Source organism: Equus quagga, chromosome 3 (assembly GCF_021613505.1).
Source record: "Equus quagga isolate Etosha38 chromosome 3, UCLA_HA_Equagga_1.0, whole genome shotgun sequence".
Classification (NCBI taxonomy): domain Eukaryota; kingdom Metazoa; phylum Chordata; class Mammalia; order Perissodactyla; family Equidae; genus Equus; species Equus quagga.
In genome coordinates, this window is record NC_060269.1 from 71,475,997 (window position 1) to 71,548,085 (window position 72,089).

General features: G+C 42.2%; 2 protein-coding genes and 2 pseudogenes across 2 annotated transcripts; 2 read left to right on the plus strand and 2 right to left on the minus strand.

Annotated features, from left to right (window-relative positions):
• Window positions 1–7,414: 7,414 nt before the first annotated feature.
• Window positions 7,415–8,155, minus strand: LOC124236766 (olfactory receptor 7A17-like; annotated as a pseudogene).
• A 13,296-nt stretch (window positions 8,156–21,451) lies between these two features.
• Window positions 21,452–22,300, minus strand: LOC124236767 (olfactory receptor 7A17-like). The gene is made up of 2 exons (XM_046655737.1): window positions 21,953–22,300; window positions 21,452–21,667 (listed from the first exon to the last, which is right to left on the minus strand). Exons 1-2 carry the CDS (start codon window positions 22,298–22,300, stop codon window positions 21,452–21,454), a joined length of 564 nt encoding a protein of 187 aa, XP_046511693.1.
• An 8,513-nt stretch (window positions 22,301–30,813) lies between these two features.
• LOC124236768 (olfactory receptor 7A10-like) lies at window positions 30,814–40,759 on the plus strand (annotated as a pseudogene).
• A 5,024-nt stretch (window positions 40,760–45,783) lies between these two features.
• LOC124236769 (ral guanine nucleotide dissociation stimulator-like) lies at window positions 45,784–51,203 on the plus strand. Its single transcript, XM_046655738.1, has 5 exons — window positions 45,784–45,861; window positions 47,084–47,197; window positions 49,718–49,823; window positions 49,970–50,286; window positions 51,060–51,203. The coding sequence occupies exons 1-5, from the start codon at window positions 45,784–45,786 to the stop codon at window positions 51,201–51,203; spliced, it is 759 nt and encodes a 252-aa protein (XP_046511694.1).
• The last annotated feature ends 20,886 nt before the right edge of the window (window positions 51,204–72,089 follow it).

Sequence of the window (72,089 nt, forward strand, 5' to 3'; positions counted from 1 at the left end):
AGGTGTCAGTATATGAGTACATTTCCTATATGATACAGTTGTAGTTCAATATATGAGGAAAGATTGGATTTTTGAATAAGTCTTTTAAAATGGATATTGACCTGGAAGAAAAGGAAGTTGATTCCCACTCAGTCATATCACAAACATCTCTGAGGAATCAACTACTATGGTAAGAGTAATCGATACTTTTTAGATAAACCTCTAGAAAACTATATATAAAAATCTATGGAGGGGCCAAATCATCTTAATTAAGACACAAAACTTGGAAGTAAGAAGATAGACATATTTAACTAAATATAGAGTAAAACATATTCATGTTCAAAATATCCCACCAAAGTCAGTAGAGACACAATGAGTTTTGAAGATCATTTGAAAAGCTGATTAACTCTAGAATAACATGCTAGTAATATATGGACATATGAAATTAATAGACAAATCAAATGGTAATTAAATATCTAAATCTTGGTCAACTTCAGCAATAGTTTACAAAAAAACAAGAAATCTGTTTCAAACACATTAGCTCAGGAAAACACATAAACAGCTATCACATTGATTGGGGTGGAAACTTAAACAGGTGGCAACAGGGTACTCCAATTTTCCTGGCAGAAGTGTGAAAGTGTCATGACTTTGGGGAAATAATCTGAAGACACCTATAATGCTTAAAAGTACAGATATTCTTTAACTCAGTTTTTCAATCTCAGCACTATTTACATTTTTTGGCCAGATTATTCTCTGTGCTGGGGTCTGTTCTGTGCGTTGTAGGCTGTTTAGAGTGTCCTTGGCCTCTGTCCACCCTTCCCCAGTGTGACAGCCAGTAATGTCTCCAAGCATCGCTCAATGGCCCCTGGAGGACAAAATTGCTCCTGATTGGAACCACAGTTTGAACTTAACAATCCCAAAATATTTTTGTAGCATTGCTGTAATAGTAATGTCAGATAAAGATAATGAAAGACTTCACAAAGTATGAGTAAATATTGTGCAACCACTGGAATAATATATCATCATTTCCCTGGTTCATTGGGAGTAAGTCTGTAAGGAATTATTGAGTAAGAAGAATAATGGCAGATAAGGTTAAAAAAAGGCTGCTCTAAAATGCAAAGCAAATTGATGTTGTGCTTAGTGTTCTATTCACACATTTGTATAAAAGTATATGAATATGTATGTAGATGTGCATGATACAGAAACAGAAGTTTTAAATGAAAATAAAATCTTAGGGAAAAATGTTAGTGAGAATGAAATTAGGTTCACATAGTAGTTTCAAACAACTGTATGTCACAGAATTGGAGGAAAGTCTATAACTAATTCATATGAAGACATAAAATAGTAATAGTTTAATAACAGCAACAAGGTCACTAATCCAAGATTAAATTGTCAAAGATTTAGAGATAAAATCATATACCAAAGGCTCTTCAAATGTTGGGGGGAAGTAATATCTGTTATAATTTCATCCTATATAAAGATACATGGATTCAAACATTTTATGGAGATATATGTTATCTTAGACATAGGGTAAAAAAAAAGTCTTCCTAATGATGAACGCCTTCCAAACGCCCAAATAAATGTGAGTTTCAGAAATAGATCTAATCCCCAAATGCCAAAAGGAACAATCAGGAGTAACAGAAATGTGAAAGCAAGTTGGAAATATGTAAAAGAGCAATTTATTATCTCTAAGGAGGTAGAAGAACTTTCACGGTCCTTTTCCTTTAAGGCAAAGATTCACAAGTGAAGAATATTGAAATGACAGCTCAAGTGTTTCAGTAAGAAAATAAACAAATGAAAACAAATGGAACACAAAAAATCTGACTGACAGAATTGACCAAACAAAATTTATGAACTCACACATTCTCCACAAATACATCTACACACACATAGGCTAACTAAATGACACCGCCAGTTGGGGACAAAAACAATTTTTTGTTTGAAAGAATGCAATCAAAATGATGAGTAAAAACACTCTGACCCCACATTATAAAAGAAAAAAACTCACACAGATAATTTGCAATAGAGAAAGTAACTGGCTAACTAACCTACATTATATACGACCTCACAGGTAATGAAACAATTGTAAAGTAATGCTCATCAGCATACTCCTTTTACCTATTAATTTTTTTATGTGAATACCCAGACTGAGAGAAGATACTGCGAAATGCACGTCTCACTTACTGCCACTGCAAGGACGTGTCTGCAAGCATTCCATGGTCTGGGTCTTCCTCATCAATTTGGAAACACAGTCAAAGACGCCCCATCTTAAAAATAAAAGATAAGCACTCATTTCACTGTATATCTGCACACAGCTAATACTCTACTTCCCTGCTCCCCTTAATTAAAAAGACCCTTGGACTTATGTTCTACTCTCATTTAAGTGTCAAAAATGACACTTGCTTTTACCAGTTTCAATGTTCACTTCTCTTTTGAGGATCATAAATAAATGCCTTAATTTAGTAATCAAGCCAGCAAACACCAAGCAAGCTCTGATTCTCTCTGGCGCTTTCCTGAAATACATACTGGGCCCTCAGACTCACCAGGAGTCCCTGAGAGGCAGGTCTGTGTGTGGAAGTCTGAATTCCTCCCTGGATGGTTGATGATGGAGACTGAAGCTCTGTCCCCTGACAAGACAGCAGGAAGGAGTCAAGCTTTCTGTGCCCAAGGCAGACCTAGGACTCCAAAAGAAACAATGTCATCCTGTCCAGCCCAAGGTTGCAAGCCCTGGGGCACTGCAGCAGAGGAGATATTTGTAGCTCCCTACCTCTGCTCATTAGGCACATTTTCCTCCTGTTACTCTTAGCCTCTAAGTACATGATTTCCCTATGGGACACTGGTCTGGACAGAATGTAAATTTTTCTTGCTGACTCTTTTGTCCTAGGAGATTGCGCTATAGGCCAAGTGAATTCAGTTTTTATTACTTATTCTCCACAAACTCTGCTGCTCCAGATCTAAACCTCCCAGCACCTCATCACAACTCTGAGTTTTAGTTTTCTCAACAGTATACTACTGAGGAATTTGTCTGCTAGCACTATGGATCTTCAAAGGGTTGACTTCTGATGGGGACACAACCCCTGATATCTATACAAAATTATAATTCTTCTCTTAAGAGGAGCAATGACTTTATTCCTTTAATATAAAAACGTAGGCACTAAGCTCTTTGTTTTCATGACAATATTGCCAAAACAATCAGGAACTTCATAGTTATGTCACAAATTCACAGATGTCATTCACTCCTCATTATAAAATGCTTATCAATTGTAACAAATACATTTAGATTTTATGCACCATGACTTAGCACATTGAAGTGATGACATGACTTGATTTTTACAATAGTTCAGTCTATGAGGTGGTACTGTTATGACCCCGTTCTCCATTATAGAGATGGGGCTCAGAGAGATTTAATATTCTGCTCAAAGGTATACACCAAATAAGGGGTGGAGTCTTGATGGAAATTCTGTCAGGATGCTCCCAGTTCTCAAACTGTGGTGCAGTAGTTCTCAGCCAGAGGTAATTTTGCCCCTGGGGATATTTAGCACGATCTAAACAGATGCTGCTCATCTCCTGTAATCCACAGGACAGCTCCTAGCACAAACAATTATCCAGCCCTAAATATCAACAGTGAGAAGGCTAAATAACATATTTTAGACCAAGATTTCTCCAACTTCATTGTGCGTAACCGTGTCTTGTAGTTAAAATGCAAATTCTAATTAATCAGGTCCACAGTGGGCCCAGGGACTGTTCCTGTGTTGAATCATGTGTATGTAGTTTTAGGTCTTATACACTAAGAATCATCTCTACATATAATTTTGAAAGGAAATTTTTCACTCATTCTAGAGGCTGTAATAAATTCTGTTTTTGATTCTTTTGAATATAATGGCTCTTGAGTGAATTCAAATAATATATAATTGAGTCATAATATGTAGTAGGCAGAATAAGGGTCTCCAAAAATGTCCACATCCCGACCCCAAGAACTTTGGAAGATGTTAGCTTACAGAGCAATGGATTGATGTACTAGTGGAATAAAGTTACTCTTCCCTTACCTTAAGATAAGAAGATTAGCTTGGATTATCAAGGTTGGGCTAATGTAATGACAATGGTCCTCTAAATGTGGAAGAGAGAGGATGAAGAATTGAAATCAGCGGGATATTTGAAAATGCACACTGCTGGCTTTGAAGATGGAGGAAGCACCCTGAGCCAGTGAACACAGCTGTCCTCTAGAAACTGAAATAGGAAAAGAAATGCGTCCTTCCCTGCAGCTGACAGAAGAAACTCAGCCCTACATTTGTCTTGTTTTTATCCAATCAGATCGTTTCAGGCTTCTGAGTTCCAGAACCTTAAGATACAAAGTTGTTTGTTTTAAGCCACTAGTGTAATTTGTCACAGCAGCAACTGGGATCTAATACAGACATTTGCCAAATAAAAGTCTGTTCAAGGGAACTGAGTTTAAGCCACTAACTTCATTCAGTTAGCTTCCCTTAGGTAAAACCATTTTGTGTTGAAATCCCACCTTAAATCCTTAAATAGAAAAAGAAAATGAAAGTCAATTTGGAGATTATGGCTCCATTAGCTGGTACAGTGAATTTTCCATTGCCTAAACACAAATATGGTTCTGACTTTGAGGCTTTTGGGGCATTAAGATAGAAAAAATAATTCATTATTAAAATGAGGGTCACCCATTTTACTCTAAATATTTATGTCAAAATTTCTCTTCTTTCAGTTTTTCTTAATTCAAATATCCATTCTTTTTCTTTCTGTCCTCTCCAGCTTTCAAGTTTCCTTTCAACATGAAACATGAAATTATTAATGGGCCTCTGTTTACATGTACGTGTGCATGTGTTTATTTGAAAGAAAATTGTGTATGAACACACACACATACATATCCACACACACAGTCCTCAACTGTGAAAGAGTTTTCAAATTCAAGTATTTCCACACATTTCATTTATTCCTCACAGCATCCATCCAATTTAGGTTTCTTATCCCAGCCTACCATCATAAATAAGGAAAGTAAGATTCAAGGAGATTCAATTTTTTTATGATTACATTACAAAGCAATTAAATGTTTATGTGCTTTCTTGAATTATATATAAATTGACCCATGAAGTATTTATACTTAATTTTTGCATGGTTCCTTAAATTCAGCAAATTTTGCATTTTATTTATTTATTTTTTTTGGCATTTGTAAAAGTTTAATTGGATAGAAGAATTCTTATTTAGTGTTGATCCTGTAGGTAAAAATTACTCAACTGTATTTATTCCAAATCTATTGTGGGTAAATCATCCCGTGTTCCAGGGTTATACAAGACACTGTTCTACCTTGAGAAGCCTCCAGCTTTTTATTCTTCAATTAATTAATTAGTTATTTTTTGCTGAGGAAGATTCACCGTGAGCTAACATCTGTTGCTGATCTTCTTCTACTTTGTGTGTGGGTCACCATCACAACATGGCCACTAATGAGTGGTGTAGGTCCAAGCCTTGGAGCTGAACCTGGGCCACTGAAGCAGAGTGCGCTGAACTTAACCACTAAGCCATGAGGCCAACTCCTAATTTATTTTTTTAAAATTATTTTGCTGAGATCATATTGGCTTATAACATTGTATAGACTTCAGGTATATGCAAATTTTACATTTTAATATATGCAGTTTATTGCATGTCATTATGCTCCAATAAATTAGTTTAAAAGGAAAAAATCTAATGATTCAAGATTCAAGTTAGGATTTAGAGCACAGGGAGCTGAGTCAGTTTAACAGTCGTGGGAAATACATCTAATTGGACAGAAAGCAACATGTCATATATGGAATATAAAAACAGCAGAGTTAAGGCAGTTCACACTTGATAAACTCTTTGTTTTGGAAACTATAAGATTAACCTACATAGATAAATAAACTGACATAAATTGATAAAAAACAGAGATGCTGCAGTCTCACAACATAACGAATGAGGTACAGATGCACAATGTAGAGACTCACAGCTGATTACAGACTCCTGAGCATCTGAGCAGAGCTCAAAATAACTCCCCATGATATTATCCAGTTCAATAATAGAGGCGTTATGCTAAACCACTTGATTTAGGATGGCTTGGCATGCAGCAATAGCTAACTGACACAATAATCAAACAGTAACAAGCACGATTATAATAATCTGCTGCTTCTGCTTTTCACATATGGTCTGATATTTAAAATTGCATTCATGATTATTCTGTTATTGAAGTCTATTTGAGATAATTGCACTAACAAGTGGCTTTATTGAGGTTGCATTCCACAGAACTTGGAAGAGTATGCACATTTGGGAAGAAAAACTGGTGACCCTGAATTGCATCACAGGGCAGGAATTCAAGCTGTCTTGTGAGTCATCCTTTGATCATGATGATTGAAGAGATTCCTGAGCATGAAGGAGATACTAAATGAATGGCCTCGGTGTTGTCCATTCACTGTCCCTTTAGTAGTTATGACTAAATTTAGAAAATGGGAGATACTTCATAGAGCAATAGGAAGACCCATATTTTTAGACTGAACTAGAGGTTTTCAGGTAGAAACAGGAAGGTACTTAATAACAGAACATGACATACTCCAACCAGTTCTTCACTTCAGTGAATAACCCCTCGCTGGTGGCCAGCCATCTTCTTACTTCAATGCGTGGATGTAGAGCACAAAAAAAAAAAAATTAGCATGGTAATAAAACGTGTGATTTAAAATTTTGCCTCCTCATTTTTAAGGTCATTTCTGATACTAGGACCATATTAGGTCAATCTATGTATGCAAATTTGTCTTTCCATGTAGACTCCACTGGGAGATGTATACTGGATAGTCAGTTTTTGCCAGGGACCATCATGGACATTTTGGACACTGAGCTGAATAAGAAAAAAACCAGGAGGCCAGTTATAAAACTGTAGCATATTAAAGTCTACGTTACCAGTAAGAGCTGAGAAGGGAGTGAAATTCAAAAAAGATGTGGACCCAAAGTGAAAACTGCAGTTTCATATTTTGCTGAAAAGAATTATATAAATGCCCTTAGCTGTCATGTGTAGGTTTTTTTTTTTTTTGTATGATTAATACAACTAATGACCATCCTTTCAGGAAAACTAAAGAAAAGTTAATTGAGATGATAGGTGACTTGAGAAGAAATTATTATTAAGCAACCCACATTGTCCCAAGAGATAAATGAGAATTTCCAAATATTACAGACCTAAGGTAGGAAAGTTTGTGAAAGTAAGAAAATGGTCAAGGGGGAGAACTGCCTATACATCAGAGAGAGCAGAAAGCTTCCAATAGTGAGTTATACAAATTCTATAAATGGCAGAAATCAAAGAAGTGGAAATTCCAGGAAATAATTAGAATCTGATCAAAGAATAGTAATTTCTGGTTCTGAGGCTTCGAGACCTGCAATCATGGACAATTCTTCATCCCCCAAACAATTTGCTTTTCTATACCTACCATCCGATTGACTCTTTCAAGAGCCCCCATGTGTCTTTGTTCCTCAGACTGTAGATGAAGGGGTTCAGCATGGGTGTGACCATTGTGTACATCACCGAGGCTGTTGCACTTGAGTGTGACCTGTGAGCAGAAGCAGAGATAAGGTACACACCTAGGCTTGAACAATAATATAAGGAGACAATTGAGAGGGGGCAGACAGGTGGGAAGTGCTTTATCCTTCCCCTGAGCTTATGAGATTCCACATATGGAAGAAACTATCAGAGTAGCATTAATGGATACCAGTGAAGGGACCACCATCCAGCAGCACTGCTGTAAAATAGAAACTAAAAATGTTTAATTAAGAAAAGTGTCAGACCAGGCAAGTCGGACCACCTGTTTGATTTCCCAAAGATAGGGAGGATTTCCACATTGGTGCAGAAGGACAGCCACAAGGCCATTAAGCTTTCTAACAAAGAATGCAGGGAACTTATGAACCAGGACACCAGAAACAGCAGTTGAAAGAGCTGGGGGCTCATGATGACCATGTAGTGCAGGTGGTGGCAGATGTGATCACAGGTCATCACCATCAGATGGAAATTCTCCAACACTGCAAACAGAATGTAAAACTACATCTGGCTGATGCAGCCTTTATGAGTTACAACTTTGCTTTGTGTCTACATATTCACTAGCCTCTTTGGCATGGGGACGGAGGTGAAACAGACGTCCACAAAGGGCACTTTGGAGAGGAAGAAGTACATGTGTGTGGAGGAGGGAGCCTGAGATGGTAGCCAGGTTGATGAGCAGGTTTCCAAACATGGTGATCCAGTATATGGACAGGAAAAGCGAAAATATGAGTGGTACCATTTCTGGTTCTTTTCATAGTTCTGAAAGAAAACATTTTGAATTTTAAGTATCATTGCCTGGAACTATGTAGTAAAGGTTACAACTAGGAATGAAAAAATAGCATGATTAATTTTCACACAAATGGACATTAGCAATAGTGAAAAATGCTATAGTTATATATTACAGTCAAGAGATCAATACATATTCTTTGTATGGACCTCATACCATTTAAAGGATCTCCCCTGACATGTCTGATTATAAATTCCTGTCCCACTCAGATTTTTCCCCAAGACGTCAAGTATTATACAATTTTCAGTACATATTATTTCATGCCTTGAGGAATACTTGTTGAGTACTGACTGTCTTCTAGGCAAAAAGTATAGGATGCTGAGAAACAAAAACCCAAAAACGTAATAGTTGTGAAAGAATATAAGCAGATAAACATCATATATCATGTCACATGGTGACAGGTGCTATGAAGAAAAAAGGAGGTATTAAAAAGAGTCAATTGAGGTGTTATTTTTTACTGGGAATTCAGGAAAATCTGCATACAAGGAAGACAAGGAAGATGAGATTGTCTGGGGAAGTGTGTGCCCTGTAGGAGAAAGAGCCAAAGGAGAGACACTAAGGAAGATGCTTCTCTCAGATCTTCAAGACTCAGATGAAGCCAGAATGGTGAGGGGAAGGAGCAGGAGGGAGGGCGATGGGAGATGGTGTCAGAGGATGCTGGGAAATGAGGTGGTCCCCCAGCACAGCTGGAACTGCAAGACGCAAGGAGTCATTTCTTCACATTGTTCCCTGCACTTCTTAATTTTGTTCCGGAGGAATCCTCTGGGTGGAAATTATCCCCTCATTTTCCTCTGTTGGCTGACATTCTGGCGTCTGTATCTTCAGGGTCACACTTTGGAATACATGGGCTAGGTGCCACTCCACTGAGAACTGCTCATGCCTTGCAAAATACACAGATATACACACAACAAAAACACACGCAGTGCACTATGACCTCCAGGGGACATGTTACTGCAAGGCTCTTCTCTCTCCAGCCACAATAAGTAGGAAATAAATGAAGCAAGGAAGCTGTCAACAGTAGACAATCTTTACCTTAGAGAATGTAAAAATAGTACCCAAATTCCAGTTATAAATCCTCTCATGAACATGTAAGCATGAGGCTCCATAGCCCTATGACCATTTTGTTTTCTGTATGTAAGAAAAGATGAAAAGCACTTCACAACCATAGAGAGGAAAGAAATAGACACGATTGGAAAAAGAAGATCTAAAATGCCCAGGTGACCCTGCAAGACTGTGATGTGGAGAAAGCTTCCGTGGTTCTGGCAGCATTCCAGCACACTTATATCCCTTTGATGGCCAGAACAAACAATACAGCAGAAAAATCAATTAATTCTCAGAAAAAAGGAATGGTATCTTACAATGTTAAGACACTTACTGATTGAACATCCCACTAGAAAAAATAAGAAAGGGAATAAACCCTCCTTTTATAACAAAAAAATACTACATTAAATAGTAGAGGATTTTTTTTTTCGCAAGGATAGATTCATATCTGTTGCCAATCTTCCTCATGTATTCTCCACCGCAAAGCCCCAGTGCATGGTTGTATATCCTATTAGTAAGTCATTCTTGGTCTTCTATGTGGGCCACCACCACAGCATGGCACCCAACAGACGGGTGGTTCTGCAACCAGGAAGCAAACCATGGCCGTGGCAGCAGTGAATGCCAAACTTTAACCACTAGGGCATCAGGGCTGGTTCAATAGTGGGGAATTTTAAAAGATGAAATGGTAAATGACTTTCTAAATGATATTAAATGCAACAAGTTGGAAATGGAAAACGGAGTTCTGAACTTGGATCTACCACATATTAGCTGTTTGTCCAAGGAGACCAATCAGACCATTCTGAATGTTAACGTTCTCACTCTGCTAGTAGGGATGGCAGTGTCCTTTGCCTGGAGATGGTGAGCAGATTTAGTCAATACATGTAACATGCTTGACATAGTTAAAAAATTTTGGTTAGTGAATGATTATCGCTGGTGATGAGCTGAAGCCAAATTTTTCTTCTACCTCTCAGATGTTTCTGTTGCTCCTCCAGGTCTAGATAACGAAATAGTTTTAAAGTAAAACTCATTAGCATAATTCTTTTTGCATACTAAATATAATTTTTTATGTGAATACCCAACATGCCAGACAATACTGTGAAATGCATGCTAAGACTGCTGTTGCAAAGTAACATCTACTTTCTCGATCTGGGATTCCTAGTAAATACAGAACATGCTCAAATGCATTCCATCTTAAACATTTTTAAAAACTGCAATCAGTTCACTGCACAGGCCTTAAAACCTTACACTCTATTTTACAGCTCCTCTTCAGTGCAAAGCTCCTCAGATAGGTTTTAATTTTACTGGAGCCACTTTACACCTCCCATTCCTTTTTCATTCATTCCACCTACATGTCCTTTCCCATCACTTAATTACAACAATTATCTTTATATTTCTGAGTCCAAAAGACACTTCTCTTTTTGTTATACTAAATAAACTAATTGTAAATTAGTCAGTCTACCTAGCAAAAAAACATGACAATCTCTCAGTTCTGGGCAAGGCTGCTTTGGCTCTCAGGTGACCTGAGGTAAAACTTCTCCTCTCCCACTTTCTCTGAACCTTTCATAAGGTACCTGCTGAGCTCTCAGACTCACCTGGATGGAGTCTCTGAGAGGAAGGGGTCCATGTGGAAGTCTGAATTCCTTCCTGGATGGTTGATGATGGAAACTGAAGCTCTGTTCCCAGAGAGGACAGCAGGAAGGAGTGAAACATCAGTTCCCCAGCAAGACATAGGCCTCCAAAAGCAGCAAGCATGTTGATTCAACTCAGTGTTGCACATGCTGATGGCCTGCAGCAGAGGAGATGTTTACAGCTCTCTCCGTCCGCTCACTAGGCACTGTTTCCAATGTTGCTCCCGTCTCTGAGCACATCATTTTCTGTGGGACACTGATATGGACACAAAGAAAATTATTCCTGCTGACTCTCTGTGCTCAAGAGACCAGATTAGAAGTCAAGGTATATCTAGTTTTTATTACAACTTCTCCAAGAATTTCCCTGTCTTCTGGAGGTCTAAACCTCCTTGCATCTTATCCCAATCTTGAGTTAATGTTTTTTCCAAATCTGAGACTGATGAATCTGTTTTGGCTAGGTCCCTTTGTTCTCCAAAGTATTGACTTGTGGCAGGGAACAATTCCTGATGTCTCCCCAAAATTTCTCTTCCCCTCTTCAACAAGGGAGGGAGCTGTGTTTCTTTGATATGAAACCATGGGTATGATCATTGATGTGAAACCGTGGGTATGATCATTGATGTGAAACCATGGGTACTATAACCTTTGGCTTCATGATACTTTTGATAAATCAATTATGAGTTTCATGCTCTTAACACAAAGTAAAGCTGTCTTTTAATCCTTTATTTGAAACAATATTACTTAATTATAAGATACATTTAGATCTTTTTATGAACCATGGACAGAGCTAACATCCTGGTGTGAGTTTGCTCATTTAAGTTTTACTAATGTCCATTCTCTGCGGTCAGTACTATCATAAACTTGTCTTCTTTTGCAGAAACAGAGCTCAGAAGGGTAAAATGATTTTCCCCAAGTTATGACTGAGTAAGGGATGAGATTTCTTTGAATTCCAAGTTATTTCTGTTCTCATACTCTAGGTCAGTGGTTCTCTACCAGGGGTGATCTTCCCAGCAAGGACACTTGTCATTGTCTAGAGACATTATTGCTTTCTATAACTGGGGAAGTACTACTGCCACCTAAAGGGTTGAGGCCAGGAATGCTGTTGAACATTCTATAACACACAGGATATCCCCACCACAAAGAAATTCTCAAGCATAAATGTCAACAGTGAGAAGATTGTGAATGCTATTCTAGACAAGAATTTCTCCAACATTAATGGGTATGTGAATCACTTGTGATCTTGTTCAGATGCAAATTTGGATTCAGCACATCTAACGTGAGGCCAGACTTTCTACATTTGTAACTAGTTCCCCATTGATCCTAATGCTACACGTTTTGGTCTGTGGTTGACTCTAAGTATCAATGTTTGGTCCAGTACAGGATCAGATGTAGATATTTTGAGGGCTTCTCCACCAAGAAGCCTCCCACACACCTCAGGTCTGACATTGTCATCAAATGGACTCAATAGTTCAGCTTTTGCCTACACACGTTTACACACGCCTCTTGATTATTTCCCTCTTGGCAGGAAATAAAATTTTAGGCCTCTTTTTTTTTTTGTCTATAAACTCAGGAAATTCCATCTACATTATGGAGTGGATGTGAGAATTAAGTAATGTTTTAGATCTCAGCTATAAAGATTAAAAATGCAGATATTCTTTAGGTGAGAATTTCTTAGTCTCAGTATGATTTGCATCCTGGGACAGATCATTCTCTGTGGTGGGGTCTGTCCTGTGCGTTGCAGAGTGTCTAGAACGTCCCTGGCTTCCACCTACACCTCTCCAATGTCACAGCCTAAAATGTCTCTGGACACTGCTCAATGTCCCCTGGGGGACAAAATTGCTCCTGGTTAGAACCACAGTTTAAATTTAACCACTTCAAAATATATTTGCTGATTGGTATAGTATCAATTATTATAAACAATGTGAAAGACCATCAAAAGTGTAAATAGCACAGCCATACCGTGAAATATTATGAGCCCACCAAAGTAATGAATCATTGTTACAGGTTTTGGTTAGAGGGATGTCCATAAGGTAACATTGGGTAAGAAGGAAAGGGAGAGACAAGCTGGAATAAACGATTGTCCTAAAATGTTAAGAGTACTTATCTTCTGCACAGTATCCTATTTATGTATTTAAATTAAAAGTATGTAAATATGTATCGATGTATATACAGAAAGAAAACTTCTAAAAGAAAGTAGGAACTTAAGGAAGGAAGAATGACAGTAAGAAAGAAATTAGGTTAAGTTTAGTGCTTTTAAAACAACTGTAGAAAACAAAATAGATTGAAAGTTTCAAACTAATTTGATTTACATATAAACTATTAATACTTGAATGGTATCAGCATGGGTCACTAATTCATGATTAAATTGCCAAAGACTTGGAAATAAAAGAATATAATAGAAAGCCTTTTAAAAATCCAGAGAGGAAGCAGTGTCTAAAGTTATAATTTCTTCTTATATAAAGATTCAAATATGCTTATGGAAGATACAGATAATGGTCAAATGGTGAAGAATGCCTCCAGATGATGGCTAAAGGGGATGCAACTTTGAGAAATAAATCTAATCAAAAAACACCAAAGTAAAAAGTAAAGACTAACAGAGATGTGAAGCATGTTGCAAATATATATGAAGGGTGATTTATTAGCACAAAGTATGCAGAGGAAACTTCACTTTGGTTTTTGTTTAAAGCAAGGACTTACATGTGAAGAATATTAAAGTGACAGGTCAATTTTTTCAGTAAAAACAGCAAAGGAGGAACACAATACGAGCAACTGATGCGTCAGAGCAGAGACAATTTTGTTCTTTCTGATGAAATTGTAAATGGGAACTTTTTAAAATATTTCTCCTTCTGAGAGTTTGTCGTTAGTGTGTAGAAACACGATAGATTTTTGCATATTTATTTTTTATCATGCAACTTTATTGAATTTGTTTTATTAGTTCTAATGGTGGTTTGGTGGAGTCTGTATGGTTTTCTGTATATAAAATCATGCCATCTGCAAATATTGACAGTTTTACTTCTTTCTTTTCAATTTGGATGCATTTTATTTCTTCCCCTTTTTTGCCTAATTGCTCTAGCTGGGAATTCCAATCGTGTGTTGAACAAAAGTGACAAGATTGGGCATCCTTGCCTTGTCCCTGATTAGCGGAAAAGCTTCAGGCTTTTCACCGTTGAGTAGGATGTTATCTGTGGGCTTGTCATTTGTAGCCTGTCTGTTGAGGTACATTCCCTCAATACACACCTTGTTGAGGGTTTTTATTATAAATGGAAGCTGCATTTTGTCAAGTGCCTTTTTTGCGTTTATTGGGATGATCATATGATTTTTTCTCCTTCATTTAGTTAATGTGGTGTATCATGTTGATCTATTTACAAATGGTAAACCACACTTCCATCCTGGGAACAACTCCCACTTTGATCATAATACATGATCCCTTTAATGTATTGTTGAATTTGGTTTGCTAATAGTTTATTGAGGATTTTTGCATCTATGTTCATTATGGACATTGGCCGGTAATTTTCTTTTCTTGTGGTATCCTTGCCTGGTTTTGGTATTAGGGTAATGTTGGAATTGTAAAATGACTTTGGAAGTATTCTGTCCTCCTCAGGTTTTTGGAAGAGTTTGAGAAGGATTGGTATAATTCTATTTTTAATATGTGGTCTTTAACTCTTTTGTTGGTTTTTGATTACCATATCAATCTTCTTGCTAGCAATTGGTTTATTGAGATTTTCTATTTCTTCATGCTGCAGGCTTGGAAGGCTGTATATTTCTAGGAATTTAACCATTTCTTCTAGGTAGTCCAATTCCTGGTGTATAATTGTTCATGTAGTGTCTCACGATACTGCATTTCTGTGGTATCAGTTGTGATGTCTCCTCTTTCATTTCAGATGTCATGCAGTCAAGTCCTGTCTTTGTTTGTGGCTGTGGAGCCTGGCTAAAGGTTTATAAACTGTGCTTGTCTTTTCAAAGACCCACCTTTTAGTTATATTGATCTTTTTTTCCCTCTATTTCATTTATTTCCCTCTGAGATCTTTATTTCCTTCCTTCTACTACCTTTGGGCTTCGTTTGTTCTTTTCCCACTTCCTTGAAATGTCAAGTTAGATTGTTTATTTGAGATTTTTCTTCTGTCCCGAGGTATGTCTGTATCACTGTGACTTCCCTTTTAGAAATGCTTTGCATAATATCATAAATTTGGGTATGTGATATTTACATTTTAATTTGTCTCCAGGTCTTTTTAAATTTCTCTTTTGACTTATTTTTTGACATATTAGTTGTTCAGTAAAGTGGTGTTTTATTTCCACATATTTGCGATTTCTAGTTTTCTTCTTTTAACTGATTTCCAGTTTCACACCATTGTGGTTGGAAAAGATGCTTGATGTGATTTCAACCTTCCTAAATTTATTGAGACTATTTTTGGCCTATCATATGATCTATCCTGCAGAATGTTTCATGCACACTTGAAAAGAATGTGTGTTCCACTGCTTTTGGGTGGAATGTTCTATATATATTGATTAAGTCCATCTGGCCTAGTGTGATATTTAAGGCTGAATTTTCCTTCTTGTCTTGATGATTTATCCATTAATGTAAGTGGGGTATTAAAGTCCTCTACAATTATTGTATTGCTGTCAATTTCTGTCTTTAATATTGGCTTTTTATATTTAGGTGCTTTTACGTTGGCTGCATAAGTATTTATAAATGGTAGATCTTGTTGTTGGATTGACCCCTTTATCATTATGTAATGCCCTCTTTGTATATTACTGCAGTCTTTGTATTAAAACCTATTTTGTATGAAATTAAGCATAGTTATCTCAGCTTTCTTTTGGTTTTAATTGGAATACAACATCTTTTATCCATCTTTTAACTTTCAGTGTGTGTATATTCTTACATCTGAATTCAGTCTCTTGTGGGCATCATATAGATGGGTCTTATTTTTAGATCCATTCAGCCACTCTGTGTTTCTTGACTGGAGAATTTTGTACATTTGCATTCAAAGCAATTATTGACAAGTGTGTGTTTACTGCTGTTTTTAAAATTATTTTCTGGCTGTTTCAGTAGTTACTCTCTGTTACTTTCTTCTTCTCTTGGTCTCTTCTTTTATGGTTTGATGACTTTCTTCACTATTATGCTTAGATTCCTTTCCCATTATCTTTGTTTATCTACTATAGGTTTTTGCTTTGTGGTTACCATGTAGCTTACATAAAGCAAGCTATATTTATAACAGTCTACTTTATATTGATAACAAGTTAGAGCACATTATAAAACTGCATTTTTGCTCTCTCCTCATGTTTCATAATTTGATGTCACATTTAACATCATTTTATTCTGTGTATCCCTTAACCTATTATTGTAGTTATAGTTATTTTTACTACTTTTGTCTTTATCTTCATACCAGCTTTATATGTGATCAATTCACTGCCTTTGGTATATATTTACCTTAACAGTGAGATTTATAATTTCATATGTTTTGTTGTTGCTAATTAGTGCCTTTTTTCAGCTTAAAGGTGTCCCTTTAACATTCCTTGTAAGGCTGGTTTAGTGGTGATGAACACTTTTAGCTTCTGCTTGTCCTGAAAATTCTTTATTTCTTCCTCAATTCTAAATGAAAACTTTCCCAGGTAAAGTATTCTTGGTGGAAACCATTTTTTTTTTTATCAGCACTTTGAATAAATTGTGCCTCTCTTTTCTGGCTGAGAAGGTTTTGCTTAAAAATCTGCTGATATTAATATGTTGGTTCCCTTGCATGAAACAAGTTGGTTTTGTCATGGTGCTTTTAAGATTTTCTCTTTATCTGTAATTTTTGACATTTTAATTATACTGCATCTGAGTGTGGATCTCTTTGGGTTCATCCTATTTAGAATTCTCAGGACTTCCTGGATCTGGATGTCTGTTTCCTTCCCAAGGTTAGGAAAGTTTTCAGTCATTGTTTCTTCAAATATAAATTTTTTGTCCCTTTCTCTCCCTCTTCTCCTTCTGGTACCCCTATAATGTGGATGTTATTCTATTTGATGTTGTCTCAAGGTATGGTGACTTTTTATAATTCTTTTTTCTTTTTGCTGCTCTGTTTGGGTATGTGCCACTGTCCTGTCCTTGAGGGCACTGATCCTTTCTTCTGCTTCATCTCATCAGATGTTGAACCCCTGGAGTGTATTTTTCAGTTCAGTTATTGTTTTGTTCAGCTCTGTGTATTCCATTTGGTACTTTCTTAAACTTTATACCACTTTGTTGAAATTCTCAATGTGTTCATCTCTTCTTCCTGAGTTTGAAGAGTACCTTTATGACCATTATTTTGATATCTTTATCAGGAAAATTACTTATCTCTGTTTTATCAAATTTTTTTCTGAGGTTTTCACTTGTTTTTCTGTTCTTAACATATTCTTTTTTGTCCCCATTTTGCTTGATTATCTGTGTCTTTTCTATGAATTGGGTGAAACAGTTACTTTTCCCCATCTTGAAAGAATGGCCTCATGTGGAAGATGAAACTTATTGTTTATCCTTGCCTTAATTCTTGGTTTTCTCTCAAATCTTTATGATGTCCAATCATCCTGTTTTATTTTTCATAGCTTCCTGTTGTTGTGGGTGTGCCAAGACCTGTCAGTGTTCCAAATGGCAGAAGCTTAGTCAGCATCTAGTTTCTGGCAAATTGAAATAAGACCTCAGACAGCAGGTTTTAAAATATGCAAGTGTATAGAGTCCTGTGGGACCACCATTATAAACCTTGCCAGCCTCCAGGCTAGGTGATCTGGAAGTGTCTTTTGTGCAACAGTTGGGAAAACCAGGACTCTAGATGCCAAGTGTATAAGCTCCTTTCTGGGAGGTACCAGTGAGCTGTGGTAAGACAGAGAGAGTTCAAAGAAGGTGCCTCCAGTCGACACTGTTTGAGAGCCAGTCGATGAAGGAGAGTCCCTTGTTGAGTAGCAACAGAAGCTGAGGTACTGGATGTAAACCAGGCGCATCAGACATGAGGAACCCCCCACCCAGAGACACTGGTGGACCAGATGCAGTACAGAGAGTGTTAGATAGGGCCTATCTTCTGAGACCTCTGGGTAGGTTGTGGTGAGCCCTTAGATGTGTGTTATAGTAGAAGCCTGCCCCTCAGGCAGCAGCTGCAGTGATAAGCTGTAAGCCTCTTTCACAGAGAGACTGAGCTCCTGGGCCTCCTGCTCCTTGCTGTGCCCTGAGGGCAGTTTCTGTTTAATGACATTTTTTCTGTTTTTTATATTCTTGAGGGGCCAGTGTACATAAGCTCTGCTGGGTTCCAGAGCCGGGTGATATAGAGATGTCCCCTCGCAGCAGCGGCAAAAAATGGAGCACCAGACAAGGGTATAAACTCCTTTCTGGGAGATACCAGAAGGCTGGAGCAGGGCAGAGGGAGAGCCCAAAGACTCCATCCCTGGCCTCTGTTCCTTAGGAATGCCTCCCCTGGCCTTTATGAATATGGTAGACCACAATTTGTCAGGCCAAAGCACCTGGGCAAGTAAATAGGGCTCTTTTTTCGGAAAAAGTATGTGCTATGTTTCAGTCTTCCATCAGTGAAGTGTCCTGGGGTGGCTGCCAGCCAAGAACTGTCTCTCTGATGGTTACAGTTCATGGGACCCAAGAGCTCAAGCCCCCCTGGCCTCGTGAGCCAGCTTTCCAAGTGGTGTCCCCTAGGCTCCTACCTTAAAAACTGGGGCTCTGTAGGTACAATAAAAAGCATGGGTACCAGGTATATGTACAATCTCCCCTGCACAAGACACTGGCACTATGGAGTGTGGCAGAAGGAGAGCTCATGAAGTGTGCCTGCAGGCATTAGCTAGGCAGTGGGGGTGGCAGGGATGGCATGCACTGGCTTTAGCAAGGCAGAGGGGGAACAGGAGGGGTGCCTGACACTTTAGCGAGGCAGAGGGGATATCAGTGAGGGAACTTAACCAAAGCAAAGGGAGAGCGCAAAAATGGTAGCCACCAGTGCCTCCTTCCTCAGAAAGAACCTTGACAGAGCACTCCCCCTCTGGTGGATGCATTAAGGTTGGCAAATTATTCCCCTTCACATATGGTCTGGGCACTTTTCAGACTGCTCCTTCTGCGTTGGACACTGAAGCAAGTGAGTACTTGCCCAAACGCCTTAAAAGCAGTTTCTCCATTTTCTGTATCCATTTGGGCTTATGGTCATAATTCCCAATTGTTTTCAAATTCAGATGTTTTGGAGGCTTGTCTTGCAAATACAGATCTTCAGAGTTGAGGTGCTTGAATTGGGGTGTGAGTCCCTCACTCCTTGGGGAGAAGCTCCAGGTTTGTGAGGTCCCCCTGTTTGTGGGTTTCTGCCCCAGGGGTGGGGACTTGGGCAAGACTAAGTCTCAGCCAATTTTAACAACTACCTTAAAAGGTCATTAAAGTTTATTGTGAACTTTCTTAAATTTTACACAAATGGAAATGTAGTGTGTGTAGCATAATTTTGTATGCCTCTTTTAATTCATCAAGTTTTACATGTAAAATATGTGCACTTTGTAGTATGTAATTATTCTTCAACAAATTACTTAAGAAGGGAAAATTCTAGAGGTGCCGAGATCAGGACAGGATCCAGAGCACAAGCAGCTGCTTCACACTGAGCAGCGGTAGGAGACATCTCGTCTACCTGGGTGGAAAAAAAGTGTCATCAATGGATACAGGGACAGTAGAAGTAAATTAAAGCAATTTACACTTGATCCACTTTTTTTGGGTAAAACTGCTTCGGTGGCTTGGGGTTCACTGATTCGGATCCCGGGTGCGGACATGGCACCACTTGTCAAGACAGCTGTGGCAGGCGTCCCACATATAAAGTAGAGGAAGATGGGCACGGATGTGAGCTCAGGGCCAGTCTTCCTCACCAACAAGAAGAGGATTTGTGGGGGATGTTAACGCAGGGCTAATCTTACTCAAAATATATATAGATATATATATAGAAACAGAGTTAACTGATCATATATTGATTCAAGTGAGAAGAGCAACATGGCCTCACACAATATCATGGATGAGCCTTAGAGACACAATGTGGAGACTCACAGCTTGCAGACCCACGATGAGATCAGCAGAGCTCAGAACAACTCCCCACCAAGCAATCCCTTTGGTAATAAAGGTAATATATTAAATCTTTTTCTTTCAGGATGGCTTGTTATGAAGCAACAGGTAACTGATTCAATAAACAAATTGAACAGAAGGGAGGACCATTATAATAATCTGCTCCTGATTATTCTTGGCATTGGTTCTTATTGTTGAAGACAGCATCCGTAGTTACTCTGTTATTTCATTTTATTTTAGACAACTGTATTTTAAACCTCTCATAAGGGTTCATTTCCAGGTAACCAGGAAAGACTGAAAGGACATGCATGTTTGTTCAGGAAAACTGGGACCCAGATTCACATGGCTGGACAGGAAGTCAAGCTCTCTTTTGGGTCATTCTTTAATCATAAAAGATAGATATCCTGAGCATAATGGATGATAATGATAATGATCATTCAACATCCCTTTCATAGTGATGACAATACCTAGAAGGGGGAAAACATTTTTTCTTTATAGCAATGAAAGCGTTTGTGTTGTAAATAACACTGGAAGTTTGCAAGCAGAAACAAAAGCTAATTCAATAAAAAGTAGAAAAACATCAATTAATCCTTCTTCAAAAATACAAAACCGTTTACACATGGCTACCAATCCTCCATACTCCAATGAGTAGATGTACAGAGAAAAAAATAAATATTCTGCACAGAATACAAGGTGTTGTTCTAAGTTTGGCTTCATAAAATTGAAAGTCCTCTGTGATTCTAAGGTCATATTAAGTCACTGTGTTTATTGAAACCTGTCCTTCAATGAAAAGTCCTCTGGGAAAAATGCGCTTGATGGGCATTTTGCCAGTGACTAGGGTGGGCCTTGTGGACACCAGACTGAAAGAACATAAGACCCTAATGAGGAGAATAAAACCCAGTGACCAATTACACATCACCACAGTGTGTTACAGTCTACATTACCTGGAGGAGCAGTTGAGACAGTGACATACAAAGGAATGCCTGGCATAAAGTGAAAATTGTGCTCTCAGAGTTCCTCTATTATAAAATTATACAAACTGCCTTGGTCATCAAGTGCAGTTTTTTTTTCCATACAAGCAATACAATTCATGATAATTCTTTTAGTAAAACAAAAGAAAAATTATTTGTTATGATATATGTCGTTTGAGAAAAAATATTCTAAAAAAAAATCCATGCTGTTTCATTAAGCAAATTGGAATTTACAAATATTCTGATCCATGACTGGAATAAATTTTGAAAAGTAAGAAAACAACAAAGGGAAAAAATGTTAGTTATCAAAGAGAGCAGAAAGCTTAATAAAGGGAGTTACTTGAATAGAGAAGCTGAGGTGAAAGAAGTAGAAATACCAGGAAATAAATAGAAAGAACAATATCACTTCAAACCTCTGATCAAATGATCATATCTTCTGTCCCTGAGGTTTTGACCTCTGCAATCACGGGCACTTCTTCAGTGCTGGGACAATATTGTAGTTTCCTTCACAAAGAATGATTTGAGAGCCTTCTTTATGTCTTTGTTCCTCAGGCTGTAGAGGAAGGGGTTCAGCATGGGTGTGACCACAGTGTACATCACTGAGGCTGTGGCACTGGAGTGTGAGCTGTGGGTGGCAGCAGAGCTGAGGTACACTCCTAAGACTGTACAATAAAATAAGGAGACAGCAGAGAGGTGAGACACACAGGTGGAAAATGCTTTGTACTTCCCCTGAGCTGATGAGATTCCACGTATGCAGGAAACTATCTTGGAGTAAGAGTAAAGGATACCAGCAAAAGGACCCCCACCCAGCAGGACGGCTGCAAAATACATCACCACATTGTTAAGAAAGGTGTCAGAACAGGCAAGTTGGACCATCTGATTAAGTTCACAAAAAAAGTGGGGGATTTCCAAATTGGTACAGAAGGAAAGCCTCAATGCCGTTAAGCTTTGTAATAAGGAATTCAGGATACACACAATCCAGGATCCCAGAATCATCAGTCCACAGAGCCGGTGGTTCATGATGACTGTGTAGTGCAGGGGGTGGCAGATGGCCACAAACCAGTCATAGGCCATCACTGTTAGGAGAAAGATGTCCAACACTCCAAAGTGTATGAGAAAATAAATCTGTGTGATGCAGCCCTCATAGGTTATGACTTTGCTTTGTGTCTGGATGTTCCACAGCATCTTTGGGATGGTGGTGGAGGTGAAACAGATATCTACGAAGGACAGGTTGCAGAGGAAGAAGTACATGGGTGTGTGGAGGAGGGAGTCTGAACTGACAGCCAAGATGATGAGCAGATTTCCACACACAGTAATCAGGTACATAGTGAGGAAAAGCCCAAATATGAGGAGCTGCCATTCTGGTTTCTCTGAAAATCCCAGAAGAAGAAATCCTGAAATTTGTGTATTATTGCCTGGTTCCATGTGGTGGAAGTGACTTCTAGGAAAGAAGGAAATAAAATGACTAATTTTCACACAAACTCGCATTACTAACATACTTGAAATGCTACAATTTATCATTTGTAGTCAAAAAATTCATGTTAATATTATGTCTATGGATATGGCCCCTTTGGGGATCCCTCATGCTACATCTGATATGGAATTTTTGCCCTAATCAACATTTTTTCTTAAGGGTCATGTATTCTACAGTTTTAATGACAGGTTCTTCATGCATTTGAGGAATGTAAACTGAGTGTTGACCATGATTTAGGCACTGTCTTGCCCATGCATATAAGATCCTGAAAACAAAAGTCCCTACAACTCAATGATGGAGATGAATATGCAGTGTAGGTAAATGATAAAATTACATAACATTTCAGATGGTGCAGGTGGCTGAGGAAAAGGAAAGCAGGCATAAAGGAGAGAGTGAAGAGGGTATTCTATTTTTCATGCATATTTAGCCAAGACCTGAAAACAAGGCGACATGTGAACAGAGACCTCAAGTAGGACAAAGAGGGAGATGCAAGTTTACGTGGGGAAGTGTTTGTCCGGCAGAGGGAATGGTCAGTGGAAAGGCCCCATGGAAGGTGCTTCTTTCAGATGTTCAAGTCAAAAAAAGTGAAGTCAACATTGCAAAGTGCGTGAGGCTGAGAGAGTGATGAGAGATCTTGTCAGAGTGTTATGGAGTGAGGTGGCCTCTCTGCTACAGGTGAAACCTCATCCACTCTAGCTCTTGTCCTTTTTTTAATCTTCTGAATTGAAACAGATCCCTGTCATAGTACTTTGTCTTGATTGAATACTGGCCCATCTATTGTAAGAGTCACCTTAGTATATGTGAGTCCTGCTACCCCTCTTCTGAGGACTTCCCACACTCCACAGGTCACACAGACACATGCACCTGTGGCACACCACGGCCTCCTGGGTTGTGTTATTCCCATGTCTTTCTCAGGTCCACACATACTGAAAATGCTAGGAATGAACACAACCCAAGTTGGCCAGATCAATGATCTCTTCTTCTGTGTAATATGGACATGGTTCCCAGAAAGTCCACTACTTAAGCCCAAATAAACTTGGGCTCCATATTGGGGTGGCCATTTTCTGCCATCCATTAATATAAACATTAAAAAATCTACTCAGTAAACAGAGAGAGAGAGAATAAAATGGATGAGTAGAAAAGAGATCTCATAAGCTCAGGTGTCAGCTGAAATTTCAAGACACAGAGAGCCCTACATTCAAATGCTCTTTATTAATTTTGTTTCCAAGAAATCCCCAGGGTAGAAATGATCATGTCATTTCCATCTATTAGTTAACATTCTGGCATCTGTATTTTAAGGGTCATGTTTTGGAGTACATGGGCTAGGTACTACTGCCCCTAGAACTGTGTTAGTCCCGCAAAATACACAGGCACACACGCACAACCAGCAGACACACACAAACACACACACACACTGTGCTGTGACTTCCTGGGGCCGTGCTACTACCAGACACTTCTGACCCCAGCCACAATAATTAGGAAAGAAATGATACAAAGGAAGATGTCAACATCAGATTATCTTTACACGAAAGCATGTAAGTGTACACAAATTCCAGCTTGTAAGCCTCCCATGAACATGTAAACATGGGACTCTATATTCATATAAACATTGGGTCCCGTATTTAAGAAAACATAAACAGCACTTCAAAAACTGAGAGAAGAAAGATACAGATGAAGCGAAAAAAAAAAATCAAACAAGCTCAGTTGGTTCCTAGCAATTGTGATGAAGAGAAAACTTCCTTGGTTCTGGCGCATTCCAACTCCAGTTAAATCCCCTTGATGCTCAGAATAACTAAGAAAGCAGCAAAAAAACTCACAGTTTATCCTCAAGAGAAGATAACTTAATCTTACAATAATGAGACATATTACTAATCGAACGTCCGACGAGAAAAATGAGCATAGCGAATGGGCCCTCGATTTATAACAGAAAATACACAACATGCAAGTATTGTGAGGGGTTTTTAAAAATGTAATGGTAAAAGACTTTTTAATAGTATTAAATGCAAAAATTCTGCAATTGGAAACTGAGTTTTGAATCTTGGAACTACCACATATTAACTGTTTATCTATGGAGAGCCAAAGGACCATTCTAAATGTGAATATCCTCACCCAAATAGTCTGTAGGTGGTCGACAGATTTAGTCAGTATGTGAAAAATGCTTAAAATATCTTCTTCCTGTTAGTAAATGAATGACTATCACTGGTTATAAATTGAGACCAATTTTTTTCTGCTACCTCTCGAGTGTCTCCATTGCTTCCCCACTCTAGGGGATGAAATAATTGTAAAATAAAACTCTGTAACATACCTTTTCTGCGTAATAAATACATTTTTTTTATTGGCTATCCAACATGGAGACAATACTGTAAAATGTACCTCTCAAGAACTGTTGTTGCAAAGTAATACCTACCTCCATGGTCTGGAATTTCTAATAAATACAGAACATGTTCAAATGCACCCCTCTTAAATATTTAAAAAATGTCTTTAGCTTACTATACGTACTTCCAAACATAACTATATTTTACAACTCCTATGAACTGCAAAACTCAGATATGTTCTAATTTTACTGGAAATGTTTTACACCTCCCATTCCTTCTTCATTCTTATCCAACTGGACTTCTTGTCCCATCATTTAATTGTAACAACAACCTTTGTATTTCTGAGTTCAAAAGATGCTTCTCACTTTTAACATATTAAATAAATTAATTATAAATTAGTTAATCTACTCATCAAAAAATGGCAATATTTCAGCTTTGGCTAGACTGGTTTGGCTCCCAGGTGACCTCAGGTAAAAGTTCTCTTCTTCCACTCTCTCTGAACCTTTTATGAAGTACCCAGTGAGCTCTCAGACTCACCTGGACGGGACCTCTGGGACAAAGGTCTTCATGTGGAAATCTGAATTCCTTCCTGGATGACTGTTCTTAGAGATTGAAGCTGTGTTTCCAGACACTACAGCAGGAAGCAGTCAAACATCAGTTCCCAAACCAAACTTAAGATTCCATGAGCAGTAACGATACCCTGTCCAGCTCAGAGGTTGCGCATGTGGATAGACTGTCACAGAGGAGATGTTTACAGCTCCCTATGTCTGCTCACTAGGCGCTGTTTGCATTGTTACTCCCACCTCTGAGTGCATCAATTCCCTGTGAAACACTGGTCTGGACACAACAGAAATTATTCCTGTTGACTCTCTTTTTTCAAGAGACCAGATTAGAAATCAAGTGAATTCATTTTTTATTACTCCTTCTCCATGCACTCATTTGACTTCAAGAAGTCTAACCTCCCTTGCATTTATCTCAACCTTGATTTAGTGTTTTCTCCAAATCTAGATGGATGAATCTGACTTGATTAAGTTACTTGAGGCTCCAAATTATTGACTTGTGGGGGGGAGCAGCTCTTGATATCTATAGAAAATTGGTATTCCTGTCTTCAACCAGGAAGAATAGTGTGTTCCTTTGATATAAAACCATACGTACCATAACCATTGGCTTCATCGCACTTTTGACAACTCTATTAGGTGTCTCATTCTTTTAGCACAAATTAAGAGCTATCATTTAGTCCTTCATTTGTAAATGTTAGTTAATTATAACACATATTTAGATGCTTTTATGCACCATAAACCTAGCTTAGGTTCTTATATGGCTTATCTCATTTAAGTTTTTAAAAGTCCATTCTTTGTGGTCAGCCCTATTATGAACCTCACTTTACATTTTCAGAAATGGGGCTCAGAAGGGTAAAGTGACTTCTCCAAAGTTATGACTGAGTAAGTGATGAGTTCTTGTTGAAACTCCAAGTTGTTTTCGGTTCTCACGCTCTATGCCAGGAGTCGTCAACCAGGGGTAATTTTGCCTGCAAGGACACTTGGCACTGTCTGCAGATGTTTTTGATTCTCACAACTGCGGAAGTATAACTGCCACCTAATGGGCTGAGGCCAGGTGTACTGCTCAGCGTCCTACAATGCACAGAATGCCCCCACCACAAAGAACTGTGCAGCACAAATGTCAACAGTGGGAAGATTGAGAAATACTATTCTAAACCAGAGTGTCTCCACCATCAAAGTGCATACAAATCACTTGTGGATCTTGTTCAGATTCAGATTCTGATTCAGCGCGAGTAAGGCTGGTCCAGAGATTCTGCATTTGTGACTGCTCCCAGTTGATGTTGATGCTGCAGGTTTGATCCGTGGACCACTCTGAGTGTCCACACTGTGGTCCAGTGTTAGAGACAGATGTAGGTATTTTGAGGCGTCCTCCACTAGGAACGCTCTCACACAGCTTAGGTCTGACATTGTCATCAAAAGTTGGCCTCAGTAGTTCAGCTTCTGCATACACAAGTTTACACATCTCTCTCATGTATTTCCCTCATGACAGGAAACTGAACTTTTAGGCCTTTGGTTCTTTGTCTATAATCTCAGGATATTCCATCTCTGTTATGCAGTGGATGTGAGAAGTAAGAAATATTTTAGAGCTCAGCTCTAAATATTAAAAACAGAGATTTTCTTTAATTCAGAATTTCTCAATCTCAGCACGATTGGCATTCTGGGACAGATCATCGTCTGAGGTGGGGTGTGTTCTGTGCATTGCAGGCCTCCACCCACCCCTCCCCAATGTCACAGCCCAAAGCATCTCTGGGTGCTGTTAATGCCCCTTTGGAACAAAATTGCCCCGGTAAGAGCCACAGTTTTCATTAACCATCTCAAAATGTTTTAGTTGTATAGGTATATCAGCAATTTTGATAAAGAATATAAAAGAACAGCAAAAGTTTAAATGGCACAGCCACATCATGAGAAATTTGGGGACCATCAAAATAATGAATCAGCATTTTGCTGGTTTATTAGAGTGATGTCCATAAGGTACCACTGAGTAAGAAAGAAAGGGAGAGACAAGATGGAATAAAACATTTTCCTAAAACATAAAGAGCACTTCTAATGTGCACAGGAGTCTGCTTATGCATTTGAACTTAAGGTGTGTGAATATGTATGGGTACATACATCAAAAGAAAAGTTTTTTTTAAAAAAAAAACTAGCAACTTAGGGAGGGAAGAATCACAGTGAGGATGCTATTGACTGAATGTAGTACTTTCAAAACAACTGTAGGAAACCAAAGAGATTGAAAATTAGAAATCAACTTCATACAAATATAAAATATTAAAATTTGATGACATTCATGAGTGGCTATTCATGATTCAATTGCTGAAGACTTGGAAAAAAGGGATATAACAAAAAGGTTTTTTTGAAATTCAGAGAGGAAGCAGTATCTAAAGTTATAATTTTATTTCATATGAAGATATAGGAGTTTAAATATGCTTATTGTAGATACAGATAATCTTTAATCAAATGTAAAGGAGATTGGCTTCCAGATTATGGGCAAAAATGATACACCTTTTAGAAATAGATGTAATCACAAAACACAAAAAGAAAAAATCAAGGATTAACAGAGATGTTAAAACAAGTTGGAAAAATGTATAACGAGTGATTTATTAGCACAATATGCAGAGGAACCTTCATTTTGATTTTTATTTAAAGCAAAGATTCTCAAGTGAAGAATAAAAATGACAGCTCATCTTTCAGTTACAAAAAAATCAAAGGAGGAACACAAGATAAATGACTGATAGAATCGACCACAGAATTTATAAACTCTTACACATTCTCCTCAGTAGATCTATACATGAACCAGTGAACCAAAAGGAAAACAGCTAGTTGGTGAAAAAAAAATCCTTTTATTTTTTGAAGGAATAAATACAGAAACAGGAATAGAAACACTGTGACCTCGTCGTACAAAAGCTAAGGACTCCCATGGACAATTCACAACAGAGAAGCATAGGGCTACAAACCCACAAACACAGTCAGGTTCACGGGTAATAAAATAAGTGGAAAGTAAAGCTCATTAGCATACCTCTTTTCACATGTTACATAATTTTCCATCATGCGAATACCCAGAGTGAGAAGATAGCATGATAGATATGCCTCATGACCTGCTGATGTAAGATAATCTTTTCAAGCATTCCTTAGTCTGGATCTTTCTCATCTTTAGGGAAATACAGTCAAATACGCTTCACTTCAAAAATAAAGAAAGAAACGCCCTCACTTCACGGAACTTCCCTTCTCAGTTGATACGCTATTTTTCCACACTCATTAACTGCAAAGATCCCTAGAATTCTGTTCTGCTTTTGTGGGGAGAACTTTACACCTCTCATTCCCTTTTCTAACTGAGCATCCATTACTCTAATTTAACTGTCAACACTGGACCCGTGTATTGCTGAATTCAACGTTCACTTTTTGGTTTGACATTACAAATGAATACATTAATTACTTGATAAAGCAAACAAACAAACACAGTGAGCTCTGCAATCTGGGCTGTGCAGGATTGGCTCTCAGGTCACCTCAGGTAAACCTTGGATTTCCTGCTCTTGAACCTTTCCCATGGTGTCTACAGGGCTCCTGGATGTTGTCTCTGAGAAGACGGTCTCTGAGTAGAAATATGATTTCTGCTTGGATGGTAGAGGAGGGAGACTGAAGGTCTATCACCAGACAAGAGACCAAGAAGGAGTCAAACATCAGTTATGAACAAGACTTAGGACTCCATAAGCAGCAACCACGTCCCACCCAGTCCAAGGTGACACATGCTGAGGGACTACAGCAGAAGGGACATTTACAGATGCCTATATCTGCTCATTAGGTACATTTCCTCTGGTTATTCCAACCCCTGAGCGCATAATTTCCCTGAGAGACACTGGTCTGTTCAAGAGGGAGATTTTTCTACTGATTCTCTGTTTCTTGGAGATCTGGTTAGAAGTCAGTGGGAGCCAGTTTTGCTTCCTCCTTTTCATTTAACCCTCCTGCCTTATAGAGGCCTGGAAGTACATTATCACATCCCTGAGTTTAAGTTCTGTCTAATAGGTAAGATGGAGAAACTTGTGGATTAGGCCTCTTGTATCTTCAAAGTATTAATTTTTGATGGGGACACAGCCCCTGACATCTCCAGAAAATTGCTTTTCCAGTCTTCAACAAGGGTTGTGAGAGAAGTGTTGCATTTGGGAGTAGCCACATTTTCGTTAAGACAAAAAGGTGAAGGTGATTATTTCAAGAGAACAACTGTATTCATGCAAGATTTTTGTTCTTTTGACGGACTTAAACCAGATTTGGGGACCACTCATTTCCTATCTTTCCATTTACACGTCCTCTGTGCTCTCCTAGTAATCCTCAATTGCTTTGACTTTTCTGATGGCAACAGTCTGTGTCTGACATTGTCCCAGGATGGCTTTTCCACATGTGAACTTCATCCTGGGCATCCCTTGTCATGAAATCTGCACTGACTCTCCACTATTTTCATAAATAAGTATCAATTCTGTAGCCAAAATATGTGCATTTCTGTTTTCTGAATGCTGTCTACCTGCCCAGGATCATGGTTCAATTTTCATCCTTTGCCCTGACTTTTGGTCAAAATAATAAACTCTTTGAAATATCTTGTGTACACCTTACAATTCAATTATCATCCACATTTATCCTGTGATCTCTCTTCCTGGAGACATTTTACCCTTTTATTCACCTTTAAGGCTCAGTAGTATGATAAGCATGTCTGCGTGGCCTTCACTAACCTCCCCTGGAAGAGTTGACTATGTTTGTATCCTCTTTGTCAGATTTCAGTGCCACCTCAGGTAATTGCATTCATTTATTTTATGTCTCTTATCCTGTGAATGCCTCAGGAGAAGGAACAATTTCTTACACTTTTCTTCATCCTTGGGACATAGTTTAGTGCCTACCATATAGTAATTGCTGCATAATAATTTGCAAAATTCCCAAAAGAGCAAATGGTTAAGTGACATTAAGCAGATATTGTCTACAATGAAAGAGAAAGGAGAAGAAGGGAAAAAGGAGAAACGTTCTTGAGCGGGGGAGGTTCCATGATTGTGAGCCATTTGGAGAAAGAAGATATTAAGGTATTCAGAATCTCTCTTACAAAACAGGGATTGGACAATTATTATGAGATATTCCGATATTAACAGTGAAAACACCTAAAGAGAGGTGACCTCCTCCTGGGACACAGAAGTTTAATAGTAGAAGAGGCGATCACGGAACACCAAAGCTGTTTCCCAAGATTGAAGTTGGGACAAATTGGCATCCTGTTTTTTGTCTCCTAGCTCTGGAGAACTAAGTCTCATAAGGGGAAGAGAGACAAAGAATATTTCATTAATGAAATTCATGGGAATTGAGCCCCTAAAGAAGCAGAAATTGTAAATGCTTCTGCTACACCCACTACAATCTATTCTCCCAATCTCAGGTGATGAGAAAACATCATTGCGTTCTGGCAACTTCATGAGTGGGGCCATCTGCCCTTCATGTAGGCATAACTTCCAACATTATTTATCATGCATGGAGGAAAGTGGATCAGTGCTGTCAGGCTATTCTGTGATGACATCGAGGTGAGCACAGCATTTTCACAAGTGCTCAGGGACCGTGTGATGGTGTGAGGGAGCCTTTTTATTGGTAGTTACTTTGGGGGCATCACTAGGGAAAGTAAGTTATACAGAATGTAGTAACAGCAAGTCCTGCCAATACAGACTCTGATTCTGGAAGGAAACTCGGGAATCAAACATCTTTCTCCGATCTATCTTTTCCAGTGTTTATGCTTAATCATGGGGCCTTCATTCCTCAATAGTATTTCCTTGTCTTTCATGGTTTATTCTTTTCCTCCCATTTTGGGAATGTCTGTTTATGCTTCTTCAATAATTTGTTTTTGCAGTCATTAAAAAGATCTTTTTTTTTTCCAGCAGTTAATATACGGTAGACACTAAATTTTATTCTGGATATTAAGTAATGGCTAAGACACTGTTTATTCTCACAAGGTACTCATTGTCTAAACACGATGAGAGATGTAAAAAAACTGTAATATCCTGAGGTGATGTTGAACTCTGGTGAAGTTTATCCAAAGAAGTTGACTCTGCAATGAGAGTCTAGTGAAAGCTTCACAGACAAGCTTGTGACTGTGCTCAGCCTTGAACAAGGTGTTGGAATTCTCCCAGGTGGTCGAGAGGTGGGAGCACTCCAGGATGAGCCAAGAGAGGAGGACATTTAGGGGTTAATTAGACTGTAAGGTGTGTTTATAAAATGACAATATGACATTGTAATTGCAATGCAGATTATTACTATCTGACCAATACTCAGTAGCAGAGGGTGGGAAATGAAACCACATGAGCCTGGTCAGAGAGAACACAGTCAGATGAAGAAAGAGCCTTATATTTTGGCCACAGGATTGTAGTTTGATTCTGAAATTAGTAGACAGTAAATGCAGGTTTCATGCAAGGGGACAGCCATGATCAGGTCTGCTCTGTGTAAAAGTCACCCAGGTCAATGTGAGGAACAGACTATTGCTGCTTTCAAAGTGTGAGAGAGACTGAGAGACGGAAACAGCACAGAAACCCTGGGAGTGGAAGGAGAGGAGTGGGTCTCTGAGGGGGGAAAATAATGTATCCAAAAATTCCAACTAATTTTTTCATTAACTAGAGTATTTTTACTAGAAACAATGCCAGAAATGTTGTATTCATCATTTAAATCTCCCAGAAACTATGAATTTGGTATCATTATCCTATTTTATGAGGAATGTGACTGACTGTAGTGATAGTGCTTGTGCAGGGCACATAATGGAGTCTGGAGACATGTTCACAACTCATCGTTTCCAGGTATTTTGCATTTCGCGAGTACTCATATTTAATTAACTTTATTTTTTGAAGAGTTGTACACTTACAAAAAACTTGCTTTGATAGTACAGAGAGTTTCCCTCAGCTCCATTCCCAGTTTATGCTCGTATGAACACATCCTGTCTGTTATCCTACACTACATTTAGTCCTTTCTGCCTAGCCTCCCCTGGCTGTGACAGGTTCTCAGGCTTTCATTGTTTTTTAAGAACCTGGTAATCTTAGGGAGTAACGGTCAGGTGTTTTGTAAAATGTGCTTCAACAGAATTTGTCTGTTTTATTCTCATGATTAGGTTGGGATTATGGATTTGGGGCAAGAAGATCAGAGGAGTAATTTGCCATTTTCATCACAGCATTTCAAGGGTCTGTGCTCTCCCTGTGACTTCCCCCCATTGATGTTGATGTTGGTCACCTGGCTGAGGCTGCGTTTGTCAGATGTCTCCCCTGCTCAGTCACTCTATCCCCTCTGTCCACCCCGTCCCCTTTGTAGGGACTTTTGTCTGTGCAGCCCACGCTTAAGGAGTGGAGAGTTAGCTTCAACCTCCTTTAGAGCAGAATGTCTGCGTGAATCATTGGTATTCTCCCACACATGAGATTTGTGTCTTTTCATTTCCTTTTTATTCAGTTATTTACATTGGTACAGTCATTGATATTCATACATTCTTCGGGTTATTATCCAACAACTTTATTTATTTTGTTGCTCAAATTGTTCCAGCTTTGGCAATCGGGAGCTGCTTCAGTTCGCTGATGTGTCCCTTTGGCGTACCCCCGTCATTCTTGGCTTTTTTTGAGTGGCATTTCATTACTTTCTTATGTTGAATGACACTTTAGTCTCATTTTACTACATTTCCTGCCCGGATCCTAGAACCAGTTATTTCTACAAGGAGCGCTGTTTCCTTTTGTTGGAGTGTGGTATTAGAATTAAGACCTGGGTACCAGGTGTGTTTGTTGCTGTCAGGGCATTAGATCCTTTCAGAGGACGTAGCAAGGAAATATATTTGTGTGTAGTAACCTGTGTGTATTCAAACCCCTATAAATATATATATATACTCAGCCTTTTGTGTCTATGTTCAGCTAAAGTAAGTTCACACTGATGTCTCCAACTCTGTCTCCACGTGGATCATTCTAGACTCTTCCCCTTGCTTATCTGTAAACTCCTACTCCAAATAATAACCTTGTCCCCACTGTTCACTATCCATTTACTTATCTGCTCATTTTCAGTGCACATGTATAGAAGTATCAGCATTGTTAACGATACCCCCTAGGTCTCAACTTTATCAGCTACAATACAGTGTGTCTGCACAGTTTCTTTCATCTTCAGTTTTACAGACTCGACTCACTTCCCAAATTACATATTTCTGCACATTTTCACCCACTGCATTCATTCAGACTGTTTCATACATTTGTAATACAGTTAGATTTTTTTCACATCTTTCCTTCACTTCTGGGATTTTCTTGGACACCTACATGGCTTTTTGTTTGCACACATTGTTTCACTCTCTGTGCTGTAAAGTTAAAGGTTTTGATAACTATCTAATGTTTTGTCCATATTTACAGTATTATGCAGAAGAATTTCACTGTGCTAAAAAATCCCTTGTGCTTTATCCATTCGACTATCCTTCCTCTTCCGTGAAGACCGTGCTACCACTGTCATTTTATTGTCTCTATATATTTGCCTTTCCTAGAATGACATAAAATTAGTGTTATACAATAGCCTCTTCAGATTGCTTCTTTTACTTAGAATAAGTGTTAAAATTCATTCATGTCTTTTTGTGACTTAATGCTTTGTTTCCTTTTATCGCTAAATAATAATAATCCATTTTATAGCCGTACCCCGGTTCTTTCTCCACTCACCTATTGAAGAACATCTTGGTCATTTCCAGTGCTTAGAAAGTATAAATAAAGCTACGCTACTATCTATATTAGCCCACAGGTGCTTTGTAAACCTATTTCCAAATTACTTGGGTAAATACCTAAGAATACAGTTGCTGGATTGTGTGGTAAGTCTATGCTCATCTTTCTAAGAAACTGCCAAACTGTCTTCTGATATGGCTGTACCATTTTGCTTTCCAGATCACAATAAATGAGAGTTTGTTTTGCCCCATATCCTCACTTGCAGTTGGTATGGTCAGTTTCCTGCATTTATCAGTTCTAATAGGTGTGTAGAAGTGTCTCATTGAGGTTTTATTTGAAATTCCCGAATGACCTATGGCAGTGGTCGTCTGTCCTCAGGCTCATTTTCTGTCTGTATGTCTTCTTTGGTGAGGGATATATTCAGGTCTTTTGCCCATCTTTCAATAAGGTTGTTTATTTTTTTGTTATGGTTGACTTTTAAGAATTCTTTACATATATCTTGGACATATTTTCTTTATCATATATCTGTTTTGCAAATATTGTCTGCCAGTCTGTAATTTGTCTTTTGACTCATCGATTTTGCCTTCCACAAAGCAGGAGTTTTTAATTTAATAAAGTCTAACTTGGGCCCGGCCCGCTGGCGCAGTGGTGAAGTTCACGCACTCCACTTCAGCAGCCTGAGGTTCACAGATTCAGATCCTGGGTGTAGACCTACACACAGCTTGTCAAGCCATGCCATGACAGCATCCCACAGGCCAAATAGAGGAAAATTGGCACAGATCAGGGTCAATCTTCCTGATTAGCTCAGGGTCAATCTTCCTTACCAAAATAATAAATAAAGTCTAACATCAGTTTTTTTTCATAGATTATATTTTCAGTTTGTATCTTAATAACATAATTCCAGATTGAAGTCCACTTAGAGTTTGTTGCATAATTTTTTTTAGAAGTTTTATTGTTTTGCATTACATTTAGGTCTCTGTTCCATTTTCTAAAAGTTTGTGAAAGTGTAAATTCTATATCTATGTTCATTTTTGTAAGAGCTTTAATGAGGTGCAGTTGATAGAGAAAGAACCTGACATATCTAATATGTACTATCTGATGACTTCCCCCCCATACCAACTGACATATATGTATAAATTTCTCCTTTAGCCTGTGACAGGGTGGATCACATTGATTTGATTTTGGAATGCTGATGAAACCTTGCATACCTGAAACAATTTCCTCTTTGTCCTGGTGTATGATTGTTTTACATTGTGGGCTTCAGTTTTCTAATATTTCATAGAAGACGGTACCTGCTCATTTATGAGAATTGTTGTTCTCAAGTTTTCCCTACTTTTAAACTCTAGTTTTGCTTTTAGGGTATTGCTGGCCTCATAAGATGAGTTGGAAAGTGTTGTCTCTGGTTATATTTTCTGGAACAGATTGTTGGGAATTAGTATGATTTCTTTCTTAAATGTTTGGAAGAATTCACTAGTAGTTTTTGTTGTAAACGAATAGTTTTTATTATAGCCACATATATGTAACATAAAATTTGCCATTTTGACCATTTTAAGTGTAAAACTCACTGGCATAAAGTACATTCACATTTTTTTAAAGATTTTTTTTTTATTTTTCCTTTTTCTCCCCAAAGCCCCCTAGTACACAGTTGTACACTCTCTGCTGTGGGTCCTTCCAGTTGTGGCATGCAGGACACAGCCTCAGCGTGGCTCGATGAGCAGTGCCATGTCCGCACCCAGCATTCGAACCAACAAAACACTGGGCCACCTGCAGCGGAGCGTGCGAACTCAACCACTCGGCCACGGGGCCAGCCCCAAGTACATTCACATTTTTGTGAAGCTTTCACCACTTTCTCCCAAAGTTTTTATTATTATTATTTTTTAATTATCCCAAACTCAAACTTTATGCCCTTTAAAGAGTTACTCTTCTTCATCCTCCCTGTACCCCCTGGTAATCTCTGTTCTACTTTCCGTTTCTTTGAATATAACTTTACCAATGTGCCATATGTATAGAGTCATGCAATATTTGTGCGTGTGTGTGTGAGTGCGCGTGTGTATGGCTTATTTCACTTAGCGCAGTGTCTTCAAGGATCATCCATGTGGTGATCTGTATCAGTATTTCATTCATTTTTGTGAGTAATATTTCCCTGCATGCATACATCACATTTTGTTACTCTCTTAGTCCACTGGTAGGATTGGGACATTTTGGCTGTTGTGAAGAATGCTCTTATGACTACTGGTGTACAAATATCTGACTGAATCCCTGCTTTCAGTCTTTTTGTGGATGTACCTAGGGTTGGAAATGCTGGTCATATGATAATTCAGTGTATACATTTTCTGGAAGAGCCACACTGTTTTTCACAGGGGCTGCACCACTTTTGTTCTCAGCAGCAGTGTGCAGGGGTTCCACTCTCTCCACATCCTAGCCAACACTTGTTACTTTTTCTTCAATAATATCCATTTCCTTGGTGTTAAGTGGTCTAGCATTATGGTGTTGAATTTCATCTCCCTAATGACTAATTATGTTGAATATCTTTTCATGTACTTATTGGCTATTTATCTTCTTTGGAGAAATGTCTATTCAATTCCTTCAGCCATTTATTTATGTATTTATTGCTGAGGAAGATTCACCCTGAGCTAACATCAGTAGCCAATCTTCCTCTTTTTGCTTGAGGAAGATTTACCCTGAGCTAATATCTTCCTCTGTTTTGTACGTGGGTCAGCGCCACATCAGGTCTGCACCCAGGAACAGAACCCATGCCTTCAAAGCAGAACACACCAAACTTAACCACTAACTTTGCCCAGATTTTAATCCACTTGTTTGTTTTTGGTTGTTAAGTTGTAATAGCTTTCTATATATTCTAGATGTTAGTCCCTTATAAGATAGAAGCTTTGTAGATGTCCTCCCCATTCTATGAGTTTTCTTTCCATGCTGTTGATTGCATATTTGATGCACAAAAAGTTTGATTTTCTTGGAGAATAGTTTATTGATTTTGTTGTGTTCGCTGTGCTTTTGGTGCCATTGCCAAAGAAACCATTGCTAAATTCAATATCACAAAGATTTCCTCCTATGTTTTCTTCTAAAAGTAATATATTTTTACCTCATATTTAGTTCTGTAATCCATTCAGAGTAATTTTTTGTATACAGTGTAAAGAAAGAGTCTAAAGAACTTGAAAACACAAATGCATAAAGATACATGCACCCCTATGTTCATTGCAGCATTATTCACAATAGCCAAGTCTTGGAATCAACCTAGGTACCCATCAAGGGACGAATGGGTAAAGAAGATGTGGTATATATACACAAGGGAATACCACTCAGCCATAAGAAATGATGAAATCCCGCCATTTGTGGCAACATGGATGGCCCTTGAGGGTATTACGCAAAGTGAAATAAGTCAGAGGGAGAAAGTCAAATACCGTATGATCTCACTCATAAGTAGAAGGTAAGAGCAACGACAAACAAACACATAGCAATGGAGATTGGATTGGTGGTTACGATAGGGGAAGGGGAGAGAGGGGAGGGCAAAAGGGGGTATTAGGCTCACACGTGAGGTGATGGGCTATAATTAGTTTTTGGGTAGTGAACATGATGGAATCTACACAGAATTCGAACTATAATACGATGTACATCTGAAAGCCATATAATGTTATAATCCAATGTTGCTGCAATAAAATAAGTTAAAAAAAGAGTCAATTTTCATTCTTTTCCATGTGTATCCAATTTTTCTAGCACCATTTACTGAAGACTGTCATTTCTATATTGAATATTGTTGGCATTCTTGCCAAAAATCATTTTTACATATATACATAAATATATGTTCATTTCTGGGCTCTCCGTTATGTTCTACTGGTTTATATTTCTGTCTTTATGACAGTATCAAGCTGTTTTTATTACAGGTTTGAAATTTTTTATTATAAGGTTTGAAATCAGGAATTGTGATTCGTCCAACTTTGTTCTTTTTGAACATTGTTTTGGCTATTAGGGGTCCTCTGCAGTTCCATGTGAATTTTAAAATGGGATTTTCTAATTCATTAAAATGGTTGGCATTTTGATGGAAATTGCATTGAATCTATGGATCACTTTGCATAGTATTCTCATCTTAACAATTTACAATTTTCCAGACCATGAACATGGGATATGGTTCTTCTTATTTATATCTTCTTTGTATTGTTTTGTAGTTTGTATTTGTAGCTTCATGTGCACAAATATTTTGTCTCCTGGATATTCTTAACTATTTATTCTCTGTGATGCTATTGTAAATGGAATTATTTTCTTAATTTTCTTTTTGAATTGTTCAGTAATAGCATGTGGAAAAGCAAATGAGTTTTGTGATTAGTTTTGTATTCTGCAGCTTTGCTGAATGTATTAGCTTAGCAGTTTTTCTTTTTTTGTGAAGATTCATGCTTTTTTATAAAAGAAGATAATGTCCTCTCTGAACAGAAGTCATTTTACTTCTCCATTTTTAATTTTATACCTTTATTTCTTTTTCTTGCCTACCTGCTCTGTTTACAACTTGCAATAAAATGTTGAATAGAAGTTGTGAAAGAAGACATGCTTTTCTTGTTTCTGATCTCAGGGCACGTTTTCAGCCTTTCACCGTTGAATATCGTGTCAGTGGTGGGTTTTCATATATGGCTTTCATTAGCTTAAGGAAGTTCCTTCCATTCCTAGTTTGTTGAATGTTTTTATTATGAAAATATGCTGAAGTTTATCATTTTTCTGCATCAATTGAGATGATCTTGTGCTTTTTTCCTTTAATATTGTTAATATGATGTATTACAGGAATGATTTTCATAAATTAAACCATCCTTGTATCCCAAGAAAGAATTCCACTTGGTCACGGTGCAAATTTTATATAACATGAATAAAAGCCTACCAAATTCAGTTTGCTAGTATTTGGTCAAATATTTTTGCATCTATATTCCTAAGGAGTGTTGGTCTGTACTTTTCTTTTCTTGTAATGTCTCTATCTGGCTTTGGTGTCAGTGCAATGCTGGCTTTATGAAATTAATTAGAAAGTATTTTCTCCTCTTGAATTTTTGGAAGAGTTTGGGAAGGATTGGTGTTAATGATTCTAACTCCATCTGGTGTTTTTGATCCTTAAGCCATGATGACTCCATTCGAATGCCTGGATTACAAAACTCAACTGTCCTAGGAGAGAGAGCTCTTTGGCTCATCTACTAAGCTGTTCTCTACTGCCTAAATCAGTGATGATTTAGGTGAAGGGTATGCGACACTACAATCATGGATCTATCTCTTTCTTCCTCTTTGTGTGTGTGTGTGTGTGTGTGTGTGTAGAAAGTACGGATGTTATCAGTGAGCTATACACAGGTAAAGCAAGTTGAAGCTGTGTTATGCAATAAAAAATGCAGAATTTAGACCAACTGGAAACTGAGAGAGAGAGAAAATTATGGAGGGATGACATATCCAATTTGTATACATTACACAAAATGTATGCTGTTTAGATATCACATATAATACTATATATATGTAACCATCACTTGAAATATCATTTACTGATATACTAATATTCTATTGTCAAGTGGAACACACACATATCCTAGAACAAATCTCTTCAAGCTCAAGCTTATGTAAAGTTGATATCACTGCTTTCCCCAAAGTGTTCAACAATAGTTGGCACAAAAATATAAGTTACAATATTTGCTAAAATAAACAAAAAAAGCCTCAGGGAATTTATGTAGGAAAGCATTGCCTTGGAAATCTTTCGATTAAGAGAGAGGATGGATAATCAGTTTCATCTGCGTGGAAGGCAAGGGGCATGTGGGATTCCTTGACATTATCAGCTGCATGTGCTAGATCCGTAGATAATATATAAAAATTAACTAATTAAAAGTGTTTAAAACAGTAATCACAGCATTACTCTTAACTTTTGATAACTACTTTTGGCTAAATTTGCAATGCTCTTGTCTCTATTCCAGCAGTTTCATCAGTTACATATAGCAAAGAAATGAAATCCGCATTTCTGACTTTATCCTCCTGGAACTCTCAGAAGAAGCAGAGTTACAGCCACTGCTCTTTCCGCCATTCCTGCCAATGTATCTAGTCATGTTCCTTGGGAACTCTGCTGATTTTGGCTACTATCACTGACTCCCTCCCTACCCTCCGATGTACGTCTTTCTCTCCAATGTGCCCTCTGCAGGTACCTGCTCCCCCTCCACCACCATAACAAATATGTTGCTGAACATCCAAAGTCAACCTATGAAGGCTGCCTCACCCAGGGGTGTTTTTGCTTCCTTTTTGGAGGATTAGATAACTTCCTCTTTCATTGATGGCCTGTGATCAGTGTGTAGCCATCTGTCACCCATTGCACTACGTGGTCATAAGGAACCCCAGGCTCTATGGTATCCTGCCCTTGCATCCTGGTTTTTGAGCATTCTGGAGTCTTTATTAGAGGACTTAAGTATTTTGCGACTTTCTTTGTGTACAGAGTCAGAAATCCCTCATGTTTTCTGTGAACTCAATCAGGTGATCCTCCTTGCCTGTTCTGACACTTCCCTCAATGTCCTAGTGATGAATTTTGTAGTTGGACTTGTGGGTGTTAATTCACTCACTGATACTCTTTTTTCTTGCTCTAAGATTGTAACCTCTTTTGTGAACATTTTGTTAGCTGGGGGCAAGTATAAAGCATTTTCCACTTGCGAGTCTCACGTCTCAGTGGTCTCTTTGTCCTATTGCACAGTCCTTGGAAAGCATCTTCGTTCTGTGCCGTACAAAACTCCAGCACAAGTGCAACGGCCTCAGTGACGTAGCCTATGATGACACCCCTGCTAAAACCTTTTGTGTACAGTCTGAAACAGGGACATAAAGCAGGCCCTAAAAACCTCTTCAGCTAAGAAATTTTCTCTATACAGGACAGTTTGCCTCAGGATTAGAGAATTTCTCTAGAATAACAAGTCTCAAACCATGAAAGACCTAAATCGTGATACTTGTATTAGTTTATTGAAAGGTAATCTACAATTTACCTTGTTTATGTAGTTCCATCTTTTAACTTTTCACATCATAAATGTCTCTTCTTCGTTAATTTCTGTAAATTATTTTTACGTCTCTTACTGTGTTCTTTGGGTTCAGTATAGACAACAGAAGGCATGTATGAATTTTCTGCAGTAAAATCTTTAATCCAGGGAATTGGGTACTTATAAAATTATAGGAAGAGCTAGAAGAATGATGCTGTATTACAGTCCTTGCCAAATGAAAGCAACTGCCTCTTGCCTTATATCCCTGTGGATAAAAATTATTTTCTTTTCAAAGACTGTGTAACAGGGGCATGAGTTTATGTTAACAATGCCAGAAAAATGTCATGTGTGAAACTGGAGTCACCATATAGTTAAGTTTATAATAGCCTTCTTCTGGTCTCCAATATCTAATTTTCTTCTGCACAGTGCAGAAAACTTAAGTGTGGGTTTAATAGAAATTATAATCTCTGATCTTTCAAACATTTACGTTGTCACTAATCTCTCTGATTACCCACAGGTGTGTTATTGATTTTCTTTTAATATTTTGATAGTACCTCTGTCAGGCCAGATTCCTTGGCAGTTCTTACCTTAATACTCCTCATTCACAGCTCATAAAAGCAATGTGCATGTTATGTCAACTGCCAAGTACATGTCTTTCGGTTGTGCATCCAGATGTTGGGATGTGCTTTAAAATCCTCTGTAATCTTTGTGAGAGAGTAAGGCAAACGGCTCTTTTGTTACCTGACCTTGGAGCTACCGCTTTGATTTCTAAGCGGCGGGTGCATATTATTGCACTTTGTTGTTTGATTTGTAAGCAATGGGGGCATAGGCACATTCTCTCATAACCAGTTTCCAATTTTGCAAAAATTGATCTAGATTTTACCAGCTCAAACTTTTTAAATAGATTTTATTAAGGTCATAAAAGTTTATAAGATTGTGAAATTTCAGTTGTACATCATTGTGACTCACCATGTACATGTGCCCTTTAACTCTTATGCCTGCCCCTCAATTCCCTTTCCCTCTGGTAACCACTATTCTGTTCTCTTTAACCATGTGTTTGTTTATCTTCCACAGATGAGTGAAATCATGCAGTGTTTGTCTTTGTCTGGCATATTTTCACTTAACATTACACCCTCATGCTCCATCCATGTTGTTTCAAATGCAACAAGTTTGTCCTTTTTAATGGCTCAGTAATATTCCATTGTATATCTACACCACATCTTCTTTATCCAGTCATCAGTTGAAGGACACTTGGGTTGCTTCCACATCTTGGCTATCGTGAATAAGGCTGCAATGAACATATGAGTGCATAATTCTCTTTGAGTTGCTGATTTCAAGTTCTTTGGATAACTATCCAGGTGTGGAATAACTGGATCCTATGGTATATCTATTTTTAATTTTTTGAGAAATCTTCATAGTTTTCCAAAGTGGCTGCACCAGTTTGCATTCCCACCAGCAGTGTATGAGGGTTTCATTTTTCTCCACAACCTCTCCAACATTTGTTGTTTTTTGTCTTGGTAATTATAGCCATTCTGACAGGGGTAAGGTGACATCTCATTGTAGTTTTGATTTGCATTTACCTCATAATTAGTGATGTTGAACATGTTTTCCATGTGGCTGTTGGCCATCTGTATATCTTCTTTGGAAAAACATCTGTTCATATCCTTTCTACATTTTTTGATCAGGTTGGTTTTTGTTGTTGTTGAGTTCTATGAGTTGTTTCTACAGTTTGGCAATTAACCCTTTGTCAGATATATGATTTGCAAATATTTTCTCCAAGATGGTGGGTTGTCTTTTTGTTTTGTGCATGGTTTCCTTTGCCTTGAGGAAACATTTTAGTTTGATGTAGTCCCATTTGTTTACTTTTTCTTTTGTTTCACTTGCCTGAGTAGACATGATGTTCAAAACGATGCTGCTGAGAACAATGTCAAAGAGCATACTGCTTATATTTCCTTCTAGGAGTATTATGGTTTCAGGTCTTACATTCAGGTCTTTAATCCATTTTGAATTAATTTCTGTGTCTGGTGTTAGAAAATAGGCTAATTTCATTCTTTTGCATATGGCTGTCCAGTTTTCCCAACATCATTTATTGAAAGAACTTTCCTCTCTCCGTTGTGTGTTCTTGGCTCCATTGTCAAATATTAGCTATCAATAGGTCTTTGGTTTTATTTCTGAACTTTCAGTTCTGTTCCACTGATCTGTGTGTGTGTGTGTGTGTGTGCTTGTGTGTATGTTTTGTGCCAGCACTATGCTGTCTTGATTCCCATAGCTTTGTAGTATATTTTGAAGTCAGGGATTGTGATATCTCCAGCTCAGCTATGTTCTTTTTTCTCAGGATTGTTTTGGTTATTTTGGGTCTTCTGTTGTTCCCTATAAATTTTGGGATTCTTTGTTCTATTTCTGTGAAGAAAGTCATTGGGATTCTGTTTGGGATTGCATTGAATCTGTAGATTCCTTTAGGTAATATGGCCATTTGCACTATGTTTATTCTTCCAATCCATGAGCATGGAATATCTTTCCATTTTTTTATATCTTCTTCATTTTCTTTCAATACTGTCCTATAGTTTTAAGCGTAAAGGTCTTTCACCTCTTTGGTTAAAATTATTCTTTTACTTTATTCTTTTATTGGGGATACTAAATGGAATTGTATTCTTGACTTCTCTTTCTGCAAGTTCATTGTTAGTATATAGCAATGTAACTGATGTTTGTAAGCTGATTTTGTATCCTGCAACTTTGCTGTAGTTGTTGATTATTTCTTATAGTTTTCAGATGAATTCTTTAGGGTTTTCTATAGATAGAATCATGTCATTGGCAAACAGCGATAGTTTCACTTCTTCCTTTCCAATTTGGATACCTTTCATTTCTTTTTCTTACTGAATTACTCTGGCTAAAATCTCCAGTACTATGTTGAATAGGAGTGGTGAGAGTGGGCACCCTTGTCTTGTTCCTTTATTGGAGGGATGGTTTTCAGTTTTTCACCATTAAGTACGATATTGGTTGTGGGTTTGTGGTATCTGGCCTTTATTATGTTGAGGTACTTTCCTTCTATACCAATTTTATTCACAGTATTTATTTTTTGCAGGAAGATTAACCCTGAGCTAACATCTGCCAATCCTCCTCTTTTTGCTGAAGAATGCTCACTCTAAGCGCACATCCATACCCACATTGCTCTACTTTATAAGTGGGAGGCCTACCACAGCATGGCTTGCCAAGCGCTGCCATGACTGCACCCGGGATCCAAACTCGCAAACCCCGGGCTGCCAAAGCAGAACGTGTGCACTTAACCACTGGGCCACTGGGCAGGCCCCAAAAGTTTTTATCATAAATAGATGTTTGGTCTTGTCAAATTCTTTCTCTATTGAGATACTCATGTGATTTTTCTTCCTCACTTGGTCAATGCCATGTATCACATCGATGGACTTGCGGATGTTGAACCATCCTTTCGTCCCTGGTATAAATCCCACTTGATCATGGGGTATGATCTGGTTAATGTATTGCTGGTTTGACTTGTGAATATTTTTTGAGGATTTTTGCATTTATGTTCATCAGCAATATCGGCCTTTAATTTTTCTTCTTTGTGTTGTCCTTGTGTGGTTTTGGTATCAGGGTAATGTTGGTCTTGTAGAGTTAGGTGACCTCAGGGGTTACCATTGAATTACAAAATGGATGGGAGGCCTCAGCAGGAACTGATTTCAGGATCTGGTGGTGTTTGAAGCTGGGCGCTAATTTTCTGGCTGTGGGTGTAGGGGCTGGTGTCGCATTCCAGGGAGAAGGGATGGCTCCCTGTGTTCTTGGGGGAAACCAGACCCAGGAAAGAGAAGAAATGATGCTTTCCTTTCACAATGGACTTGGGAGCAGAAACATTTAGCCCAGAAGAGAAGTCATGTTCCTGAGGTCACCAGAAGAAGCTGCCTCTGCATCCACCAAGCAGAAAGGCCTCCTTCATGGACTCACTTTATCCAAATGACACCAAGAAGGAGGAAAACATGAGATGCCCTTCCAGGTGGGAGATCTGTGATGGTGGAAACTGTGCCTGGGAGGCTCTGAAAGGCCTCACAGAGGTGACATTTGCTGTGTGCAGAGTGACAGATGAGAGGCACGCCTGCCTGTGTCTGGGAACAGTTTGATTGTCAGGGAGAAGGCACCGCTGGTGCAGAGACTCACAGGAAGAAGTAGGTCTGACCAGACAAGGTCAGAGAGGTGGCAGTGTGGCTGGAAGGAGCCTGAGAAGAGAGAGGAGGGCAGATGGGGGGGCACGGCAGGGCTGGGTGGCAGGAACTGGCAGACTGTGCTTTTTCCCATCACTCTCTGATGGCATTGCTCTAAGACATTGAACCTAGAAAGAACAAATCCTTAAGATCTCACAAAGCATGTGTGCCAAGAATGGGGCACGGCTTAGCTGGGTGGCTCTGCCTCAAGGTCTCTGTGAAGCAGGGTCTGTGGCTCTATTGCGGCTCGACTCGGGGAGGGTTTGCTCCCAAGTTCACTCACATGCATGTTGACGGGGTTTGTTTGGACTGAAAGTCTGAGTTCCTGCCTGTCTGTTGGCTGATCATTCCCTCCGTTCTCTCCTATGGAGCCTCTTCATAGGGCAACTGAAAACATGCACACTTGCTCCCCCAGTTCCAGAGATATAAGAGGCAGAGAGAGAGACAGGGAAACAGGAGGAGGGAAAGAGGGAGGGGGCTGAAGAATGTGAGTAAGAAAGAAGTGCCAGGCTTTTTGTTATTAACCCCAGGTTGTGTGCCATCCCAACACCTTGGCTGCATTCTGCTCAGAAGCCACTTCGTAACAGCAGAAGACAGTGAGCACCGGCAGCCATGGCGGAGGCTGCCCTCCACATAGGCCAACATGAGGCACTTGGGTCTGACTCTAAGTCAAACAGGAGACCGTGGAAGGTTTCATGCCAATGACTGGCAATATCTGAATTTCTTCTAATTTCAACCCCTTAAAGGGGAAGACATGGAAATGAGGTCCAGAGGGGCAGGGACTTGCTCAAGGTCAAAGAGCTGTGACCCAGGCCTGTTTTGAGGGGTACTGCACATGACATCCCACCCCTTCTTGTCGTTCTTTCATCTCTAAGTGTGTGCATCAGACACATGGAAACCAGACCACAGGTGTTGTCACTACTGTCTCTTCCACAGCTGAGGATGTCCTGAGGGAGCTATTTCTGGCCTTGTCCCCATCGTGCAGGTTGAGAGACTGAGGAAGCCCTGGGAGGCACAATGGCTTTTCCAGGACACAGAGCTTCTAGGGAAAAAGAGGCCTGAACTCAACTGAACTCAGCTTCCTCAAACTGGAAGCCTGGATCCATCTCAATGTCCTATGTTGGGCTCTGTACTGTCTATTTGTGTACAGTTCTGGAGATGACATGGACAAGGAGGGTGAGCAGCCAAGAGCCCAGAGGGGTATTGAGTGGATGTGACTGAAGGAAGGGGCCCGGGTAATGGAAGCTTGAGGAAGTGACCTCGCTTCCTTGGTGACAGACCCTAATAGAACTTAGCACACTGGTCCCCAGGCGCCCACATTCTAGACATAGCCTCCTATTGAGGTCACTTGAGTGGAGACACTCAAGAGAGCAGGATGCTCTGCTATTGTCTCCCGACTTGTCGAGGCTGTGGCTTCAGGAAGGCCAAGATACAGAGCCTTTTCAGTCGCTACACACATTGGCTTGGCCCTCACCTGCACCGTCTCTGGCCATTTGGCAGGAGGAGACCTCAGGTAACACAGGGCAGGCCAACCACATTAAGCCACAATGGGATCTCAGCCCCACACTCCTCTGAGCCTCCTTGTGTGTAGGGAGGTGGAGGGGACTGAGGGCTGGCAGGGCAGAGTGGGGACCCAGCCTGGGCAGGAGCCCTTTGCTGGGTGTTGGAAGCCTGGCAGTGTGTCATGTTCCCAGCCCAGGTGGTGGCTAGCAGGATGGGAGAGTGGGTGTTAGGGACCAAGCTCCTCTATGCATGTGTCAGTCCGGAGCCCTCCTGGTGTCATTCCCTCCCTGGCTGGAGGTCTATGCAGATACTGCTGGGTACCTGATCTTTGCTGGGGTTTCCTCCGGTGGCCAAGCTGAGGCAGGCCCCTCAGATCTCCCTGCCCGGCTCTCGGGCACTGTCTTTGCAGAGCTGCACGCTGCAGGAGGTGGTCGAAGAGCTGGCGGATGGCTTCAGGTACTCTATCTCCCTGGACAAGGGGCAGCTGCACCGTGCCACCATCAATAACCAGGGCTGCTCTGAGGTGAGAGTGGACACGGAGGGGTCTTCCCAGCCAGGCCCCTGAGATGACCAGGGCCAGTCCAGAATCCAACCTCAAACTGCTGTTCTCTTGGGACTCTAACAGGGCTGTCCCCGCTCAGTGTCCCACAGTCCCATTCCCAAAGGAATCTGGACATCTGCTTCTCCCCACCAGCTGCATAGGAGGGTAGGAGGGCACTCTTTGCATTTCCCTAGGAAGATTAGAGAAAACTTTGATGTCATTGTCACTTCCCACTAGGCCCTGAGTATCTTTGAATTTTGCCTTTTTTGGAACATGGAACCTCGATAACGAGGGTCTCCAAACTCTCTTTAATGTAAGAGAAATAACCATCAGTGTGTTTTGAAAGTCAAAGGGATTCTCAGAACGTGTCACTGCCCTGTACACTGTTTCCAGACCTGGGAGGGGTGAGGTGGCAACATAACATTTCCCTCTGGGTCAGGGTCTGATGAAGCCTCAGGCAGTTAGAGGGGATGTCCCTCAGCCCTCACTTTGGGTGGTTCTCAGTTCTGACCCACAGGACCTAGAGAAGCCACTTGGCATACCTAAACCTCTGTTCTCCTCTCTAGACAGGGGGTGTCTGTTGAGGATTCACTGGGCCGGTGCTCTTCACAGAGGGAGCTCTGTTGTCCCTCAGTGAGCAAATGGCCTCGAGGGAGCTCAATGTGGAATCCTTCACCTACCCAAAGTCAGATTGTACTTTGAAAGCCCAGAGCCTTGCTGAGTGTGGGAGCCCCTGTCTCTCCTGTTGCACATGTCTGGGAGGGGCTAGGAGTTCCTGCGTGAGCTGCAGACTTCGATAATCCTGGTGGTTTGCAGTGGTGGCCCTGACCCTCTGTCCTCCTCGTCCCAGCCAGAGTGAAGATGAGTCCACTCTGTGTGTAACTGAGGCCTGCAGGATGTGTGCCTTCCAGGCAGGCATGATGCAGAGGTTCTCAGAGTCTGTGGTGCCAGCCTTCCCCAGTAGAGTCCTCTGAAGTGTCACCACCTCCCTCTACAGCTCCTCAGGCTCCAGCACATCCCACCAGGTCCTGGGCCAGCTGTTTCCCAGGTGACTGCCCGCCTCCTCCTCAGCACAGTGGTGACTCTGCCCACTGCCAGCTGAGTGTCTTGCCTTGGGAATGTCACCACATCTCTCTGAGCCTGAGTTGGCTCTTCTGAAACATGGGGTGGGAGAGGATGAACTTGCTAGGGTTCTCCCAGGGATGAATGGGCTCAGCCATCCAGGTGCTTCCATGGTGCCCGGCTCTGCAGAGAGGGCCCTGGGTCATGCAGTGCTTGCTGGAGGTGATTATTTCTCTGCCCCCCATGAAAAGTAGTCTTCCTCTCCCTTCACTGGCTTATGGCTTTTTGAGTTTGGAAACACACCTGGAGAGCACCCTGTCAAGGAGTTTGAGATGCCATCCAGCTGGTCCTGGTGTATGTCCTTGGTGTAGCCATTTAGGGATCTCTGGGGCCACAGAGGGGCCCCAGGCCTACTCAGACCCCAGGGATGGTTCTGGTTGGGGTTCACTTAACAATGTCTATGAAGGATGTACTGTGTGAAGGACATCTGGACACACTAAGTGTCACTCAATAAATGAAGCAGACAGCCTCCCTGGGCCTCCCCTCTAATCTGAGAGTCAGTCACACTTGACATCATTCCTAAGTCCCATCTACCCTCCATCCCGGGCGATACCCTCATCCCCTTTTGGACACATGGAGGCAGCTTGGCCCATTGTGTGCAGGATGCTGGAGGACAGCACCACCTCCCAAAGTGAGTGGTCTTTGGGTGCAGAAGGAGGGCCTCCTGTCTCTAGCAAACAGGGTGCGGGGAGAGGATGGAGGTTGTGGCTGGGGCAGCCCTGGGAGAACCCTGCATCGCACCCATCTTGTGATTCCCATGGGAAGGCTGAGTTCTGGTGGCTTCCACTCCAGCAGGACTGGACTCAGAGAGAGCTGTGAATGGGTCCCAGGCCCCCTGAGAACCGGAAGGGAGGTGGGGCTGAGTTGTCTCCTAGAGACCCACTCCCAGCAGAGTCCCAGCTCCTTCTGCCTCCCTTTCTCCACATCCACCCCTTGTGAGTGCCACCACCAGGTCCATAGTAGGAGGTGCATGATCAAGCTGCTCACAGATCTGCTGGAGTCTTCATTCCAGCGGCCGACGTGCATGGAGGGCTGGGGTGGGCTGTGTCCAGACCCTTGGGGAGGAGAGTGTTGGTGGGAACAAAAGACTCTCACAGACTCTGTGTTCAGCCTGCTGGATGAGCAGGCCTGCCACAGCCAGGGCAGCCAGCCAGGGCTCAGGGCGGGGATGGGCCCATCCTCTGGAGGGTGAGGGGCTGACACAGGGGCCCAGATGCTAACAAGAGTGCCTTGGGCGGGCAGTGTTTAAGGAAAGGCCGGGCCACTGACTCTCTGGCCCATCTGCCTCCCCCCAGTGCTATCTATTTCCTGCTGGGAACCTGGCTGGGCCAAGGGCAGGATTGCAGGGAGCCCCTGCAGTTTCCCTGTTGGACCCTGCAGCTGGCCACTGTGCATGTCAGCTTTGGTGGCTCACACGTGGAGGGCCATGCCTACCTTCTGCCAGGCCACCTGGAGCACCTCAAGGCCATTGAGGCCGAACAGAAAGGTGAGGGGACTGGAGTCTGAGAAGACTGTCTGTGTTGATGTTCATGGGCTAGAGTTCCGTTAATGGCAGTGGAGTCCTTCCTGTCTTTGGAAAGGCACAGAAACTGTCAGGTGTGTGAGTGAAACTTTCTCTTTATCCTGCTCCAGAGCCAGCTCCAAAGCTCCTGTCACTTCCAGAGCCAGAGCCAGAGCCAGAGCCAGAGCCAGCCTCTGGGCTAGAGCCAGCTCCAGCTCCAGCTCCAGCCCCACCGCCTGTGGCAGAGTTTGAGCCAGCATCACCTGCATCGGACCCTACATGGCTGGAGGAAGGGCCACCATTAACTTCAGCCCCAGTGCCGGCTCCTGAACTAGAGCCCACTGGGCCCTGGGCTGTGACCACCGAAAACCAGCTGAGGGAGGAGAAGCCGAACCTCTTGGACTTCCCTCCCTGGCTGGTGGCAGAGCAGCTGACAAGGATGGAGGCGGTGAGCAGCGGGGATTGCAGGGCAGGGGGGCCCTGCCTTCCTGTGCCATGAGCTGCCCCACACCTGCCATTCCCTGATCCAAAATCTGATGATATGGGTCCACATTCCTTCTCCCCCGTTACCAACACTGTGACTTGGGCACTTTCTTAACCCCAAGCCTCGCTGTCCCCACGTGCACAGCAGAACCGGACACTAAGGGTGCCTGCTGCACCGGGTGGCTGTGCCGATGAATGAGGTGGAACAGAGACGAAGTTGGGCAGCGTCTGGCCCTTTGGTGCAGGAGGGAGCTCACTGAAGTGCTGCCAGGTCCTTGGGTCAATCACACGTGTGCCCAGGGGGCCTTCACATCCTCAGCAAGTATCAGGCACATGATGTGTACTGACTCCAGCGGAGACAATCACACAAAGCTGGTGCTTCTCCCTGCCTCGGAGGAATGTGTATGGGAATGGGGAGTGGGACCCGAGGGGGACTGGGATGGGTGGAAGATGGCTCTTGGGGTGGGCTGGTGGGGGCTGCGTTCCAGAGCTTGGAGGAAGTGAGATGGGGCTGGGAGCAAATGCCCCCCCCCTTCTGCACAGCACTGTGTCCCAGGTCGTCTTGTGCTGGCACCTTCAGTGGACACAGACAAAACCCAGGGAGTCCCACACACCTCAGAGGTCACATCTTCTGCCTCCTGAGCTCCTGCTCTGTCCGCAACACGCCTGGGACTGTGGGGGACCGTGGATGCCGAGCTGGGGTGAGGCAGTGCTAGCAACACTCTGAATCTTCCTCAGGAGCTGTTTAAGAAATTGGTGCCCGCCCACTGCCTGGGCTCCATCTGGTCCCAGCAAGACAACAGGGATGGCGAGTACTTGGCACCCACCATCCGTGACACTGTGGCACACACGAACACCTTGGCCAACAGTGTCATCGCATGACAGCCCAGGAAAGGGCCAGGGTGGTGGAGATGTGGATTCAGGTGGCCGAGGTAAGACATGGGAGGCCCATGGAGGCCCTGTCTGGAGTCGTGGGAATTGCCTCTTGTTTCTCAGCTGTCGAGATTGAAGTCTGTGGTCTGAGTCCCTGCACTGTCGCTAGACCCTCCTGCCAGGGCCACACTGACCTTGACTTGAGGTCCTGGTGGTGGCAAGCTCACTTCCTTCCTGTGCTCCTTCCTTGTGTTCACCTAAAAATCCTTGTGCCTGGCAGTGTTTCTCGTCGGGTCCCAGGTGTGCCCTCCCTGGGTTTCCTGGGCATCTGTCTCATCCAGGACAGGAGAAGTCCATGAGGGGTCAGAATCCAGAGCTGGAGAGCTCCAGCACCCCCTCACAGCTCAATCTCTTCCCTTCCCCGGGGTGCCGAGGCCTCAGAAACTTCTCATCCTTCCACACGATCCTTTCTGCTCTGCAGAGCCCTGCCATTAAGCATCTCAAAGAGACCTGGAGACAAGTTTCCAGGCGGGTAGGCTGCTCTCCATCCAAGCACCACGAGGGTGAGGTGGACCTGGCAGCCGGCCTTGGGTCTCCATGACACCCGCACTCAGCTGAGACCACCTGGGAGACAGTGAATGCCTGGGATACAGACTGATCTGGTTCCTGGGTCTCTGAGTCTCTCAGGGCCCTTAGGCCAGCAGTTCTGCCAAGGAATTCATTTCCTTCAACATCAGATCCTGACTTGAGCCCAGTTGGAGATTCTCAAGTGTTTCCTTTGCAGCAACAGAAATCTCAATCCAACTGAAACCAAGAGTGTTCAACACAGATCTGTGTGGTAGATATGGGAATGGAGGCCCCAGGTGAGAACAGGAGAGGCCCCTCCCCAGTCCCATGGGGACCTCGGGGCTCAGAGCAACCCAGTGAAATCCCTCATCCAGGCCCCAGGCTCTTTGGATCTTCTGAGATCTCAAACAAATGGGATTTACCCTTCAACCACCCCATAGTCTTTCTTTCTTTCTTTCCCCACTCCCCCAGGGAGAGTTCCTACACCTTTAAGAAGTGGTGCAGAGGAGAGCAGCACGTGAGCAAGAGACTGTTCCTGAAGGTAACCTGGGGCTGGAGATCTGGGAGGAGGGGTGCAGGAGGGGGCCGGGAGCATCCTGAGGGCATCCTAGGAAGTGAGGCTATGGTAAGGCCATCCTGGGGTTCAGAGACCCCTGTCGGTGGGGCAGGAAGGAGATGCCTCACGGCCCCCCCAACACCCTCTGCCCTCTCCCTCCATGTCTCAGTTTGGCTGTTGTTGGGACACACTCTGGGAGTGCAGAGGTCGGGACCATGGTCAGTGGTGGGGCAGGGCGAGGGGTGAAGGCAGTGGGGACAGGGACTCTGGCTGGGAGAGAGATTGGCCTCTCCTCAGTGGGTCCTTGATCAAGTCTCTGCCCCTCTGTGGGCCTCGGTCTCCTCCTCTGGGAAATGGAGGGAGATGACGTGGTGCAGGCCTCATGGCGGGGTGATACCATCCAAGGGAGGACAGGAATGGGAGGAGATTTGTGCTGGCTCCTCCTCGAGAGGTGAGGGGAGAGCAGTGATGACAGTCAGATGACATGGAGTCCTCAGGAAAGCGCTGGATGGAGGTGGATTTTCCCTCACTCTTTCCTGATGAGGAAAGAGGCTCAGGGAGGCCTGGGCAGGCCCAAGGTCACACAGGAGTGAGTCCTGGAGCCAGGACTGGTCTAGAATCAGAGCACCCTGGAGGTGGGAGCAGCATAGGCAGCAGGGGACTGGAGCCGATGGCCATGGTCTGAGTTCAGGGGCCTTGGGGAACATGTGGAGGGGAGCAGGGACTCTCTGACCCTGTCTTCGGCACCGACAGGAGGCGACCTCCATGTTGGCCACTGCACAGAGGGTCCACCATGGAGCCCGGGAGAGGCGGCGGCAGCAGGTGAGGGTGCCTGTGGGGGAGGTGCCCATGAATCAGAGGAGAGGGGCTCCCCTTCCCAGCTGGAGGCCACCCCCAGGAGAGGGGCCTTCCTCCTTCATCGCATCTGCTGTGGCTGCCGAGCCTGAAGTGCCTGCATTGGCAGTGAGCAGGATGAGGCCTGGAAGGGCTGGGAGCAGGATGGTTTTGGGGTGGGGAGGGGCATCGGCCACACCCCCTGGGATTGGCCCACAGCCAGCCCTGGGATGTGACTGGGGGAGTTTGGTGTTCCTGGAGGGGAGGGGAGGAGGGAATTGTGTGTGGTGGGAGCTCCTGAGGGTCCTAGCCCACTGTATGTGGGAGCCTGGGGTGGGCAGGTGGCTGGGGTGAGGTGTTTCACGGGAGGGTTCATGGGGGCACCTGAGTGCTGGAACTCACCACCATCCCCACCTTGATGGAGCAGGGTGTCATCCCCTCCCTCGAGATGATCTTCAGTTATCTGGAGCTGCTGCATGATGAGACGGATTATTATGTGGAGGTGAGTGAGCATGGAGGTGGGGCCGTGGGATCAGGCTCCTGAAGATTTGGGAGGAGAGAGTCCTGCCTGAGCCCTGAGCTCTCACACTTGGAAAGGTCCTCTCTGCAGAGCCTCCCAGCCTCCTGTGGAAGCCAGGGCATCAGGCCCATCTCAGCAATGAGTGATGGGAGGCTCTGCCTAGGCCACCATCCAGGCTCCCTGGGCGGCTGAGGCTCAGAGCTGCCTGGCTGTGTGGCCACAGGAGGTGGTGTCTGAGCTGGACTCAGCCTCTCCCTCTGGCCCTGCCCATGAGGGAAGAGAAGTCGGGCCCCTCCAAGTCAGGAAGCACATCAGAGCCTTGGCTGTCCCTTCCTGCCTGAGGCCTCAGTCTCCCCATGTGTCATCAGAGAGGGTTAGATTACAAGGTCTCAGCTCCTCTGCCCCCAGGTCTGGAGCCCAGAGCCTGGCCCAGGTCCAAGTCTGGTCTCTGGAAGGGCCTGCCCACTGGCAGCAGTGCAACACTGGAAGAGGTGGGATGGGGGCTAGTTCTGGGCTAAGGGGGCTGTTTCTGATGGACTTTGGCTGTCTGCCTTCCAGGGGAATGTGCTCAGCTGTCAGAATGAGGTAAGAAGCTGCGGCCTCACTGTGATGAGAGTGGGTGTGTGGGAATCAGAGAGCCCCCCTTTCATAAGAAGCCCTCTAGCCCAATCCCTGGGTTTGGGCATTTATTTGCAGAGTTCAATATACAGAGCTGGGGATCCTATGGTGTTGGCAGGTTGGGGAGGGCTGGCATCAAGGACCGCTTCCTGGTAGAGGATCTATTTCGGGACAACTGTGAGAACAGGCACGTCCTGACTGGAATTGCAGGGAAGGAGGGTTCCCAAGTTGGCAAAGGCCCCACAGAGGCTCCTTGTCCCCCTCCTCACCCCCTCCAAGAGCCCTGCAGGGTCCCCCACCCAGGCCATGTCTCCATCCTGTCCTTCCTCTGTCCCAGGAAATCAAATTCATCAAGGACATCAAGCTGGTCCAGAAGGCTGCAAATCTGTACACCGTGCAGCCCGATGAGAACTTTGGGGCCTGGTTCCAGGCCGTGGAGCCCCTGAGTGAGGAGGCGAGATGAGGCGGGGCAGGAGTTGGGTGAGGGCAGGGCAGACTCTCCCTGCACACCAGCTCCAGTGTCCATGGCCGTGGCTCCATGTTCAGCCTCAGATCTGGCTGCATGATGACCCTTGGGACTCCAGCTGCTGGGAGGCTCTGGGAGGCACAGCTGTGCTGTGGCTCCTGGGAGCCCACAGCTCCACTCTGTCCTGTAGCTACTGCCTGTCCTGTCAGCTGGAGCCCTGATACCAGTGGTCCAGAAAGATTCGACTCTTCTTAAAAGACAAGAAGAGGCGCTCATCTTCCTACCCAAGGCTGAGTGAGTGTCTGGACTGGCAGTGGCTGAATTCAGGGGCTCAGTACAGATTCAGGCCAAGTCTGGGCCAGGGGAGTCGGACAGCTGTGGTGCTGGGGCCCCAGCTCCACCGCTGAGCAGTCCTGTCACGGGTGATTCCCCTCGCATTTCTGGGACTGGTTTGTTCCTCTGTGAAGTGGGTGACACTAAATATCAGCCCCTGTGTCAGGGACATGGGGTGCTGTTGGCTGACTGAGCACTCAGCACCGGGTCTGGGGCACAGGGTACAGTGGGTGCAGGGAGGGGGGAGAGTATGCTGTGATTCTGGGGGAGGCCCCATAGGAAATTCCTCTCTCTATCCAGACACCAGGCCCCCAAAAAAGAGCCCAGCGGTGGTGGCAGATGATGCTCCTTAGACCAGCTGACTCACAGCACGGACACAGCGCGGACACTCAGGTGCACGGGGCCATCTCTCAGATGCTGATATGAATGAAAACTTTGTGATCCATTTCCTGGGGGTGCCTGAAGGCCACAAGGGATTGGACGATCCCACCATCTCCCTCACACATTTTCCCCAGCGCCAATTTTCCCTCTTTGGAGGGGCCATGTTTTTGTTGTCAATGATAAATGCTAAGTTTGGGTATTCTATTAAATTTCTGTTTTTTTCTCAGCCTGGGAGTGGACATGTGGTTCTTTCGCTCTCTGTGCTCATGGAAATGAGATCCAGAATCTCACATTCCTCCTTGAATTCAGAAACCTGGCAGAGTCCTCAGCTCAGGGTATGTGGTGAAGGGAGAAGTGCCAGCGCCATCCCTGGCTGCTGAAGGACAGTCCCGTGTCCCCCTCACTCAGAGGACAGGATCATTGCAGTGTGGTTCACCTGGTCCTGGAGCAGAAGCAGCCCCTCCGATCTCCCGGGGCTGAGACGTTGGAGGGACTTTCTCTGGCAGAACAACAGCCACGGAAACGGGGCTGACTTTAAAAGTAGCACTTGCTTAGGGCCAGCCCAGTGGTGCAGAGGTTCAGTTCCCATGGTCCCCTTCTACGGCCTGAGGTTCGCTGGTACAGATCCCTAGTGCGGACCTACGCATCCCTTGTCCAGCCACTCTGTGGCTGGTGTCCTGCATATCAAGTAGAGGAAGATGGGCACTGATGTTAGCTCAGGGTCAGTCTTCCTCAGCAAAAATAGGAGGATTGGCTGCAGATGTTAGCTCAGACCTAACCTTCCTCAACCACAAAAAAGCTGGCCCTGGCCTGTGCCTAGCACAATTCCTGCCCAGGACTGTGGCTGCCTTTCTGCACTTGGACGATGAGGAAACATTTTCCCAGTTCCTCTTGCCCAAATGAGGAACTTGTTTTCTGATTCAGTCCCTGGAATTGCATCCACTGTAAGTAGGGAAAATACTCTGAAACCTCAAAATGTGCACGTGGAGAGGGCGAGGCTAGAGGAAGGTCCTGTGCAAATGGACTAAGGGCAGGCAGGATTCTCCCTCTCTGGGCCCCTCTGGGGTCTCCCTGTTCACCTTTGACCTGGGCTTGGTCCTCCTGGGATTCTGGTCCGTGATTCTGATTCCCATTTCCTGCTTATTTTCTCTCCAAGGGGAAAGATTGGGGAGGCAGCTTTTAGCGCCACAGCCGGGTCTCCCTCCATGAACCTGGTTCTCCCTGTGAACTAGGATTTTCAGTATCCCTGCACTTCCGCATGCAATTCCTTCTTAGGGCAGAAATTCCCTAGATGTCCCTAGCCTTTCTGTCAGGTCCATCGTGGCCACTCCTTCCAGGCTGTACCAGATGGATCCCAGGTGAGCTCTGGTTTTCCAGGATAACAGACCATCATCCTGACCAGGAATGACCCCACGGTATTCCTTGCTGCCCAGGGTTACCTCTGGGCTTGTGTGGTTCTCAGGTCCATGGTCTTGGACAATCAACAGTTTACACACTCTGGTGTAATTTGACTGGCTTTTCCTAGAGTGGTAGCTGAGCCCGAGCCCATGAAACATGTAGCCCCTCGGGTGACTGGGGTCTTTTCCACAGTCTTGTGCTGTGATTCTGTCATTGAGGTGTGAACCTTTCCTGTTGGGAAGTTGGAAATATGAGGCCTAAGAAAGGTGTGAGTTGGGGGTCCTGCGGGCAATACCACCAAACTAATGTTCTGTGGATGCGCATGGACACAGCCTCACCAAGTATAATCCGGAAATGCTCCCCATGTGGGTGTCCAACAGACACTGGTCTGGCTCAACCAGAGAACCCGCCTGAGAGCCAACAGCTAAAGGGTGACCACCCGGCCTTTTGAGACTCATCCCCAGGAAACACCATGTAAGCAAGGACCAGATGAATCGCTTGTCACTTCTGAGTTATCCCCTCCTTCCTGATGGCTGCAAGTGTCACTCAGACACTCGGCAGGCTGGACTCTGCCAGGGAGGCCGTCTCAGGACAGCCAGAAGCTGAGGATAAATCCTGGTTCCCGGCAGCCCAGGCCCTTGCTGATGCAGCACAGCCACCCAGGAAAGAGACTTGCCAGAGGAAGGTGGGGAAGCCTGTGCTGCCCCTCTAGGGAGAAAGAGTCGTGGCAGGTCCCAGGGCTAGTCCAGGGCCAGGATGAAGGCACGGGTGTCCCAAGAGTGTCTCCTCCAGGACTGGGATGCTCCTGAGAGCCGACCCGGCAGGTAGCAACATTCAGTAAGTCACATGGGTACAGCTGTGGCAGAGGAGGGACAATTTATCCTATCTCTGGGTTTCCAATTTGGAAATTGTTTGCTGAAGTCCATGAGTAAAGCAGCTGTAAAATCTGGATGACAGGTTTATTTTTGAAGGAAAGTATGAGTTACCAAAACTGGCTTCCTAAGAGCTAACTAAAGGGAAGAGAAAATAATAATGTGAATCTCTTGAAATGCCTCAGGTGCATATAGTGTCAGAGAGAAATCCTCAAAATGTTTGATGAACTGGAAAGCCGGATTCTGTTTAAACTGTTGCAGGTGTAAGGTGGGGATGGGTGCTTGCATCTCGTCTTCCAGTGTAAGTGAAAACAAGATCACATTAGCAGTGAACTCAGTCTTTCCACAGTGGTGTAAGACATGGGATTGTACTCCTCACTCACGTACCTCAAGAATATCTTGCCACATGGTCCATTCATTGATGTATCTTCCATTTACAAGAGCTAACAAAAAATCTGTCCCCTTGACAGCCATACCATCCAGCTAACTGCCACCTCACCCCACTCACAGTGCCCTGCAAGGCTCTCTTGGTGATCTGGCTCTTCACAGTGAGGGATTCATGCCAGAGTATTCCAGAGCCCTGGGAACCATATTCATACCACCTCCAATTGCCAAGATGGGAGGATCTCTGAATGGGAAACCTGATTCTCAAACACTGCCTTTCCCTTGGCTCGCCTTAGGATTTGTCCCTGAACGACATGATTGGACCATTCACCCGACTGCTGCCCCCTCGGTTTTGGTGGCTCTGGAAGAGGTACCAAGATGTACTGGCCTTTCCTTCACCATTGAGGAGACCAAGGAGAACCCCTCTTGACTCCCCAACCTGCCCTCAGGTTTTGATGTCTACACTGCCTGTCCCAGTGACCACAAGAACTTGGAGACCACTCTGACTCTCCTTAGGGAATTGAACTCTCTCTAACTACAACCACCAGACTAGAGCAAATCTGGGGCCACTGTTTTAGGAACAACTTCAGCATTTGCAGCTAAGGTTGGAACACTTCTGGAGATCTACCAAAGCCCCTTGGTAAGGGGTCTGGATTCGGGAGAGAGAGATTCTGGTCTTCACCAATGAGTTCTCTCATCCAATCATAGGGAAAGGCAGAAGCTCTACGTATGTCATCCCAAGGACTTCTCAGTTTGTGAGATTATTAAGTGGGTTGGGAAGGAAGATGATGGTGAATAAGAAGTGCCATGGAAACATTGAGACTCAGCCCAGGGTCATGCTCAAGGCCAATGCATCCACCGCACTGCTCCTGGGAACATTGGCTGAGGACAGCTCACAGCTCTTTCCCTCACAGGACATGCCCACAGCATAGGGAACCACCTAACCTTAGGACACAGCCCTCTCGAGGGACAGCCAGAGGCCCATGTCTGGCCGATAAGGGAATAAGAAGCCTGTTCTCAATTTGGGACAACACCAAAGGGCCGTCCCAGCTCCAGAGATCCTTGAGGGTTGGCGGAGACTCAGTGGCAACTGTCTTGTGCTTCAGCTTCTCCTTCAGCTATCCCCGCCTTGCTAACTTCCCATAGAGATATCTCCCTAGAACCCTTCCCTAAACCTTCCTCATGGAATCCTCCCCCTCACAGTCTCTTTCCAGGGCCCCATCTGTGACAAGCAGCAATCAGGAGACATTAATGCTGAACACAGTAGCATGAGATACGGCAAATCCTGTTCTGGAAGAATTATCTGTTAGACGATCTGAGAGGGTAGGTCATTGTAATATCCAGGATAACTTAGGTAATGCTCTGGTAATAAACACAACAATTGAGAAATTCATTACTAAAGATGCATTTCTCCTCAGATTTACATCATACATTGATAGTTGAGGTGAAGGGACCCCTGCTTCCTAAGTCACGTGGGGCAAGGCTGATGGAGGCCCCACGATCTTGTTGGTACACCACCTGAAACTGATGCCTTCTTTAGTTGCCACCAAAGGACAGAAAGAGCACCTAGGGTCTTACACATCCTCTTTTATTGTTTGGCTTAAAAGTGATGCCATTGGTCAGAAGGTGCCACACATCCTTTCCAAAACCAAGAGGTCTAGGAAACATAGTCTTCTGTGTGCCAGAGTGAAAGCAGAAGTGGATGCTGGCACCACACTCTCTTTCTTTTCACCAAAGGATATGATTGCTCTCCCTCTCACATAGAGAATTCACTCACCCTCTTTCCCAAGGAGGACATCTGAAGACCCGGTAAACTCAGAAACCCTAGCTGACCCTTGGGCTAAGGGGACAAAGACTTCAGGGGCCACACATGACAAAGAATACAGAACTCGCAGGAGAGGATCTGAAAATTCACTAAAGAAACTAACAAGGACTATTGTAATAAGCAGAAACAAGAAACGCTGGGGATGGGGAGAACCTGACATCCACAATTGTCCACATCATCCTATTCCAAATACTCAGTCTTCTGCAAGAAGTTGCAGGGCATAAAGAGCAACAAAGAAGGATGGCTTATACAGAGGAAAACTTCATGATTAGAAGGGGCCCTTGAGAAAGCACTGAGGGGTTACTGCAGAAAATTTTGTCTGCTTGTTGCTATTCACATTCCTGTGCTGAGCCTATGTCTTCATAAGCTTGTCGCGGGGATGCTGAACAGCTCTGTTTCGGGGTAAGACAGAGTCAGAGGTCATGGATACCAGCAACTGATTTGTCTATTTTCTTCTGTCTTCCTCCAAGACTATATCTACTGTCTCATCGTGCTTTAGAAGCAAAACCTGGAAAACCTACCAAAGCAATTGTTTTTGGGTTTTTCTACCAATAGTACAGAAAATATGGCTGTTATTTTTGGTGCTGAAACTTAATTTTGTGGAGTAAATTTCAACCTGAATTTTAAGTTTGTTTAAAATAGTTAAACATAGAATAACCATATGACCTGGCACTTCCACTCCTAGATATTTACCCCCTAAAATCGAACACAGGTATACAACCAACGATTTGTCTAGGAATATTCACATCAGCCCTTCGCATAATAGTCCAAGGTGCAACGTCCATCAACTGATGAAGGGAGAAACAAAAATGGGTACATCCATGCAATGGGATAGGAATCAGCCATGAAAAGAAGTGAACTGCTGATGTGTGTATAATCTTTAAAAACATTATGCTAGTGAAAGAAGGCAGACACAAAAGGAGGAATCTTTACGTTTCTATTGATACAAAAAGTCCAGAAAAGGCAGATCAATTGATAGAATGTCCCTTCCTGGTTGCCAGAGGCTTGGCGTAGGGTGGAATGGGGAGCGACTGCTTAATTTGTACAGGGTTTCCTTTAGGATGATGAAATCTTCTGGTATAGACAGCAGTGATGATTGCACAGCACTGGGAATGTCCTAAACCCCACTGAATTGTGGGTGATTCACCTTTTCACAGTGAATTTTACGTGATGTGAATTTTACCTTAATTTCAGAAAACAATACAGAGTTCATTATCTCCCACAACAGAGTGTCAAGAGCCCATGTGGCTCAAGGATGAAAGGGCTCTATCAACAACCCCATGACTACTCCAGGAGTGGTAGATTTTCATTTTCTCTCATAGTGAGAGTGTTCTGTCCATTGTCACAAGACTATTCTATTCTTGGCCCCAAATGTCCAAAGACAGTGAGAGAAAATATGCCCTGTCATACCCCTTTTCACTAGACAGGCCTTTCCTTCCAGAAGCCCCAAGGGAACTTTCTGGGTCAGGGTTGCAATCCAGCCCATTACTCAGCTACACTTTGACCAGTGACAGGATTGCATTCAATTCCTTCCCCTCTGTTCTCGGGTGAGAGGAAAAGGCCATTTCACCTGAGTCCATGAGATGGGAAACACCCAAACCAAACTTAGGTCCTAGCAAGGAGAAAGCCATCAGTACTCAAATAACTCCCTGTTCTAGGATTTAATTTTCTTATTAATAGACTGTACTTTTTAGAGTAGTTTTAAGTTTACAGAAAAATTCAGCATGGGGCTGGCCCAGTGGCATAGTGGTTAAGTTCGTATGTTCCACTTTGGTGGCCCGGGTGTCCCAGGCTCGATCCTGGGTGCAGACCTATGTACCACTGATGAAGCCATGCTGTGGTGGTGTCCCACATACAAAATATAGGAAGATTGGCACAGATGTTAGCTCAGCAGCAGTTTTCCTCAAGCAAAAAGAGGAAGATTAGCAATACATGTTAGCCCAGGGCCAATGTTCCCCACCATAAAAAAAAATACATATATATATATATATTCAGCAGATAGCACAAGTTCCAATATTCCCCCTCATACCCAAGTTCACATACACTTTCCCTTGTTATCAATATCTTGCATTTGTGAGATACATTGCTTATGTTTGATGAGTCAACATTGATACAATATTATAAAGTAAACAGCTTATATTAGGGTTCGCTCTGTGTGTTTTATCTTTATTGGGCTTTGACGAATGTATAAGGACATCTATCCACTGTTACAGTATCATACAGCATAATTTCTCTGCTCTAAAAATCCTCTGTGCTCCTATTCATTCCTCCCTCCCTCTGCCCAAGTCCCGGTAACTACTGAAGTTTTTACCATCTCCTTGGTTTTGCCTTTTCCAGAATGTCACATAATTGGAATCATACAGTATGCAGCCTTTTCCAATTGGCTTCTTTTACTAAGGAATATGCATTTAAGATTCCTCCATTTTTTTTTTCATGGCTTGATAGTTCATTTCTTTTTTATTGCTGAATAATATTCCATTGTTTGAATAGACAATGTTTTGTTTATCCATTTCTTTCTTGAAGGGCATCTTGTTTATTTGCCAGCTTTTCCAATAATGAATAAAGCTGATATAAACATTCATCTGTAGGTTTTGTGTGGATATAAGTTTTCAATTCATTCAAGTATATACCAAGCAGTGACATTGCTGGACCTTAGGCCAAAAATGTCCAGCTTTGTGAGACACTTCCAAACTCTCCTCCAAAGTGGCTGCACTGTCTTGCATTCCCAACAGCGATGGATGAAGGTTCCTGTTGCTCCATGTCCTCCTCAGCATTTGCAGTTGTCAGTGCTCTGGGTTTTGGCCATTTTAATAGGCATGTACTGGTATCTGGTTGTTGTTTTTAATTTGCATTTCCCTGATGGCAAGGATGTTGAGCATTTTCTGTGTGCTCATTTGCCATCTGTGTATGAAAGGGCTGAAACAGAATGGACTGCAGGAAAAGAGATGTCTGGGATGACAGGAAGGTGGAGGCAGAGGTGATCTTCAAGGCTGACTAGGCACTGACTATGCCCTCTGTCAGGTAAATTGTGGTCTACCTAACATTGAGCTTTGAGTGAAAACTCCATAGTATCTGGTTGTGCACACATATATCTTATTGAGGATTGAGTTTTTATATATATTTTTACTGAAGGATGCCGTAAGCTCTACGTATAAACAGGTTGCTGTACAGCAGGTGAGGACGGTGTCAGAGATGATGAGAGTCTATCTTGAGTGGATGGTGTCTGCCACACAAGCGGCATGTGTTTCCTATCACCAGAGACAGAAACCTAAACACTTCTGCCACTGCGTCTTGGAATTGGAGTCTCCAAGGAAAACACAACGCAGCCAAGCACTGGGTGGAACAATGCTTTACTCACATAGAGAAGACAGAGCAAGATCAGCTTCAGCGGTAGGCATTGGCCCCCATGGCCAGCGGGTTCCCCCTGGCAGCTGAAGCAGGGCCGTTGGCCTGCACCCACCCCTCTCATGCCGTAGAAGAAAGAACCTGACCCCCTCTGCAGGGGACAAGTATAGCAGTGGAGTTGGCCAGCTGCCATATGACGCCCAAGCTTAAGCAGAACGAAGGAAAACACATTGAGACTGGAATGGGAAAAGATAGTCCCAGAAGAGGTGACAAGTCCAGCACAGGCTGTGCAGACTCCTTACCTCTTGGTGAGGAAGTGTTCCCTGCCCAAGACTCCTTCCTAAGTGGCCCAGTGGGGGTGCACAGACCACAGGCACTGGATTGCCTCTCCCAGCAGTGTCACTGGTAGCCAATGCCTCCCCCATTATGCATTTTCATTTTGAATTTGCCACCAGAGAGAGCCCTGAGAGGAACTACATCTCTTTTATCTCTTGGAGGACACATCCTTCCTGAGAAGTTTCTGTATTCTTGGCTACATTGGGTTCATAATCTAATCACTTTTATATTTGTGTATGTAGCATGTGCAGTATCCCCTCTCTAATGTTCAGTTCACTTGCAACACTGGAGGTGCTTACCGTTATATTTCTATATTAGAGCTGAAGATTCTGAGGTCAGAAGAGATTACATAACATCTACGAAGTTATTACGTTTACTAAGTGCTGAAGCCATGTTACCAGGTCAGACAAGCTTCCTTCAGAGCTGAGCTTTTTAACCTCTAATGACTTCTTGTAGAAAAAAAAAAAGAGTGAATGCAGGTGCTTTCTCAAGATCATTGATTGCAGGAGTTCTTTGAAAAGAAAACGAAAAGCAACGCCTTTGTGTTAGGAAAAAAGCTCACAGTTCTCCTTTACCCGGTGTCTCATCTTAATTTTCACACGGAACACCTCACTTCACCAGATCTGTGTGGGTTTTCCCCACACCAAGCAATTCCGTGGACATCAGCTGGGCGTTCTACAATTTAACCTAATTCTGACACTCTGTAGCTGGAGATAGCGTCACATCCCACTGGTTGAGGGTTCAGTCCCATGACACCGCCCCCTACTTCAGATGCCAATGGCAAGCAGTAGGTCCCCAGATTACCTACATTTTCTGTCCAATTTAGCTTCAAATCAGAGGTTACCACGACTTCCTCCTCAGGTTCAATTGATTTTCTAGAGCAGCTCACAGAACTCAGGGAAACATTTATATATGTTTACCAGTTTATTGAAGGATATGATAAACGAGACAGATGCACAGCCTAATGAAGAGACACACAGGGTGAGGTTGGGGAGGGTCCCGAGCATGAGAGCATTTGTCCCTGTGGAGTTGGAATGGATCACCCCACTGTAGGCAGATGTGTTCACCAACCTGGAGGCACCCCAAAGCCCATAGTATTGGGATTTCATGGAGGCTCCCTCACATAGGCCTGATCAATTATTAACTCCACTTCCAGCCCCTCCTCTCTCTCTAGAGATGTTGGAGGGGAAAGGGGGCATGGAAATCCCAAGCTTCTAATCATAGCTTGGTCTTTCTGGTGTCCATCCTGCATCCAAAAGCCACACAGGAGCCCACCCAGAGTAGACTAGTTAGAACAAAAAAGCTTCTATTGCTCTTGGCACTTAGGAATTTACCAGTGTTCCAGGAGCCCTGTGTCAGGAACTGTGGCCAGAGACCTATCTATATTTCCTATTAGCTCACAACATTTTTTCCGTTTCACATTACTGTCTCCAGATACTGACTGTCGATACAGCATATGTTTGCACCCTTCTCTGCTGTATTAAGCCTGGGTGGGCTTGACTGCTCCCAGAGGCCACAGACGGGGAAGCGTCTGTAATCTGCAATGCCTGTTCATGTGTATCTGACTACAAATCCTATGCTCCTCAGGCATATGCAGACATGGATAAACTGCAGCCAGAGCCTCAAATTCTGGAAAGAATGTGCTATTAGAAGTTGAATCCCTACATAGGATAGAGGGGGGAAGAATTTTCCCTCTATTCTTCTAGGTTCTTCTGGCTGTTCTAAGAGTTAAATTGACATAAGACAGAAAAAAGGAGAAAAAGAAAACAAAGTTTAATAACATGCATGCATGGGAGAAACCTAGGAAAACTGAGTAACTCACCAAAATGGCTGAAGCCACCACCTTAATTACCAACTCAAGCTGAAGACACAGGGGATGTTGGCAGTGGGGGATTGGGACTTCCAGGGGCAATTCAGGTGGAGATGGAAAAGTAAATGTTTGGTAAATAAGTGTTGCCCTACCTGGCAGAGACTTTGGGATACAGAGAGGACTGTGATCCACTGGGCCTTGCTGGCTTCCTTGCTGTCTGTCACACCTAGTTCATATCACATTGTAGTTTCCATGGTAAGAGCTCCCTCCTGGAACAGGCCTTTCATCTAGAATTCTTTTAGATAGTTATGGGGAAGGTCAAAGTCTTTTGCTCTTAAAATTGATCAAGCCAAAGAGACACATTTTTGTGGTAGCAAATTCTACTCCCCTACAGTAAATTCATGAGGAACTTGAGCAAATGGGAAATGTAAAGTTCTCCTCAAAGGAGGCCCACATTTTAGTTATCAGCATTATTACATATTTAAGTATGTAATGCATACATAGCACAACCGCTCAAAAGGTAAAAGAGGTCAGCAAACTTTCCTTCCAAGTACTCAGACACACAGTAGTTCACTTCAGAGAGAACAGTTCTTTAATTTTGGTGTGTATCCTTGCAGAGAAGTTACTTTCATATACAAATAGGCAGATGCTGAAAATACACACACCTACCTGTATATGTATATAAATATATAAGTATATACTATGTTAATATGCAATCTCAAATACATATATGCATTTCTAAGTATTTATTTTTCTCTTCACACACATGTGGTTCCAAATCAGTACATTAGATGTGTCATCATTTCCCACAGCTTCAAATTAGGTCACAGTATGTGTGGCTGCACCCTAGGTTAAATAACCCGTCTTCTACTAACACACATTAAGGATTTTCCTCTATTCTTACAAGCAACGCTCCAATTATTAAACATGCGTAAACTACAGTTTTCTTCTATGTAGGCTTACATCTAAGTTAAATTTTCAAGAGTGTATTTTCTGTGCGCATTTTCACTTGTGATGAATTTTCACTTGTGTGTCTTTTCACTTGAAAAATTTCTCATGGTGACTGTACCATTTTACGTTTTCACAGCAATGTGTGAGTGTCTGTTTCCCCAGCCCACAGTTCCTACTCTGAATCTCCGTTCTTCTTGTGCTGATGCTCTACCATCTTCTCACCTCAAATAATCATTCAAAGAGATCTTTTCCCTCTGTGTCAAGGCTCAGCGAGGATTCCACACTTGTCACTTTAGCCACATCTGTACTACAAACAGGAGAACACTGCAACATTATTCCTTTTGTAGGTTCAGCAAAATAAAATCTCATTCACACACATAATTCTAAGATTACTTAGGGTATTTCAATCTCTGAAAATGGATAAAAACTAGTCTGAGAACATGATCCAGTACTTCTATAAAGAGTTTAATTGTTTTAAAAAATGTTATGTTGTGTGGACACTGAAAGTCCATGGAATAGGAGTAAACATGAGTTCGGAACTGAGAAATAATAAGAAATACATATATTGATGTCTGCCCCTGGTTCTGACACAGAGCTCCTAAAACCCTTGTAAAAACCTAAGTGGTGAGAGCGCTAGTAGCATCTTTTGTCCCAACAGGTGACTCTGGTGGGCCCCTGGATGACTCCAGGATGGGAGCTGGTTACCAGAAAGACCAAGTCATGATTAGAAGTTTGGAATTTTGAGCACCATCTTCATCCTCGAGAGAGGGGAGAGAGGCTAGAAATGGAATTAATAATTGATCATGCCCACGAGAGAAAGCCTCCAGAAAACCCCAACAGTACAGGGTTTGGGGAGTTTCTGGGTGAACATGTGGAGGTGCTGGGAGAGTAGCGTGCCTGGAGAGTGCATGGATCTCTGTGCCTGTTCCCCATACCTTGCCCTAGGCATCTCTTCCATCTGGTTGTTTCAGAGTTATATTCTTCTATGATAAACTGGCAATCTTAAAAGTCAAACATTTCTCTGAGTTCTTTGAGCTGCTGCAGCAAATTAAATTGAACCCAAGGAGGAGGTTGTGGGAACCTCTGATCTATAGCCTGTGGGTCACAAGTGCAAGTGACAACCGGGGCTTAGGATTGGCATCTGAAGTTGGAGGGTAACAGTCTGGTAGGACTGAATCTTCAACCTGTGGAACCTGATGCTGTCTCCAGGTAAAAAGTGTCAGAAGTTGGTTGAATTGAGTTGCATTGTAGGACAGCCAGCTGCTCGAGGCTCCTGGCTCCAAGAACCTCAAAAAGGAACAGAGAAGGAAGTGACATGAAATACCTGTTCTTTAATAATTCTATTATAAAAATTAATAATATTATCTGAGGAAATGTGGAAATCACACGAGCCAGGAAAGGAGAGACAAATCGCCATAAGATGCTTGTACAATAAAAAGCAATGTGAACATTTGTTTGCATGTTATAGAATTTTGTGTGTGTGTGCATTTTAAAGTATTATGACTTAATATACAATTATAACCCAGTTTCAGTATTCACTATTGTAACAAAATAATTTCCCCATACAAAAAAATAAACACAAACATTTTAATGGCTACAAAATTATATTGAGGGTGTTTCATTACTTACTTAACCATCTCAGTCTTTGGGAAATTTAGTTGTTTTCTATAATATGCAATTATAAACGATGCTGGTATTAACACATATTCATACTAAAACATTCTTCTGTATATTTTTTAATTTCTTATGCTAGAATTATAAGAGAGCATGAACTGAGAAAGATTTTAATTGCTCCTAATTTATATTTCCACCACCACTACATAAAGATTCTTACGTCAACAGTGTTACCATAACGGATTAGTATTTCTTTAAACAATAATTTTGGAAAGGGAGTCTTGGGATGCAATCACAAAGGTAACCATTGCAGGACAGGAAGTCTGAGTTTCCTTCCTACATAGATTTTACGAACTCTGCCTAAAGTCAAAGAGAATCCAGATCTTCTCTTATTTTACACAAATTTTATTTTTTCTTTTTTACCCCTTTTGCAAAAGAAAGATCCAGCATCAAGAGATGGAGCCATTGGCCTCCCAAAAGATATTCACCGATCGCTGCATCCATTGTCTCTCTTTTCTGGGAGGGGTACATATGATCAGGCTGTGTTAAACAACGTGATCACGAATATCACGTTGAGCTGATTTAATTACTCCTTCCCTGAGACTCCAGTGCCACAGGGACTGCTGGATTTGGAAAAAATGACCCGAGACCAAAAGGGCATATTGGGTAGGTTCCAGAACTTTTTTCAAATCTCTACTGCAGTGGAATGAATAAGACAACAGACAGAAACTTTATTAAGCTGGATTTCAGGGTTTCTCATTCTAGGCTTCCACTATAGGGATAACGTCCTGAGCAGAGAAATTTTTCTGTTGATCCTAGATCACTTAGAAGAACTGTTACTTATTTTTGGAGTGCCAGAACTGATATGCTGAAATCGGACATTGGAAGCAGGAAGAGTTAACAGTGGATGTCTGTGGAGTGTGCTGAGGAAATTTTGTCTTGCCGTATCTCCTCAACGGGCACAAGAAGGTTCATAGGTATAAGGGAACTCCATTTTCCTGTGAATATGTCCTTGCCTCATTGGAATACAGGAATTTTCTATAATTCAAAGGATGGAATGTATCTTCAAGAAAATTCTGAATGAGAATCAAAGCAAACAATGCTTTATTTTGATAAAAAACAACAATAATAAGAAAAAACACTGAAGCAGTTATGCAGGTGCCACAATCCCTCTGGTGTGCTGGGTTCCCTGCCCTGGTCTGAAGAGGAGAGCCCTCACTACGACCTCACACAGCATTCCCTTCTGTATGTCTACGACATCTTCCATGTGTTTGCTCCTGGAACACAAGGAGAGATCTCCAACTCAGTGACACCACGTGGGCCATTTGGCCACTGAGGGCTCTGACAGTCTTCGTTGATGATCATGACCTCATAATGCATGGCACAGAACAATCTTCTCTACTTTGCCAAGTTTGAATGTCCTCCATGAATACAGTGTTTAGACAATGAGTTGCGTCCTTATATGTTACAGTAGCTGGGAGGGTTTTCCTTCCAACTTCTGGTATTGGAGGGAAAGAAAGGACAACTTTGGGAGTCAGCCAAGCCATAGGACACAAACAAAGGCTGTTCACATTGTAGGAAATAATCAGATCTATTCTTTCTTTCAAAATCAGTCTGTTGAGTGTTGAAGTCATTCTCTCCAATGTTTTGTCACTTGCAGAAATTCTTGTATGAATTCATTACAGGAGAAACTGGGTTTCTTCTGACTTTCTTATTATAATCAGAATCAGTGAGATGAAAGTGCTTAATAAGAGTATTCCAGGGCAAGAGGGATCCCTCTCTAAAAGGTCCTGTAGATGTGGATTTCCTACATAAACTAAGTAGAATGATGGGATTTCATCTTTAGTTTGAGAAGAGGTCCTTTCATTAAACATTGTTCTTGGAAACAAGAGGGCAAGATGTTGACAGTAGCTGTGATAATGAAACTATTTTGAAATAAGCAGAACTTCAAACTGAGGAAACCTAGGGGATTGTTCCAGTGGCAATGAGGTAAGCGGGAACTGGAGAGACTATGCCACCAGCTTGGGGTTAACAGGAACCTCACAGCTCCAAACAGTGATCTGTGAGCATGAAGGAGGGTTAAGTGGTCTGAATCATCAGAATATGAAGGAAAGGGCAACAAGAAGACACCACAAGTCAATTCAGACCTAGGAAGAGACCCAGAGGCTTCACTTTGGGATCTTCCACGGTTAATAAACCTGTGTTCTTTCACAATTGTGAAAGGAGGCTCGCCTCCCCCAACAGTCACATTCAATTTCTATTATTAAATTGACAAAATTAAGAAGTTTCTTCTTTCTCCTCCAAAGCATAATGACAAATAAATACTAGATTTGCAGAGGCAGGATTCGTGTTTTGAGACCCACAGAAAAAAGAGCCTGAGTGAATTGCAGCTCTGTGAAAATAATCTTTGAATGTGTCCAGTTAAGCTTATTTTAAGTACTGAGGCAACCAGATTGTAACCTACGGACTCAGAGGTCAGTGTGAGCTGGTCATTGACTTGAAATACATTTACAAAGAACAGTTACACTTGTCCTGGAAAACAGCATTTGTGCTTTCACTTTTTTAGAATCTGAATTTGGAGAAGAACCTGATTGACCAAAAATATAACTTTAAGAACTTGATGAATAGAGAAATTTCTTTCCTTTCACCTTCCTTTCTTCTATTTCATTTTCATGGTGAAATATAAAAATACAAAAATCGATACATATAGATGGTTATTAAATAAACAACTGTGTGACATCACCCCAGGTCAAGAAAAAGACTACTACTACCACCAGTAGGTCTCCTGCATGCCCCCTACTGTTGCTAGACTCCTCTTGCCACCAGGTTATCAAATATCCATATTGGTATAATAACCCTCCCTTGCTTTTCTTTATACTTTTGTCATATGTATTTCTATGCCAAAAACATAGTCTGATTTTTGCCTGCTTTTTTCCCTTGTGTAATTAGGGTAATATATATATATACTGTTGCATCTGATTTCTTTCATTCAATATTAAGTATTTAAGATTCATACTCAGTGTTGCGAGTTACTCCTATTAATAAGCCATTTTGTTTATTCCTTCAATTGTTGTTGGAAGTCTGGATTGTGTTCATTTTTGGCAGTTACAAATGATGCTTCTGAGACGATTCTTCTGTGTGCGTATATATATACACACACACACACACACACACATATATATATGGATTCACATGGATTTACTTATGGTATTAAGCAGGCATCATAGGGCAACCATATCTTCAGCTTTACTGGGGATATTGTCATTTTTTTTCTTCAAAGTCAACAAACCAATTGATAGTCCCACACTGTAATTCCCACATCTTCACATTCTGGCTGACACTTAATACTGTCCAAAGTTTAATTTGAGGCTTCTGGTGGGTGTGTGGTGATGATTGTGGTGTAAATTTACTCAGCCTTTTCTTTTCTGTAATTCTGTCCCAGGTCAAGATTTGTGTGGGGGGGGGCAGGGTAGGAAGGAGCCCGGGATTCCCACATCATCCTACGTGAAAATATTTGTGGGGCACTGATGTCATTTATTTCTTTTACTTTACTTGGTATTTCAAATGCACTGTCCAGTAGTGTGGTCAGGACACAGAGTCATTTCTCAAGGACCCCGTGGAGTCTAAATATTGGACTCCACATATTAGGTCTTCTTGTTTTCCTTTGAAATAGCTTCTTTTGTCCATCTGATAAAACAACCTTGAGTACTCTTTGTAAAAACAATAATTAAGATATAATTGACATATTATTTTCAGGTGTACAACATAGTGATTCAATATCTGTATATTTTGTGAAATGGTCACCACAATAAGTCTAGTTAACATCCATCACTGTACATAATTACATACTTTTTTCTTCTGATGGGAAATTTTAAGATCTACTCTCTTAGCCACTTTCAAATATGCAATATAGTATTAACTGCAGTTAATATAAATATAAATATAGTCAACAAGTACATTACATATCCAAGACATTTATTTATAGCTGGAAGTTTGTTATTCAACCCTCTTCACCCCTTTCACCCCCCATCCCCACTCCCCGACATCAATTACTCTTGAAGGAGCATAAAATCCTCACACTGACT

What these genes read in the sequence shown, in the direction of transcription:
- LOC124236767 (XM_046655737.1), bottom strand. Translation starts at nt 22,300, where the DNA reads ATGTACCTGATTACTGTGTGTGGAAATCTGCTCATCATCTTGGCTGTC. An exon ending in TGATGATTCTGGGATCCTGG is followed by an intron (nt 21,668 to 21,952) that starts ATTGTGTGTATC and finishes TGTGTGTCTCAC; the next exon opens with CTCTCTGCTGTCTCCTTATT.
- LOC124236769 (XM_046655738.1), top strand. Translation starts at nt 45,784, where the DNA reads ATGGCGGAGGCTGCCCTCCACATAGGCCAACATGAGGCACTTGGGTCT. An exon ending in ATAACCAGGGCTGCTCTGAG is followed by an intron (nt 47,198 to 49,717) that starts GTGAGAGTGGAC and finishes TGGACCCTGCAG; the next exon opens with CTGGCCACTGTGCATGTCAG. An exon ending in AGCTGACAAGGATGGAGGCG is followed by an intron (nt 50,287 to 51,059) that starts GTGAGCAGCGGG and finishes AATCTTCCTCAG; the next exon opens with GAGCTGTTTAAGAAATTGGT.